General features: G+C 33.0%; 2 protein-coding genes and 1 pseudogene across 4 annotated transcripts; 1 reads left to right on the top strand and 2 right to left on the bottom strand.

Annotated features, from left to right (window-relative positions):
• Window positions 1–6,118: 6,118 nt before the first annotated feature.
• LOC125861338 (E3 ubiquitin-protein ligase UPL5-like) lies at window positions 6,119–39,946 on the bottom strand (annotated as a pseudogene).
• LOC125862978 (NADH dehydrogenase [ubiquinone] 1 beta subcomplex subunit 10-A-like) lies at window positions 35,772–41,005 on the bottom strand. The gene is made up of 3 exons (XM_049543116.1): window positions 40,665–41,005; window positions 40,529–40,577; window positions 35,772–36,138 (listed from the first exon to the last, which is right to left on the bottom strand). The coding sequence occupies exons 1-2, from the start codon at window positions 40,948–40,950 to the stop codon at window positions 40,543–40,545; spliced, it is 321 nt and encodes a 106-aa protein (XP_049399073.1). The 5' UTR covers window positions 40,951–41,005; the 3' UTR covers window positions 35,772–36,138; window positions 40,529–40,542.
• A 12,325-nt stretch (window positions 41,006–53,330) lies between these two features.
• LOC125863240 (kinesin-like protein KIN-14P) lies at window positions 53,331–64,909 on the top strand. Of its 3 annotated transcripts, XM_049543419.1 has the most exons (23): window positions 53,386–53,463; window positions 54,348–54,495; window positions 54,597–54,738; window positions 54,832–54,989; window positions 55,072–55,182; window positions 55,599–55,875; window positions 56,071–56,198; window positions 56,320–56,403; window positions 56,507–56,584; window positions 56,662–56,754; window positions 56,853–56,882; window positions 57,256–58,200; window positions 58,289–58,370; window positions 58,499–58,594; window positions 58,683–58,862; window positions 58,959–59,065; window positions 59,147–59,347; window positions 59,567–59,706; window positions 59,829–60,082; window positions 62,163–62,326; window positions 63,375–63,496; window positions 64,067–64,130; window positions 64,655–64,909. In XM_049543419.1, exons 3-21 carry the CDS (start codon window positions 54,636–54,638, stop codon window positions 63,456–63,458), a joined length of 3,315 nt encoding a protein of 1,104 aa, XP_049399376.1. In that variant the 5' UTR covers window positions 53,386–53,463; window positions 54,348–54,495; window positions 54,597–54,635; the 3' UTR covers window positions 63,459–63,496; window positions 64,067–64,130; window positions 64,655–64,909. The 3 variants fall into 3 exon arrangements, with proteins under 3 accessions (XP_049399375.1, XP_049399374.1, XP_049399376.1); XM_049543418.1 differs by lacking the exons at window positions 54,348–54,495; window positions 59,829–60,082; window positions 62,163–62,326; ... (1 more) ...; window positions 64,067–64,130; window positions 64,655–64,909 and having other exon boundaries at window positions 53,331–53,463; window positions 59,147–59,645; XM_049543417.1 differs by lacking the exons at window positions 54,348–54,495; window positions 59,829–60,082; window positions 62,163–62,326; ... (1 more) ...; window positions 64,067–64,130; window positions 64,655–64,909 and having other exon boundaries at window positions 53,380–53,625; window positions 59,147–59,645.
• Window positions 64,910–65,882: the final 973 nt, after the last annotated feature.

The following is a 65,882-nucleotide window of genomic DNA, read 5'->3' as shown; positions in this document are numbered from 1 at the left end:
GATTATTTTTTTGGGGTAGTAACCAAGGCTGTAATAATTTTTGGAGTTCTTGGTTAAATTTATGTGTTCCATATGACGATGGGGGTATTGATATCAAAAGTATGAAAGACTTTAGTAATAAAGAGATGGTGGAGGTTGAGAACCTCAATACTCTTTGGGCCTCATTTGCCAAATAGAAGTATTGCAACAGAGCTCATATGGTGTGTAAAAAATGGGGTTCAGGTAATTCTCATGCCTGGAAACACATGTTTCAAGTTAGAGAAGACGCTGAAAAAACATATGATTTGCCAGGTTAATTCAGGTACTCGCTCTTCTTTGGGGACAATTGGATCGATAAGGGCCCTTTAGCCTATCAAGCCCCCGATTCACCCAAAAGTTCAAAATTGCAAGTCAAGATATTCATCAACAACAAACTTGGAATGATTTTGCCAAGCCATATTTGGATTTATATCTAGACATAGACATTCGTAACCCTAAGAAGGTGGATCAAGTTTCTTGCGATCTTACAGACGGTGGTAAATTCTCTAACAATATTGTTTGGAATTTGGTAAGAACAAAACAATCTAATCAACCTCTTATCATTAAGGTATGGCATTGTTCTACATGGCTTGGTCCCAAGAGTTTTTGTCCATTTGATAATAGTCTCTTCTCCGAAGACAAATCCAATATTTTTGAATTCTGAAAATTTATAAGCTTTCAAAGAAGAAGTCATCTTTAAGGAAGAACACTGCTCATATTCAACAAGGGACCTGATGGAGTACAGAAGCGTATTTGTTGTATTTTGAGATTTGTGTCTTGTGTTCTTATTTTGTAAATCTACTCCTAAGATATAAAGGATAGTAGATCGGTGCTTTTCTATGTTTTTAGGATGAGTCAGATAGCTAGAGTTAGATGAATCATCTAAGTTTTAGCCAAGCCTCTTTACATCATTATTTTTATGTTCTCTTGGGTAGATGTGCCTAGGAGTGTCAACTAGAGTTAGTTGATGTGTTGGTGCAGCAGAGTTACTGCTTGCTTAACTCTTATCTTCGAGATCTGAGATGTTTCCTAGAGTTCGCCTAGTTGGGTTCTTGAAGTCTAGATCAGCTAGAGTTAGCTTGTTTAGTAGTAATAGAGTTATTGCTTAGATTCCTTTGTAGTAGAGTTGCTATAGTAAGGGGGAAGGGATTAAAGACTCTTAATTCCTAGGTTGCAAGAATTTGTAATCTGAAACTTTGCTCTGTTTGAGTGAAATGGAGTTTGGGTTGAAATCTTGTGAGTACATGTCGAGGTTTTAACATCCATTGAACAAGAGGGTTTTCACATAAAATTCTTATGCTTGATTAACTTTGAGTTATTTATTTTCCGCACTATTATTTTGACGGGAGACCTGGTCGAGTAATTACTAGTGGACGCATACATTCTAATATGCACAATGACAACACCAGTGAGTCTTTTAAATTATTTCACTTGACCGCTAGCTAATACTATAAATCAAATTAAGCAAGAAATCTTACCAAAAACTCTATACAAAGGCATTCTACATTAGGACCCCCACTGTTGAAGGCTACACCAGATTCTCCAACCCAATGACCATACCTTTCAATGGTTTGACTAGGACTGTAGTACTTGTCGATTCCGATTCAATTAACATTAATTAATTCATCAATTTCCAAATGAGATAATACAAGTCAATTGACTACCTTGGCATTCAAATGTACATAGATTCTCTCACAGGGGAAAAAAGATATCAGTACCAAATTTCACTTAAAATAAAAATGCATGAAACTTACACTCCAGAGGAATTTGTTGTTTTTCCAGACACCGCATAACTAAAAAATAGGACCTACACAGGTAATTTTCTTGTAAATTAGTGTTGTTCGAAAATCGTCACAACTGCTCAAATCATATACATTCTCTAATGAGATTATGCAAAACACTTCTTACCAAAAGTTTCTTTAATTCTATATCTTGGATCCGAGATGTTTGGTAAATGATAGGAAGAAATCTTAACCATCACACACACTTTCAAAGGTAAAACTTTGAGAGAGGGTTACATGGGAGAATAGAATAACTTATAATTTTAGGTAAGAAGAAGCAACAGACCAGCCCGACTTTATTGGTCCAAGAATCCTTGTACTCCATGATATATGGATGGCATAGCTTAGCGATCAGATTCATCAATCATAGAATAATACATAAACAAATATCATCGTTTATCAATTAGCATAACGTTACGCAAACCTATCAACTCAACGTGTGGTTTCAATCAACAATTCAAAATCAGAGTAAACCATACCAGGCTTCTCATCCAGTAAACCTCCTCCAACAGGCTCACTGCCTTACACAACAAAAAGTCAACCTGATATATCAACTAACCTCCAAAAAGAAATATAACCTACCACAGATAACTAGAGCACTCCATCAAGACTACTAGAGATAAGAAAGAAACATATTCCAATAGTCCTGGAAAGTGATACAGAGTGCATATCGTCCTGTAACTAACTACTAAAAAAATGTCATCGATAATTACAGAGACACCCTTAAGAGCATAGGCGTATCCAAGGGGAGTCACCGGGTTTACGTGAACTCATGTTCTTGCCTCCTGATATCATATATAGTAGTGTGATATTTTGTTAAAATATTGAAAAAACCACACTCAGAGTATTATATAATGTGATGATGACTGGGTGCACATCTCTACGTCAGGTTAGAAATTTGAATTTTATATTTATCTTGTTTTATTTTTATTTCTAAAATTGAGAAAATGGTCTAAAGTCCCCCCAATCTATACCCAAAATTCCCACTACACACTCCAACTTCGTGGGTGTCCGATCATCCCCCAAAACTGTTTAAAACATAAATTATTACACCCTTAAAACGGCACAACCACATCTATGCTAATGGATGAGACTCACACTCTGTAGAAATTTTATTTAAAACTTTTTTTTAATTCTTTTTCCTTTTTGACTTATTATTTAAAAAATTAATTTAAAGTCAAAAACGTCAAAGTTTATGAATGTATTTTGGATATTCAATTTGAAACATGTTGATAACATAGATGGTTGTTAATTATTTAAAGCTGAATATATTGAGTTTGATTGAGTTTATGGCTGTGATTTTCAAATTTAAAGAAACACCCGAAATTTCATGAAAATCATCGAGCTTGAAACCTCCATTAAAATTAGTTTAAGAACTTGAGCTAACAATTCGACTTGCCATAAACGAGCACCGTTTTGAGTGGGTAATATATCAAAAGGTTGGAAACGTCGAAGGAAGCTTAAATCTAAAATTTAAGGCAATTTGGAGATGATTTACGGTGGTTTTGCACCAAATTTCAGAGTAATGGAGTGAAGAAGATGAAGAACAGACGCTAACTATTCAGATGCGTAGGAAAAGGACCAGTTATTAAAATTAGTCATGGATCTGTTGGGTATTAAAAATAGGATAAAAAATTATCTTAATATTCAAAGTTTATTGAAGAAAATCATTTGGGTGTTCATGTATTAAGCTTATCCAAGCTTAATTTGCTTTGATTTAAAAGATTTTTGGTGCTTAAATCAATGATTTTTTATATATAGTTCTTGATTATGGAGAGTAATGGATGAAATTGCTATAAACGATTTGTGGAGTATCAATTAATGTTGTGATAGGAATGATTTCAAGAAGGTGAAGAACTTTGGTGTTGCCATAGATTTGATTTATGCTGTTGTGAAGAAGAAAGAAAATTAATAAGAAAAAAATAACTAAAAATACACATATTTATGAAAATTTCAAAAATAAAGTTTTCTTTTCTGTATTGGTCCTCACTCTCTCTAAGAGAGTGACAGATACACTCACTGTGCCACGTAAGCGTCTAGGGAGTAAATTATTTTAGTTTTAAACAGTTTAGGGGGGTGATAGGACACCCGTAAAGTTGGAATGTGTAGTTGGAATTTCGGGTATATATTGGAGGGGTTTTAGACCATTTTCTCTTCTAAAATTAAAAAAGGGTTGGTAATGTGGCTTATGAGTTTGAGTTGCCAACAGAACTAGCAGTGGTTCATCCAGTCTTTCACACTTACTTGTTGAAGAAGTGTGTGGGTGATCCGGCATCGATAGTACTATTAGCGAGTGTGGCTGTGAAGGATAGTCTCACTTATGAAGATGTGCCAGTTGAAATTCTTGACCATCAAGTTCATAGGTTGAGAAATAAGGAAATTGCTTCAGTAAATATTTTGTGGAGGAGTCCGTCCGTAGATGGAGCTACTTGGAAGTAGAAGTAGCAATGAGCGCCAAAATTTCTCACCTCTTTCCTTCCGATTGAGTTTCAGTTTGAGGTAATAGTTCCTCTCCAGTCTCTCAGCTCACTCTAGTTTAACTCAGTCTCAATATCTTGTTCTTTTAGTTTTCATAGCATTTCAGCATATTTGCATGGTTCATGGAACTAAATTCATTCAGATATTAGTTTCTAGAAGTCAGTTAGTAGGGATTTCAGCCCTTTCCCCCGAACCAAGCTTGCTTAGTCTTCATTCGAGAATGAATGTTCCTAAGAAGGAGATATTGTAACACCTCAGAACCTAAGAAACATTGAACAACAAAAAATTGATGAACCATGGAGGGGTCCACGGGCTGTGAAAGGAACCACAACCCATCACCCTCATCATGGTTCACACCCAACCAAATGTGGTGGACCACGGAGCCCTCCACGGGCCATGGTCCCACTGAAGAGTCATGCGTTGGTTTGCTGACCTGACCTAGTAGCCCCTAGCCCAAACTGAAGAACCACGGTGGCCTTCAAGACTCGTGGTCCTTCACACGATCCATGGATAGGTGTACCAAGAACCAGTAGACTCTGACTAAGAACCACGACCAATTCGATGGGTTGTGGTCCCATCGATAGTCCGTTAGTGGTCTTGTGGCTTGCCCCTCGTCAGTTTAAGTCAGGATCATTTTGGACTTTTCCCCTATGCATTGGGCCGCAAAACTACATTTCTTAATACCTAAACTACTTTGTTTTACTCAGTCTTAGCGTAATAAAATAGTCAGAACCTACTCAAAACCTTTATTCACCAAAAATCACCAAAACTAAGAGCAAAGAGATCTGAAAGAGGCGCCAGTTTTCCAAGAACAAGCAAATGTGTTCTTCAAGTTTCAGCCCCAAAATATAAATGATTTCTCCGGGAATTTCATCACCAGGTATGTAGGATTTCACTAGTGGGTTCCTTTCATCCACTTGGTCTCTAGCCTTGATTCCACATAGCTTGTTTGGACCTCGGGTTTGTAAAATCTTGGGAATTTGTTATGATTTCAGCTGCTATAGTATCCATAGTCTAAATAACATATTTTCTTGGAAACGTTACTTAATTCCTTGTATAAACTCAGAACCCTAGTTTGTGTAAATTCTCTTAGTTCAGGAATTATACTTGCTAGGTCAGTTAAACAAATAATCATGCTTCATATTTTGAATGTCACATTCTCAATATATAAATGTTGCATTCTTAATTAGCATGTCAGTAATTTGAGATATTCAATATTTAGTACATTTTAGCTTCAGATGTATTCACTTGGGAGTAGACTTAACACTGAGTTGGACTAGGGTTCAGCGTACCCTCATAGTCACAGAACTAGGTGCCCGCATTGGATTTTAAGTCCCCTCTATTGGGCATCATTATTACTGATAACGCCACAGTCATGCCTTTATACCCCCTGGAAAGGTATATTGGGTCATCTCGATAGGGCGTATACATCAGACTCCACTATAGCTCATGTGGTTTATGTCGGGTTAATAGTAGCTGTCATAGTCAAACTTTTAGTGATTCCAACCAACGCGGTACCACCGGCAAACAAAAGAGAACTGATCAAACTCCAATTTTGTTCTTTGTTCGTTCTTTACCCAAAGCAGAAACTTAGAAAAAATAGAAAAATGAGAAATAGAAAACTATTGAGAGATAAAGAGATAAATATTTGAAAATGTTGAGAGAATTTCTTTATTAAGAGTTGAAGGATCATTGCTTCTCAAAATATAAACTCCGAAACAAGGATGTTTTGATACTTGAGGTAGTTATATCAGAAAACTTTGAGAAAAATGAGCTATTTGCGAAGCAATTTATGTGACAAAACGATGTTGAATACAGAGATTAGCATACTTCTTTCTATTCTAACTATTCACAACAATATCTTTCCCTTTGGGACAAAACTCGACTGTTTTTATGGATCCCAACTCTTCAACATCATAAGCGAAGGTCAAGCTAAGTATATCTTGATCCACTCGCTCAGGATTCATCTCGAGTATCAGCCTGCAGCTACTGTATAAGGTGGGATCTGCATCCAGAATATCCTCCAGTGAAATTCCCCCTCCAGCTAATTGCAAAAAGACCACACGATCAAATACAACTCTGATTTGGATTCTATGCATTAATACTAATCCAATCCAATTCAATAAGTCTATCACCTTCTATGGTAGAATGATTGCAGTGGCATTAATGCATAAAATCCAACTCGGAGATATATTTGTTCGTGTGTTTTTCTTGCAATTGGCTAGAGATGGAATTTCATTGAAGGATATTTGGGATGCAGATCACACCTTATAAAGTAGCTACAAGCAGATAATAGAGATGAATCTTGAGACAGTGGATCAAGATATACTTAGCTTGACCTTTGCTTATATGTTGAAGAGTTGGGATCCATAAAAACAGTCGAGCTTTGTCCCAATGGGAAAAATATTGTTGTGAACAGTAAGAATAGAAAGAAGTATGTTAATCTCCTTATTCAACATCGTTTTGTCACATCAATTGCTTCGTAGATAGCTCATTTTTCTCAAGATTTTTTTGATATAACTACCTCAAGTATCAAGACTTCCTTGTTTCGGAGTTATCTTGACAAAATGCTTGATGGGAGTGGAACTGCTATTTCTATCGAAGATTGTAAAGCACATACAGATTACCCTTGATACGAAGAAAATAATCATCAAATATCCTGGTTTTGGAAGGTAGTCATATATCGTCACATTATTTAAACTTCACACTTTGACCCGCTCTTTCTAACACATATTTATTTCCTTTTTTATTTTGCGTGCAATAGTTGGGTGTATGCCTGCTGGGAAGAAAAAGGTGCTTCTTTTCTTCTGGACTTCAATAAGGTATCTACCTCTAGAGAGTTTTCGCTGTTTAGATTCTAGACTTTGCATCTCTAAAACCTCGGAGTCTTGTCAGCACTTGCCTTTTGCAAAAACATGCTTCTACCAGTTGTGCATTCCTACTTATTGTGACAGGGTTGTGATGCAAAATCGACTCGATATCATCGCCCAATAACATATTGGTTGCATCTATAGTAACCTATGATCACACATAGTACATTTATACTAATGTACTCAAGTGTAGAATATTCTATCCAGTATAAAACTCTTACTTTTTTATATAGAAGCTATGAATGTCATTCAATTTTAATTTCATCAAACTTCAATACGTTTAACTTTTTTTTGTGGCACAACTTCCAATGTAATAAAAAATTGATAACTACATTTCCTTGTAATCATTCAAAAGGATTGAACATGAGAAATCATGAGGAAAATAAATAAATTTCTAGAGTTTCACTTTTAATGATAGAAAAATTTAATATTTAACCTCAACCCCATGTGGATTTTACAGTCAAAGATGAAGATACTGGGAAAAATTGAGTTTATGGTCGAGGAAACAAATAGGTGATGTTCATCAGAATACCATCTAGTGGAAAATAAAGCTTCAAAGTTTAGAAGAAATTGATATTCAAGTGAATACTAAACAAAGCAGGCAAGACGTTAATAAAGACCATGTTGAGTATATTAACTGGATGAAATTGCAAGAATCCATACCTCTTCAAAAATCTCAATGCATATGGCTTGAAGAAGGTGATAAAAACACTAACTACTCCCATAGCATGATAAGGGAAAAGAGAAGAAAGATGAATCTATCCAAAATCAAGAACAAAAGAGAAAAATGGATCAGCGAAGATGAAAAATTCTCCAAGGCAGCAGTTAAACATTTGCAGATTTTTTTAATCGTCCTCAACCGTCTCTTAATTGTGAAACTCTTCAGTGTATTCCTAACTTGATCACTTTGGAAAATGTTGTGTATTATGCCCGATGAAAAAGAAATTAAATAGGTTGTTTTCCATCTTAGTGCTTTAAGTGCTGCAGGGCTACATGGATATGATGGAACATTTTTCCAAAGCTACTGGGATATTATCAAAGAGTATAGCATTGCCTATGTTCAAGACTTCTTAGATGGAAAAAAGCTGACTAGGTACTTCTCGCACACTTGCCTAGTGTTAATTTCTAAAATTGACACCTCTAGTTGCTATGGTGAGTTCAGGCCCATAAGTCTTTCAAACTTTACTAACAAAATTGTTTCCAAAATATATTCCTTGAGATTAAATCCTATGTTGAAATATCTAGTCTCTCCCAACCAACGCGGTTTTGTAAAAGAGAGACGAATCACAGAGAATGTTCTTTTAGCTCAGGAATATATTCAGAATATTTTTCAGACTAACAAGGGTGGCAATGTTGTTTTGAAACTTGATATGGCCAAAGCATATGACAGAATGTATTGGCACTTTGTGATATTTGTTTTTGACTAAGTTTGGCATCTCTAAACAATGGACAAACATGATCTTTAATCTTATCTCTGAAAATTGGTACTCTGTGGCTATTAATGGCGCTAGATATGATTTTTACTCTTCTTCTCAAGGTTTAAGACAGGGTGATCGTCTTTCCCCCTCTCTTTTTATTTTGGTTGTAAAGGTCCTCTCTAGATCTTTAAATGATCTGAACGATCATAATAGGTTCATCCCCTTTTCCATGCCTCCTAATTGTCCTAATATAAATCACTTGGATTATGATGATGACATTGTTATTTTTAGTAGTGGCAATACTCCTTATATGAGACTCATCATGTACTGGATAACAGTATATGAGTCAAGTTCTGGTTAGCTAGTTAATAGAGATAAAGCTTATTTTTACCTACTCCTAAAACTTCAACTCGAAGGATTAATAGGTTAAGGAGATGAACCAGTTTCATGGAAAAAACTTTTCTTTTACTTATCTTGGTTTCCCCTTGTATGTTGGTAGTTTCTTTCTCATGGGTGGGGTGGGGGGGGGGGGGGGGCTCATTGTTTTGATCAAGAGTATTCGCCAATCACTTCCTATTTATACTATCTCTGCTTTGACCCCTCTCAAAGGTACTCTTAAGTTAATTGAGAAGCATTTAGTTGATTATTTTTTTGGGATGGTAGCCAAGGTTGTAATAACTTTTGGAGTTCTTGGTTAAATTTATGTGTTCCATATGACGATGGGGGTATTGGTATCAAAAGTATGAAAGACTTTAGCAATGAAGAGATGGTGGAGGTTGAGAACCTCAAATTCTCTTTGGGCCTCATTTGCCAAATAGAAGTATTGCAACAGAGCTCATGTGGTAGGTAAAAAACGGGCTTCAGGTAATTCTCATGCCTGGAAACACATGCTTCAAGTTAGAGAAGACGCAGAAAAAACATATGATTTGCCAAGTTAATTTAGGTCCTAGCTCTTCTTGGGGGACAATTGGATCGGTGAGGGCCCCTTGGGCTATCAAGCCCCCGATTCACCCAAAAGATCAAAATTGCAAGTCAAGATGTTCATCAACAACAAACTTGGAATGATTTTGCCAAGCCATATTTGCGCTTATATCTGTACATAGAGATTGGCAACCCTAAGAAGGTGGATTAAGTTTTTTGGGATCTTACAGACAATGGTAAATTCTCTAACAATATTGTTTGGAATTTGGTAAGAACAAAACAATCTAATCAACCTCTTATCAATAAGGTATGGCATTGTTCTACATGGCTTAGTCCTAAGAGTTTTTGTCCATTTGATAATATTCTCTTCTCCGAAGACAAATCCAAGATTTTTGAATTCTGAAAATTTATAAGCTTACAAAGAAGAAGCCATCTTTAAGGAAGAACAGTGCTCATATTCAACAAGGGACCTGATGGAGTACAGAAGCGTCTTTGTTGTATTTTGAGATTTGTCTCTTGTGTTCTTATATTGTAAATCTACTCCTAAGATATAAAGGATAGTAGATCGGTGCTTTTCTATGTTTTTAGGTTGAGTCAGATAACTAGAGTTAGATGAATCATCTAAGTTTTAGTCAAGCCTCTTTAAATCATTATTTTTATGTTCTCTTGGGTAGAGTTGCCTAGTAGTGTCAACTAGAGTAAGTTGATGTGTTGGTGCAGCAGAGTTACTGCTTGCTTAGCTCTTATCTTCGAGATCTGAGATGATTCCTAGAGTTGGACTAGTTGGGTTCTTGAAGTCTAGATCAGCTAGAGTTAGCTTGTTTAGTAGTAATAGAGTTATTGCTTAGATTCCTTTGTAGTAGAGTTGCTATAGAAAGGGGGAACGGATTAAAGATTCTTAATTCCTAGGTTGCAAGAATTTGTAATCTGAAACTTTGCTCTGTTTGAGTGAAATGGAGTTTTGGTTGAAATCTTGTGAGTACATGTCGTGGTTTTAACCTCCATTGAGCAAGAGGGTTTTCACATAAAATTCTTATGCTTGATTAACTTTGAGTTATTTATTTTCCGCACTATTGTTTTGACGGGGGACCTAGTCGAGTAATTACTAGTGGACGCATACATTCTAACATGCACAATGACAACACCAGTGAGTCTTTTAAATTATTTCACTTGACTGCTAGCTAATACTATAAATCAAATTAAGCAAGAAATCTTACCAAAAACTCTATACAAAGGCATTAGACACATTAGGACTCCCACTGTTGAAGGCTACACCAGATTCTCCAACCCAATGACCATTCCTTTCAATGGTTTGAGTAGGACTGCAGCACTTGTCGATTCCGATTCAATTAACATTAATTAATTCATCAATTCCAAAATCAGATAATACAAGTCAATTGACTACCATGGGATTCAAATGTACATAGATTCTCTCACAGGGGAAAAAAGATATCAGTACCAAATTTCACTTAAAATAAAAATGCATGAAACTTACACTCCAGAGGAATTTGTTGTTTTTCCAAACACCGCATAACTAAAAAATAGGACCTACACAGGTAATTTTCTTGTAACTTAGTGTTGTTCGAAAATCGTCACAACTGCTCAAATCATATACATTCTCTAATGATATTGTGCACAATTCATGTTGTGTAATGTTCTACCTGCAGGTGCAAAACACTTCTTACCAAAAGTTTCTTTAATTCTATATCTTGGATCCGAGATGTTTGGTAAATGATAGGAAGAAATCTTAACCATCACACACACTTTCAAAGGTAAAACCTTGAGAGAGGGTTACATGGGAGAATAGAATAACTTATAATTTTAGGTACGAAGAAGCAACAGACCAGCCCGACTTTATTGGTCCAAGAATCCTTGTACTCCATGATATATGGATGGCATAGCTTAGCGATCAGATTCATCCATCATAGAATAATACATACACAAATATCATCATATATCAATTAGGATAACGTTACGCAAACCTATCTACTCAACGTGTGGTTTCAAACAACAATTCAAAATCAGAGCAAACCATTCTAGGCTCCTCATCCAGTAAACCTCCTCCAACAGGCTCACTGCCTTACACAACAAAAAGTGAACCTGATATATCAACTAACCTCCAAAAAGAAATATAATCTACCACAGATGACTAGAACACTCCATCAAGACTACTAGAGATGAGAAAGAAACATATTCCAATAGTCCTGGAAAGTGATACAAAGTGCATATCGTCCTGTAACTAACTACTTAAAAAATGTCATCGATAGTTACAGAGACACCCTTAAGAGCATAGGCGTATCCAAGGGGGGTCATCGGGTTTACGTGAAATCATGCTCCTGCCTCCCGAGATCATATATAGTAGTGTGATATTTTGTTAAAATATTAAAAAAATCACACTCAGAGTATTATATAATGTGATGATGACTGGGTGCACATCTCTACGTGAGGTTAGAAATTTGAATTTTATATTTATCTTGTTTTATTTTTCTTTCTAAAATTGAGAAAATGGTTTAAAGCCCACCCAATCTATACCCAAAATTCCAACTACACACTCCAACTTCATGGGTGTCCTATCACCCCCCTGAACTATTTAAAACATAAATTATTATACCCTTAAAACGTCATAACCACATCTATGCTAATGGGTGAGACTCACGCTCTGTAGAAATTTTATTTAAAACATTTTTTTTAATTCTTTTTCCTTTTTGACTTATTATTTAAAAAAATAATTTAATGTCAAAAACGTCAAAGTTTATGAATGTATTTTGGATCTTCAATTTGAAATATGTTGATAACATAGATGGTTGTTAATTATTTAAGGGAAAATGCATAAGTACCCACCAGCCTATGCCCAAAATTCCTAAGACACACCTAACCTTTACTAAGGTCCTTTACCCCCCCCCCNNNNCCCCCCCCCCCCCCGGAACTTATTTTTTGATTAATTTTTTACCACTTTTCGGATTACGTGGCAATATAAACCAGATAGGTTGAAAGCTTTGTTCAACACGCACTGGGCCACACTTTTTCAACTTTCTAAAAAGTAAGTTATAAGTTCAAAAGTAGCTTTTACATTTCCCAAAATTTCAAAAAGCTATCACTTTATGTTTTAGATAAAAATATTATTTATAATCTACTTTGTTAATATATTTTTAGTTTGTTTATAGATTTCAAGGTTTATATATTTTATTTCAAATTTGGGCTTGTAAAATTTTGTAAATATTATATATATAATTTTATTTTATTTATAGATAAAAAATATTATAACTTTGTTAATATATTTTTAGTTAGTTTATAGTTTTCAATGTTTATATTTTTATTTCAAATTTGGGCTTGTAAAATTTTGTAAATATTATATATATAATTTTGTTTTATTTATAGATAAAAAAATATGATAAAAAAATATTACTTATAATCTACTTTGTTAATATATTTTTATTTAGTTTATAGCTTTCAATGTTTATATATTTTATTTCAAATTTGGGCTTGTAAAATTTTGTAAATATTATATATATAATTTTGTTTTATTTATAGATAAAAAAAATATTACTTATAATCTACTTTGTTAATATATTTTAGCTAGTTTATAGTTTTCAATGTTTATATATTTTATTTCAAATTTGGGCTTGCAAAATTTGTAAATATTTTATTTTGTATTAAGATCCAAAGTTATAATTATATTGTTATGGTTTTCAAATTTGAAGTTAACAATTTACTTTGTAAATATTTCGTTTTGTATTCTGTTTGACTGTATCCTTTAATCTTATTAATTTAATATAATGAACGTTGATATTTCAAAAAAATATATTTTGTACTCATGTGAATTTTACCGTCTTTATGAAAATTTATATTCATTTAACGCTTCTTAAGTTTAGCTTATCACACAGGTTGGTGAAAATATATTTGATCTCTTTTTCAAACACCGTTAAGTTGTAAAAAACCGAAAAAAAAAAACCAAAAAACCAAAAAAAACCGAAAGAACCGACTAAAATCGAAACCGAAAAAACCGACTTTGCATGGTTTGATTTGGTATTTAGATTTAATAAACCGACATAATTGGTTTAGGTTTTTTTTAATGAAAACCAAACCAAACCGACCTATGTACACCGCTACTTCTAAGTCATCAAGAATCGTGGTTGAGTTCAAAGGTTAGTTTTTTCTTGATTTTATTTTGTTAGCTTTTCGAAGAAAGGAGCAATTTAACTTATGATAATGGAGGTTTTTTTTTCAAACATGAAGAGCAATAATAAAGAAGAAGACAATTGAGTTAATATTTATTTTTTTTCAAGTTTATTTTAACACATGGCCAATTTTTATTGGTCAGTGCTGTCTAAAACCTGCACCCACACGCCTAACATAGGTGAAGTCACGGACTCAGCCACGTAGGCCAAAAAGTGGTAAAAAATTAACTAAAAAATAAGCTCGGGGGGTAATAGGACCTTAGTAAAGGTTAGGTGTGTCTCAGGGATTTTGGGCATAGGCTGAGGGGGTACTTATGCATTATCCCATTATTTAAAGTTGAATACATTGAGTTTGATTGAGTTTATGGCTGTGATTTTCAAATTTAAAGAAACACCCGAAATTTCATGAAAATCGTCAAGCTTGAAACCTCCATTAAAATTAGTTAAAAAGCTTGAGCTAACAATTCGACTTGCCACAAACGAGCACCGTTTTGAGTGGGTAATATATCAAAAGGTTGAAAACATCGAAGGAAGCTTATATCTAAAATTTAAGGCAATTTGGAGATGATTTAGGGTGGTTTTGCACCAAATTTCAGAGTAATGGAGTGAAGAAGATGAAGAACAGACGCTAACTTTTCAGATGCGTAGGAAAAGGACCAGTTATTAATATTAGTCATGGATCTGTTGGGTATTAAATATAGGATAAAAAACTATCTTAATATTCAAAGTTTATTGAAAAAAATCATTTGGGTGTTCATGTTTTAAGCTTATCCAAGCTTAATTTGCTTTGATTTAAAAGATTTTTGGTGCATAAATCAATGATTTTTTATATATAGTTCTTGATTATGGAGAGTAATGGATGAAATTGCTATAAACGATTTGTGGTGTATCAATTAATGTTGTGATAGGAATGATTTCAAGATGGTGAAGAACTTTGGTGTTGCCATAGATTTGATTTATGTTGTTGTGAAGAAGAAAGAAAATAAATAAGAAAAAAATAACTAAAAATACACATATTTATGAAAATTTCAAAAATAAAGTTTTATTTTTTGTGTTGGTCCTCACTCTCTCTAAGAGAGTAAGAGATACACTCACTGTGCCACGTAAGCGTCTAGGGAGTAAATTATTTTAGTTTTAAACAGTTCAAGGGGGTGATAGGACACCCGTAAAGTTGGAGTGTGTAGTTGGGTTTTTGGGTATAGATTGGAGAGGTTTTAGACCATTTTCTCTTCTAAAATTAGATAACACCTTTCTAAATGGTTATTGGTAACATTTTTGACACTTTAATTAATTTTGGGAATATAATATTAAAATTTTAACTATTTTCAATAATAAGAACCTAAATGTGGAACCGATCAAATTTATTTCTTAGATAAACCTTTTGTAATAATGCACCCATCATCTCGAAATCCTGAATACGCCTCTGCTTCGAAGGTATCATCGGCACTAACTGGCAAAATATTTATCTAAAAACACTATGCAAAATATACAAAAAATCAATAAAGGTTGGAAAACAACACAAAATAAATATTATTTAGGACAGGAAGTGAAGTCTAGTCTGTTGGGATATATACTATTAACCATGTGTTAAGAAATAATATTTATTATAGAATAAATATTTGCTCAATTTTAATAGATCATATATTCGTTTATGGTGTCTGTTTACTTATATAGTAGATGATTTAGTGTGTAGAGTTTTAGCTTATACACAGAGGATTAAATCATCGGTTCTTATAAGTATAAAGTTTTTTGTTCTCAATCTAGGATGGAAATTGGACATGCCATCGGTACGATTGTAGCACAAGGTTATATGTAATTTATCTTGATTATGGGAACGGTATAGTTCCAACTTCTTGTGCTAGTGCATTTTGTGCTAGTGCATTCTGAGATGAGTCAATATGCCTGGTAAGTTGGATGATAATAATATATATTTGTGAAATAATAAGTTAGTTGATGGAATTCATGTCTCATTATAGAGATTGATTGATATGTCTTTTTGAGAAACTTATAAGTTTTCATCGTGTCAAACCTTGCAAGTGAATTTATGAATCCGACACATGAAATAAGTTAAGTAGTGCTCTAAAGGAAATTAATCATTAAGTTAAATTCATCAGTAATTTAATTTATTCATTAGTATCTGAAATCTTAACATGGGGAATTTCATAAGTGTTTAATGGGGAATTATGAAATATAAATAAAGGAGTGCAATTACGAATTTCTAGTGGAATGATTTGTAATTTATTATGGTAAGAATAATTCAAATTAATTATTTGAAATTATTTCCATAATAGGAAGCCTCAGTAATTAATTTTGTGGTCCCTCCAGTGCCCATATGTAACTAGAACTCAGAATCCTATTTCTTAGGGGAAAAAGGAGTAGGCGTGTGTTTTTCTTGTTTTTCAAGAAAACTGGGTTTTCTTCTCCTTTTTGGATTGGGGAAGAAATCTCTATAAATAGAGATTCTCCTAACCTAGAAAAAGATTGATTAGTTTTCTATTCGATACTTGCCCACCCAAGTATTGAGAGAGTTCAGATGTGAACTTGGGATCATTGTAGAAGACCATAGCTATCTTGCAGATTCACTTGAAGGTCTGTCTAACTTGGGGATTCGCTTGAAGGTATTTGTTCACGCTTCAAGAGGTATTTATCGAATTAAATTTCAATATGTTTATGTGCTCTAGCATGATTATGTGATCTAGCATAAATGATTATTGGTTATCTATTATTCATGTAAGCAGTAAGATTCTAGTATGCTTCCGCTGTGCATAGAGTTTTCCAACAATTGGCATCGAGAGCCTAGCTTACATCTAAATAGATAACTTGAAAAGATAATGCACTTGTGATTGTATATTATTCCACTACGTGTTTTCAGAATTTAATTCTCTAGTCAGACTGTGTGCCGTATTAATTCATTGAAGTACTGGACATGAGATTCCTCGTTTGTTTGGTTAAAAGAATTATTTGTCGAAAAGAGTGTTTTTGTGATCAGTAAATCAAGAAGGAATTGAACATTGTACATGTTAATGGCGGCGGACATGGTGTGGAGTTTTAATGATTCTACCCAACTTTATTTGTTTTTGTATAAAGAAAACAATAAAAAGGAAGTTGAGGTATTGTTAGTATCACATGGCGGCTATGCACCTTGAATTGATAGCACGCATCGTGTTTTACTTTCTTTTTTTAAAATATATATATATATATATCAATTAGATGGGTATACATGATAAAAGTTGTGGGTTTTTCAATGTGTTTCCTTTTGTAATTTAGTTTTCTCTTCAAATATTCTTTTCCTTATTTTTGATCATAAATTACAGGAAGTAACTTGTTATTTATGTTTTTTCATTGTCACGAAAGGGCAGTGACTACTAGAACGAGTTAAAAGTGTAATTGGATTGATTTTGAATAGAAAAGGAATTTATTTATTAATGAGCATAGTTTTTTTTTTCATGTGAATATATTAGCATGAATATATTATGTGAGATTACAATATATGAATTGAGAATTATGATAAACAAATAGAATCTACGAAAGTGGTCTATTTATTTGAGTCATTAGAATATCCTCAATGTATCATGTATGGATTGTTCCTCATAAATGTATACTAGTAAAGGTTTGTTTACTCGAAAGGGGATTTACCTTTAGATACTAGTAACACTTAAATTAATTCATGAGAAGACATATTAAAGATTTTTACCGATTTAAAGGGAGAAATATAATATCTTGAATTCTCAAGTGTATTAATTGAGAGAACAATATGTTGTAAAGAGGTTAGTTGTGTGTCTTAGCCAAAAGAAAAACACACAATATGTCTTGTGCTCATGAGATAATTATTAAAAGAGAATGAAAATTTGAATCATGTTATTTTAGTCATTAACTATGCCTAAAACGGTTGTTTTTCAAATTTGGTCATAGTTTAGGAGGTCATGAATTTTTATGATCTCTGATTGGCTTGAGATTTGATGGTTCCATCGAAAATCGTTTAGATGGGTTTAGGTAGTTTTTCGGATTAAAATTTGATTTGAATATATGATAAGATCATTCTTTATGTCAAGTATGATTATGTTAAATTTGAAACATGATTGCACATGGTTATTTAACATGAATTGATACAAGAATGTAGGTCATATTGTTTTAATTCCTAAAGATACTTAAATTACTTAATTTGAATTTGGTCATAGCTTTGGAAATAAAGATTCTTTATAGGTTCCAATTGACCTGAAATTTGGTAAGTTCATTGATAACGGCTTAGTAAGAAGTACTTATTGTTATGTAGTTAAGATTCTTTGAGGTCGTTAAAATGATTTTAAAGTTGTTCTCTGAAATTGAAATGTGATTTGGTATGAATGACATCCTTTATATTGGTTTTATTTATGTTATATGTGGTACATGATTACACGTGATGAGTTAACATAAATTGAATATGATAAGGATGTAGATCTGTTCATTTTTCCTCAAATTGTTTGAATCTGAATTTGATCATAGCTTTGGAGATAAATATTATTTTTGAAATCCAATTGATCTGAAATTCGGTAGGTTCATCAGAAACGATCAAATTTAAAATACTCATTGTTATGTAGTGATTTGGTAATTTGAGGTCGTTCAGATGATTTATTTTTTTAGATAATTTTTGTATCTTGAAAAATTAATTTTACTGAAAAATTACTCAACTATGATATATAGTGGTGATAGAGTTTGTTCTCTATGGTCTTCATGACTAAATTTTAGTGAAGTATTAAGTTCATGTGTTGGCTTAGACCTTCCTCCATAACGGATGAAATTAATACAAGTCATTAAAGTTTAATCTCTAGTTTTGATTATATGTATTGACTCTCCTAAACTGAGTAATATTTGATTGGATCAATGGATCTAGGGATAATGATATTCACTTGACTTAAAATAACATATAATCTCCATCTGAGTTAGCTTTTGTTCTAAATTTGTTGAAGTGAATATCTAACATCACGTATGTATGTTGCATGAGTAGTCATTTTTTCATCAAAATTTATTGTTCAAGATGCATTGATATCTATGAGGTGTGTTTTTGAATTTTAATATTCAATGTATACATAAACATGCTTTTCTTTTGGAATTTTAGAATTTTGTTCTTTATTCTTAATTCGTGTATGTATTTCACAAAATGATGAAATATGATAAGAATTACTGAGCGGGAAAATCTTAAATTCTATTTTGGCCAAACAACATTTTCAACCAAATTGATCATAGTTTTGGAATTCAAAAAAAAAAAAAGAACTCTGATTGATCTGAAATTTGGTAGATTCATAAGAACGACCTAGTAAGAAACTAATTTTTTTGGATCATTATATGAGTTTTTGGTCATATTTGATTAAATAGTAGTGAAGTATTAATTTTATGTGATGGCTTAGACCTTCCTCCCTATCGGATGAAATTGATACAAGTCACTATGTATTTAATCGTCTAGTTTTGATAATTTGTATTAACTCTCCTAAACTGAGTAATATAGGATTGGATCAATGTAACTAGAGGATTTTCACTTGACTTAAACTAACAGTAGACTCTCCAACTGAGTTAGGTCTGTATAAATTTATGGAGTGAATAATCGATCATTGTACATGTGTATTGCGTGAGTAGTTCTCCAATCCCATCGATTGGCTATTCGAGATGCATGGATATATATGTATAAATGAGCCCTGAATTTTGTTATTTAGGATTATTCGAAATATTATGATCTATTTAAAGTATTATATCTCATATTCTCAATAGACTTTACACACCCACTTAGTACTACTTAAGTTTTTCTTTTGGTAGAGATAAAGATATTAATTCAAAGAATGCATTGTACATGTACCTTATGTTAGAAGGAATTATTTTCAGTTTCTAACTAGATAAGAGATGAATATTTGATATATTTATTTATAACTCTCCTATCATTGAGTTTGATGAATATTTCATTTCTTGTGGTCTATTGATGCGTGATTTTTTTTAATTAATATTATCTCGCATAAACTGAATTTTATTAATCTATCTCATAAGAGAAAGTATCTTTAGATTGAATGAAACTTATTGTACACTAGCGTCTAAGTTATTTATTTTGAATAGAACTTCGAGGTTGGTTAATGGATGGACATAACGGTTCATTGAAAGTGAAGTCACTACCAACATGTGAGTTATGTTCAGAAGTAAAAATCACTAAGAGACCTTTCCTATTAAAAAGGAAAAAGTAGTTGTGATAAGTTAGAATTATTCTATTTTGATTTGTGAGGTAAATAAACATTCAGGTAAGAGGTGAATTTGAGTATTCTGAGATTTTCACAAACGGTTACTCATGATATGAATATATATTTTTTGATGTTTTGTTAGTCTGAATGCCTAGATAAACTGATCAAAATATTTAAGACAAACGAAAATAGCATCATGAAAAATATATATAAAATCACTGCAATCTGATTGTAGTGACGTAAACCTCTCTGCAGAGTTCATGAGTCACTTATCTTATAGGATAATTGCATTTCAATTGTCTACACCAGACACTCTATAATAGATTGGTGTAGAAGAGAAAAGAAGTACTCTTATAAAGATGATAAGATTAATTATTGACTTATTATTAGTTATTTTGTTTCTTTTGGGATAGGTTCTAATAACTACATATCACATTCTGAATTCAATTTCTTTCAAATCAGTACCTTGAACAACTATAGAACTAGTTGGATTTGACGTAAGTCTAATCTGTGACACGTTCAATTATAGAATTTTTCAGCACATGTGCTGAGTGGGAGAATAAGAAGATTAGAATTAAGAACGGAATGTGTGTGTTAATTAGATATCCTAAAGAATGAAAGAAGGTTTATTATAGTGTCTTAAAGAAAATAAGACAATTGTTAACACAACTGTCTGATTTCAAGAAAAAGGATCATTTAGTAAACCATGTTCGTAGAAGTAAACTAGTTTTACAGGAATTGAACAAAGAAATAACAAATAAGTCAATTATAAATTCAGACGCTCAAAAACATCTAATCGGTATGTCAGAAATGACGTTCCATTGCATTTATGTAATGGGAGGAACGTTGCTAGACATAAGAAAACTACTACCTCAAGTAATGGAAGTGATGTTGAGCAAATTGAAGAACACTACATGAAAAGTTGTTAATATTTCAATATCGAAAGATTTTGATGAAAATATTAAGACTCAAGATCATGAAAGTGTGATTATGTAGTGCTTAGTCGTAGTGGGAGAATCATAGCGAAGATTGATTTGTTTTGTATGCTTGAGAGAACTTTTATGATCTGAAAAGAAGTACACTCTTGGAAGGTTTCATGAGAAGCTCTCTCAAGCTCTAGGTCAAAATCGATTTGTTACGACGAAGCACTACTAGACAAAATTGCATGAGAAAATAGAAATAAAGGAATGCTTGTGAAAGTTGTAAATGCATAGTTAAGAGTCTAAGTGGGAGATTGTTAGGGTATATACTATTAATCATGTGTTTAGACATAGTATTCTAACAATTTTCAAGATTAAATATCTAAGTGGGAGATTGTTAGGGTATATACTATTAACCATGCATTTAGATATAGTACATTATAACAATTGTGATGGTTAAAAGTCTAAGTGGGAGATTGTTGGGATATATACTATTAACCATGTGTTAAGAAATAATATTTATTATAGAATAAATATTTGCTCAATTTTAATAGATCATATATTCGTTTATGGTGTCTATTTACTTATATAGTAGATGATTTAGTGTGTAGAGTTTTAGCTTATACACAGAGGATTAAATCATCGGTTCTTATAAGTATAAAGTTTTTTGTTCACAATCTAGGATGGAAATTGGACATGCCATCGGTACGATTGTAGCACAAGATTATAGGTAATTTATCTTGATTATGGGAACGGTATAGTTCCAACTTCTTGTGCTAGTGCATTTTGTATGTATTGAACGGGACCGAGTAGAGATAGTTGTTTTAGACTGACTGACAAAACATATTCTCTAAACTATTAAATGTACTTATATTCTTAATCCTGATATAACTATTATGATCTGTATATATTAATTATCGTTTTGATTTATTAAAAGGTGAGATTCTGAGATGGGTCAATATGCCTGGTAAGTTGGATGATAATAATATATATTTGTGAAATAATAAGTTAGTTGATGGAATCCATGTCTCGTTATAGAGATTGATTGATATGTCTTTTTGAGAAACTTATAAGTTTTCATCGTGTCAAACCTTGCAAGTGGATTTATGAATCCGACACATGAAATAAGTTAAGTAGTGCTCTAAAGGAAATTAATCATTAAGTTAAATTCGTCAGTAATTTAATTTATTGATTAGTATCTGAAATCTTAACATGGGGAATTTCATAAGTGTTTAATGGGAAATTATGAAATATACATAGAGGAGTGCAATTACGAATTTCTAGTGGAATGATTTGTAATTTATTATGGTAAGAATAATTCAAATTAATTATTTGAAATTATTTCCATAATAGGAAGCCTCAGTAATTAATTTTGTGGTCCCTCCAGTGCCCATATGTAACTAGAACTCAGAATCCTATTTCTTAGGGGAAAAAGGAGTAGGCGTGTGTTTTTCTTGTTTTTCAAGAAAACTGGGTTTTCTTCTCCTTTTTGGATTGGGGAAGAAATCTCTATAAATAGAGATTCTCCTAACCTAGAAAAAGATTGATTAGTTTTCTATTCGATACTTGTCCACCCAAGTATTGAGAGAGTTCAGATGTGAACTTGGGATCACTGTAGAAGACCATAGCTATCTTGCAAATTCACTTGAAGGTGTGTCTAACTTGGGGATTCGCTTGAAGGTATCTGTTCACGCTTCAAGAGGTATTTATCGAATTAAATTTCAATATGTTTATGTGTTCTAGCATGATTATGTGATCTAGCATAAATGATTATTGGTTATCTATTATTCATGTAAGCAGTAAGATTCTAGTATGCTTCCGCTGTGTATAGAGTTTTCCAACATAGTCTTGATACTAGCAGATTCTCATACTCAAACCCACTTACAAGCTAAATTGCAACAAAAGGCTAACAATTGAGCTTGTAGAAATGGTATACACCACTTGCCATGGAATCTGCATTATTCCAAATGAAAGCCAGCAACTAGATGAGAAATAGAACAAAGTAGTCTAAAAATAAGGAAAATTGTTGCAGCAACATTAATCATGATATATGCCAGAAAGAGAGAACACAACGAGATTCTTATGTTCGATCACAATTGAACAAGTATATAAATGTTGTTTGTGAGTCAAAATTCAGGCATATTAGTCATTTTAGTAGGCTTGTTCTAATTAAAATTAACCGTTCTTTTCCTTCCATAATCCGTTAGATATAACTAAACATGGTGTATTTCCATCTCTAGCTCAACAAACAATGTAAACATAACAACAGTTGAATATTATCGAAATCGTTGAGAATAGGGAGGAAATTCAATTACCACATACAATTCTTGCTCTTGCATTCTTGGTTGTATTACTAAGTTCATGTCCATCTGTAAAGGACGGTTAGTAGGATCATGTTTCCCCATGACTGCAAATGCAATAGAAAAAATTCTTAAATGTGATGCATGAAAGTGCTTAAGATCAAATAATTTAACATAACTCTCTGTTTTGCTACTAATACATAAAGTCCCTTTACTGATACAACTAGATCAGCACCATATGAGTATACTGAAACAAATAGTGCACCATATGTTCTTAATAGAAACTGAACTCCATGAATAAAATAGAAAAATAATATTTTGAAATTATAGACGAATTGGCAACAAAAAACACAATGAAAGAAGTAAAAACGGGAATAGCATTGAAAAAAAAACTCACTTTTGTTTCCAGAGTATACAGAATCCTCAAACTCATATCATAATTACCAAAAAATGGAAGTAAGGTCGCATATTTGAAGCTCTCTCACTGCCTGGAAATTTCGAGAACCACAAAAAACAACCTCCTAAAGCGCGCAATATTCAGATCTGCCGACGCTTCAATAGAATCTGCAAGTAAGACAAATTAGTGTAGTTTTGATCTTTCTACATGCAAAAGTGAGTTGTGTTGTATATGAGTGTCCAATTTGAACAATCAACACAAAATTAGAGCAAATTAGGACATGATCCTTTCTTCTTCACTTGTTTCTATCTTTCATCTTGGATATCTGTTTGATATTCACCATAATCGCCATGTAAGTTTGCTTCAATTTTAACAGAAATATTACTGTTCATTACCTTGTCTTCTACTTCACGTTACTGTTATTCCATATATTTTAATTATGATGCTTGTACTAATGATAATATTTTTAGGAAAAATTTCAGAAATCCCCTCACACTTGTAATAATACTGCTAGGTAGAGCTGTCAATATGGGCTGGTCCATCCCATTCAGTCAACCTTTACAAGCTTTGAAATTTGACGGATCAGGCCGGACTAGTCCATTTTGTGTGGGTCAGAAAATGGTCGAGTCAGCCTATAAGTACGTGGGCTACAGGTTTTTCCGGGCCAGCCCTTTTTTTAAAAGGGCAAACTACATAAATCTCACTAGTTTAGGTCTTAATTACTAAGATTTCCGTTAGTTTCAACTATTACTTCCTCTACCATATTTCATGCTTAGGATACATGAGTTTGAATCCGCGAGATACATATATTTGTTAAATTTTACAATCGAGATACGTATTTTATTTGTTTAAATTAATTGGTTCTAACTGATTTCTTTAATTAGAGTAATAATTGAGAATTTTCATAATACATGGACAATTAATTCTAGAAATTTTAATTAATCAAATCCCTTAAAATAAAGCGAAAATCAAGGAGTGTATCTATGTTTAATTAATTTTATTTTATTATTCTTTGAAATAATAAATTCATTAATATTCTTGGTCATGTAATTTGATTAATTTCATTTTATTACTCTTACAATAATAAATTCATTAATTTGATGCATCTATTATCAATATATGATATATCCAACAAACTAAACACTTAGATACATGAGTATCATAAAAGTACATTCATGTATCATAGAAGTATCTAGTATTAATTTCATGTATTTGTTAGATGTGCCTAGTATTAATTTCATGCATCTATTTATATGATCTAATTTTAATTTCATATATCATTTATATGTATCTAGTATTAATTTGATGTATCAAGTATCAATTTCATACATTATATTCAAAAACATGTATCTCGGATACATAGTAAGCATGTACATATAATTATGTGTATTTAAATATGAAATGTAACTGAAATAAACGAATTTAGAACAAATCACGAACGTAGAGTGTCTGTCTTATCATTAATTAAAAAAAGTTAAAAAATTCAAAATTCTTCATTTTTTTAGCATCTGAATGTTTTCTCATAGATACATATAGTATTAACTCAGATATATAAACTCTTAACTAGATACATGTACAACTGATTTTATCCAACGTTGCATTTGATGTGTTCTATTAATTAAAGCTTGGTGTAATTCTTCCATCTTAATTGGGTCGTACCTATACTTAGATCTATTCTTGGCTTGAATGTTGGCAATTGAGGAGTCAGTCTAGATCACGAGTAGATCAGTTCCCGATCCGTATTCAGCATTATCACTGGTGAGTCCTCATTCTTCGAGGACGATAGACATATTTTCTTTTACTTTCAGTCTTTCAATTTCAGTTTTGCTAGAGTTAGCTGGGACATGTCCCAGCATCTCTAGTCAGTTAAAGGCTTATTTCAGACATAGATGGATTCAGTTTTAGATTTGAGTTTGATCTTTCAGTTGTTATTGAACTCTTAGCACAATTTATATATTCAAACTTAGATTGGGTATTCCCCATCATTCTGTAAATTATGGTTTTAGCTTTCGCATAGTATCTTCTTACTTTAAAAAATATTGTATGCTTATGATATGTCAGTTCAGGGTTAGTTTGGGGTCACTCGTGATCCTAGGTCCCATGTTTACGTCAAGAGGGTAGCCTCAAGGCATGACATTTTCGATCAAATTTCGAATATATTTTGAACCCTTTACCCAAGTAATTTGTTCATCATGTTCACTATTTATTAAGTAATTGTTTTACTTTTAAACAATAAGCTCTAACAATTATATATATTAGTCAATTATTCAATTATTTTCAAGTAATATGTACTTATCACATTATATCATATACAAATAACAAAATTTAATGATGTATATCATTCGTAAATATACTAATTTAACCACTTTGATGACTAACAAACTAGTTTAACCACTATAATGACTAATACATGTTTCTCATTAAGATAAACTCATCATTAAATAAAATATCCCCAAAAAAGAACTTAGTAAAAGAAATAATAAGACCATTAATTTTAGGGGAAAATTTAATAAATAACATTTGACTATTTTGAGAAAAATCTAAAGAAAAAAGATTTTATTCACAATTTCTTATCTATACATTAATTATCTTTTGACCAATTTCTCTTTTTTTTTCCTACAAATAGATTTCTTAAGTTTTAAATTAAACCACACCACCATTTTCATTACACCATTTCACTTCACTTTTTCAATATGACCAACGGTGATAACAACCACCGCGGTACCACCACAAAATGAAAGAGAACTGATCAAACTTCAATTCTGTTCTTTGTTCATTCTTTACCCAAAGCAGAAACTTAGAAAACTTAGAAAAATGAGAAATATAAAAGATTGATGGGAAAGAAAGTGAAAAATGATGGCTAGGGGTAAAAGGTAGGAGAGAGACAATGGATAAGGTAGGACCCACAATTTTTTTATTAAAAAATAATCCTTCATACACCATCTCATGTCTATGTCTCTCACACCATAAATTTTTTCATTGTGTATAGTTACATGCTTTCATCAGTACTTTTCTTTAGAATCATAAATGTAAACTCTCTCACTATCATTATCATATCCTTCAAATCCGAAGCACTACAAACATAATCACATTTCACAATCGCAGAGATTTTTTAAATTATATTATTTATTAGTTTCTATGTCTGCAGATGAAATATGCTTTGCCATTTTACCAACGAAATGCATAGTTGCATCATTCTCAACGCCATAAAATGCCAATGTCTCCAACTGGCAGGAGAGTTGTCTTCCAACTGACACCTCTCCTATCTGTTGGAGACATTGGCATTTTATGGTGTTGAGAATGATGCAACTATGCATTTAGTTGGTAAAATGCCAAGCACATTTCATCTGCAAACATAGAAACTAATAAATGATATAATTTCAAAAATCTCCGCAATTTTGATATTTGATTATGTTTGTAGTGCTTCGGATTTGAAGGATATGATAATGTTAGTGAGAGAGTTTACATATACGATTCTAAAGAAAAGCACTGATGAAGCATGTAACCATACACAATGAAAAAATTTATGGTGTGAGAGGCATAGAATTGAATTGGTGTATGAGGAATTTTTTTTTTAAAAAAAATGTGTGGGTCCTACCTTATTCATTGTCTCTCTCTTACATTTTACCCCTTGCTCTCTTTTTTCACTTTTTTTCCCATCAATATTTTATATTTATCAAATAGAGTAGCTTATATCATTTATTTATTTATTTATTTTTGTCACGACTCAGGGGTACACCGTAGATGTAACACGACGTACTTGACCCCGAAGGGGTCTCATACAAGCCCTTAGCATATCATGAATATAAGATAATCGAAAAGTACGAAAATTTTAAAAAAATTATCCATACAATCAACGTCTTTTATAAAATGCAAGCAGAAGTCTTTACTACACTTTGTCTCAACCATCTAAACTCATCTTTGAATTAAAACCTTTGGGGAAAAGCCCATACAATAGTCTCATGACATGAAAATAAAAGACATAAAGAAAATAGAGGCTTTATCCTCGAAGCTATGAGGACTCACCCAAATCTTCAACTCATTTGCTCCTTAGAAACCTAACCTCAAGAGTGGTACTCAAATCTCCGAACCCTACATTTGATTAGAATGTAGGCAAAGTATGTGTTAGTACAAAATGTACTAAATATGTTAGCTAGCACAACATCACAAGAGCATAATAGAAGGATTAGTCAACATAAGACATAATCAACAAGCATAAGAGATAATAACATAATCATAAGTAAAATCTCCAACATAAACATCATATAAGTGTAATCTCCAATATAGGCATAATGTAAGCATTAGTCATAAAGCATAGTACAAATACCTAGTCAAGTTCTATACTTTCCCTTTTATAATTAGCTTCAAGTCATACTTGTGCAATGTATGAGTAAGGCCCCATAATCTCACTCACACTAAGTACCACCTTAGGCCATCACACTAACCATCTTAAGATCTCATCCCTAGTTTAACTCTCATAACCAAGGGAACCTCTCACCTTTAGTCAATTATAACAAGGAAGGTAACTATAGCACAATCCTATCTCAAGATACATCACACAAAAGAACACTTTCTTGAATAACCTTAAGTCATACTTGTGCAATGCATGAATAGCATCCCATAATACTATTCATGCTAAGTATCAATTTTAGGTCCTCATACTCATACTTTTTGGTTGGAAACTAGTTACTCTCTTTAGTCCTTAGAACACTATGAGGCACTCCCTTAAGCACATCTTAGTTCATTATTAGGTTGAACCCTATGAGACACTTCTTTAAGCATGTCTAAGTTCATTATTAAGATGGACCCTATGAGATACTTACTTAAGCATGTCTAAATCCATTTATGCTTTTGAACACTATGAGGTACTTCTTTAAGTCTTAGTTCATTGGATACGGAGATTGCAACCCTAACACCACTAGGTGAAGGCTTACATCTCATGAGACCTAACTTTGGGAAAAACCCACACTCTACTAAGTAAGAGTTCCCCCTTTAACTTGGATAGTCCTCACATCAACTAGGTGTGGTTCTCCTTTCAACTTGGAGCAAGCTTACCATGCCAACTATTAAACCTTTTGACAACCTTACTAACCATATAATCAAAATATTCTAGCTTCTTTCTACCAACATACAAAGGGAAACCAAGATAAATAGAAGAAAAGTTTTTGTCCATGAAATTAGTACATCTCCTTAACCTATTAATCCTTCGAGCTAAAGTTTTAGAAGCAGGTAAAAAGAAGCTTTTATCTCTATTAACTAGCTGACCAGAACTTGACTCATATACTTTGATCCAGTTCGTGATGAGTCTCATAGAAAGAGTATTGCCACTACTAAAAATAACAATGGCATCAGCATAATCCAAGTAGTTTATATTAGGACAATTAGGAGGCATGGAAAAGGGGATGAACATATTATGATCGTTCAGATCATTTAAAGATCTAGAGAGGACCTCTACATCCAAAATTTTTAAAAAAAAGAGGGGGAAAGAGGATCACCTTATCTTAACCTTAAGAAGAAGAGTAAAAATCATATCTAGCGCCATTAATAACCACATAGTACCAATTTTCAGAGATAAGATTAAAGATCATGTTCGTCCATTATTCAGAGAAGCCAAACTTAGTCAAAACAGATATCACAAAGTGCCAAGACATTTTGTCATATGCTTTGGTCATATCAAGTTTCATAATAACATTGCCACCCTTGTTAGTCTTAAAAATATTCTGAATAATTTCCTTAGCTAAAAGAACATTCTTTGTGATTAGTCTCTCCTTTACAAAATGAGAGACTATATTTTTCAACATAGGATTTAATCTCAAGGAAAATATTTTGGAAACAATTTTGTTGGTAAAGTTTGAAAGACTTATAGACCTGAACTCACCAAAGCAACTAGGGGTGTCAATTTTAGAAATTAACACTAGGCAAGTGTGCAAGAAGTATCTGGTCAATTTTATCCCTCTAAAGAAGTCTTGAACATAGGCAATGATATCCTCTTTGATAATATCCCAACAACTTTGGAAGAATGTTCCATTATATCTATTTGGCCCTGCAGCACTTAAAACACTAAAACTGAAAACAACCTCTTTAATTTCTTTTTCACCAGGCATAATACACAATCTATTATTATCTTCCAAAGTGATCAAGTTAGGAATACATTGAAGAGTATCAGAACTAAGAGAAGGTTGAGGACGATAATTAAAATTGAATGACATTCATAGATTCTATATAATAAAGTCAGAGTTTTATACTGAAAAGCATATTCTACGCTTGAGTACAATAGTATAAACAGACTATGTGTGATCATAGGTTACCGAAGCTGCAACCAATAAGTTCTTGGGTGATCATTTCGAGTCAATTTTGCATCACAAACCTATCACAATAAGTAGGAACGCACAACTGGTAGAAGCATGTTTGTGCAGAAGGCAAGTGTTGACAAGACACTAAGGTTCTAGATATGCAAAGTCTAGAATCTAAACAGCGAAAACCCTCTATAAGTAGATACCTTATTGAAGTCCAGAAGAAAAGAAGCGTCTTTTTCTTCTCAGCAGGCNCGATAATTAAAATTGAATGACATTCATAGATTCTATATAATAAAGTCAGAGTTTTATACTGAAAAGCATATTCTACGCTTGAGTACAATAGTATAAACAGACTATGTGTGATCATAGGTTACCGAAGCTGCAACCAATAAGTTCTTGGGTGATCATTTTGAGTCAATTTTGCATCACAAACCTATCACAATAAGTAGGAATGCACAACTGGTAGAAGCATGTTTGTGCAGAAGGCAAGTGCTGACAAGACACTGAGGTTCTAGATATGCAAAGTCTAGAATCTAAACAACGAAAACCCTCTATAGGTAGATACCTTATTGAAGTCCAGAAGAAAAGAAGAGCCTTTTTCTTCTCAGCAGGCATACACTCAACTATCTGCACTCAAAGAAAAAAAGAAAATAAAGATGTATTAGAAAGAGCGGGTTAAAGTGTGAAGTTTAAATATTGTGACGATATATGACTACCTTCCAAAACCAGGATATTTGATGATCATTTTCTTCGTATCCATTGTATTCTGTATATGCTTTTCAATCTTCGACAAAAATAGCAGTTCCACTCCATCAAGCATTTTGTCAAGATCTTCAAAATATAAACTCCGAAACAAGAAAGTCTTGATACTTGAGATAGTGATATCAGAAAAACATTGAGAAAAATGAGCTATCTGCGAAGCAATTGATGGGACAAAATGATGTTGAATAAGGAGACTAACATACTTCTTTCTATTCTTACTGTTCACAACAATATCTTTCCCATTGGGACAAAGCTCGACTATTTTTATGGATCCCAACTCTTTAGCATATAAGCGAAGGTCAAGCTAAGTATATCTTAATCCACTGCTCAGGATCCATCTCGAGTATCTGCTTGCAACTACTGTATAAGCTGGGATCTGCATCCCGAATATCCTCCAATGAAATTTTCTCTCCAGCCAATTGCAAGAAAAATACACGATCAAATACAACTCCGATATGAACTTTATGCATTAATGCCACTACAATCATTCTACCACAGAAGGTGAAATACTTGAGGTGTAACGGATCCACCTTAGATGCTGCAACCAAAAATGTATATTAATGACTAAAGTTAATACTTTTTAGATATAAATTTGCGCATAAAGATGATAAAAGCTACTTGAATTTGGGAAAAACCTTCTTCGATCATTGGGACAAGCAACAAAGAGAGCTTTGTGAAGATTGAATATCTCTCAACATACCAAGAAGAACCACTCTCTCAACACTCCAGGCCAGTAGCTTCTTCATGTTTGAATTGCAATAACAGATCACCTAGCAGTAATGCAGGATCCTTAACAACAGTATATTCAAAAGACACCTCCAACAACTCGGACTTATCGATAAGCATCTCATATGACTCCTCCTTGTTTCCACCTCTAGCTTCTTCAAGCATCCTCGTTGTGAAATATCTCCGTACTTTGAAATTTGTTACCTCCTTGTGCTCAATGATCCACTGATAATCATCAAAACTCTCTGCACATATCCCGATTAGAAAGCACAGTGAAAGTTTTAGTTGACTCAACTTCTGCCAAAAGACCTCCGAGTTGTTAAACAACTTAGAAATATTGTTTAACTCTTTCGATGTTACAAGAGACTGAAATCACCATGATACGATAAGCCTGCCTTCATTAATCAACAAATTATCTTCCAATTTCCTTAAGCATCGCTCTATTTTACCTAGCAAATCATATAAAATGATATGCAAGTCAGAAAAAATATGATGCAAGATTTCAATGTACTCTCAGCATACACTGCTTCACCACTTTTAGAGTCGAAAGGTTGTTGCAACAGTGCCCTCACCAAACACATATACTCAGTAAAATCATTCACAATGCTCATCAGTGCTAACCCCATAGAATCAACTGATCCCATACTCAATTCTAACTCACGGGGATAAATCAACAACTACATCCTCACGAACTAACATAAAAGCATCATTCAATGCTAACAATTCATCAGCAACATTTTTCTTGCACCTTGCAATCCCAACAGCCTCTAGTATATCCCTTATACTACTCCGACAAAATCTATACAAGGAATCCTCAAACCCAACAACTTTTCTCAGTAGCTTACAGAACACTAATATCAATCGAGCACATTCATTGTATCTCTCCATATGCAAAACTGTACTAGTCAATGAATTGATGAATCTATGAATCAATTCATCAGCAACATGTTTCTTTGCTTTATCTGGAGACATATAAAGCATTACTAAAGCTTCAGGCACCGATGAAGAGATAAATATGTGAAAATGTTGAAAGGATTCTTCATTCATAGTATGCATTGGAGTCATCACAAGAAACTTCTTCAACATCCTTATGATGTGATGCCCGCGTTTAAGAGTTGAATGATCATTGCTTCTCAAAATATTGAAGACTAGTGAAGCTAAGTCATTGGTGAGCTGCCAAGCCTGAGGATTATTTGTGCTCAATAGTTGACCAATTACAAGCTATATAGTTGTATTGCGTAGAATCCTACAATCTTCCAATGTTTGGTTTGACCAATTACAGCTCATCATCAACCCCAACCGTGGTTTTCAGAAGTTTACAAAACACTGATACTAAAAGAACACATACTTCCGAAGCATCTCCAGTCAATGTACTAAATGAATTGATAAATTTACGAATAAGTTTTTCAGCAATTGATTTGTAGCCATATCCTGAAACATATAAAGCATTACCAAATCTAGCAGACTAGGAAATGAGCAATTGTATGTGGAAAAATGTTATGGTGTGAGAGACATAGATATGAGTTGGTATATGAGGGATTATTTTTTAATAAAAAATGTTTGGGTCCTACCTCATTCNTAAATGAATTGATAAATTTACGAATAAGTTTTTCAGCAATTGATTTGTAGCCATATCCTGAAACATATAAAGCATTACCAAATCTAGCAGACTAGGAAATGAGCAATTGTATGTGGAAAAATGTTATGGTATGAGAGACATAGATATGAGTTGGTATACGAGGGATTATTTTTTAATAAAAAATGTTTGGGTCAGACCTCATTCATTGTCTCTCTCCTACCTTTTATCCCTTTCTTTCCTTACACGTTTTATTTTTGTACTTATCTGTATAATTTTCTAATCAATTTTTTCTATTCTGAATTTCATTTACCCAAATCTTTCTATTATTTATAATATATTTATCTTCTCATTTTGATAATTGATAGGCATTTTAAAAAAATAAAAATTATTTTATCAAGAATATGAGATGAAAAATGAAAGAGAAAATTACATGATGGATAAAATTTTCACTTACGATATAAAAGTTTAGATAGTTGATCAACTAAGCTACTATTAAAATTCTCCATTGGTACATGTATATACGTTTAATTGGTTATTTTTAGTACTAATAGAATCAATTTTTTTAATTAATTTTTATAATATTATAAATCAAAAATAAAATTTTCTCATTTTTGAGTTTGATTAAATTTAAATTTTATGAAATATGATGTAAATGCTACACTATTTCATATAATTAGATCTAATCTAGTTTATGATGAATAATCATATAAGAAATATTAACTATAATGCAAAAAAATTTATATACAAATATTTACTATAATCTACTTTGTTATAATATAAAAATTAATTTATTAACCAAATATTTATACTTTATTAATATAAAAATGATATAATTAATTCATCAATTCCAAAATCAGATATTACAATCCAGTTGACTACCTTGGGATTCAAATATGCATAGATTCTCTCACAAGGGAAAAAATATATCAGTATCAAAATTCACTTAAAATAAAAATGCATGAAACTTACATTTGAGAGGAATTTTTTGTTTTTTCAGTCACCGCATAATAAATAGGACCTAAACAGGTAATTTCTTGTAACTTAGTGTTGTTCGAAAATCGCCACAACTACTCAAATCATATACATTCTCTAATGAGATTATGCACAATTCATGTTGTGTAATGTTCTAGAATGTTTTTAGCCAAAAACTTTACAAAAAGTCAATAAAGGTTGGAAAACAATACAAAGTAAATATTATTTAAGGCAGGAAGTGAAGTCTAGTCTTGATACTATCAGATTCTCATACTCAAACCTAATTACTTTGATTTTATATATAAAACTATTTACTTTGATGTAATTTCTAAATATTACTTGTAAGTTTTCATAACTTTTATCTTTTAACATGTTCTTTTAAGTTTTTCAAGACTTAGATTTTTCAATAATTCAATAAAGGTTATAGTTCATATATATTAGTGACCCTAATAAAGCTCAATTAAAAATCAAATCAATACTAATGCTAACAAAAAAAATTAATTCAACACTAAGACTGACAATAATGTTTAATATTTGTTCTGTAGTTTTACATTGGTCTAGACATTTAAAATACATAACCTAAGTTTAATTTTTCTTTAATGTTTAATCATGTAATTAATACTTAACAAACTTATTTTAGCATGATTTAGTACTTTTAAATTATGATCATTTTCATTATGACTTATCAATTTGAACTATTTATTTTATATGATTTCATTGTTGTTCTTTATTGAATATTTTAGTGTCATCACTTATCTCATATTTTGTGTTATTTTCTTAAGAAACACCTTAGATAGTTATATTTTGGTTGGACTAAAGAAATATTTGGAGCACAAGTTAATTATGTGTTTGTATGAATAATTTACCCAACAAAATCCAAGATTTATTAGTTTGGTTTGATTTAAAAAAGTTTAAAATATATTTGAAAAATCTGAATTAACCCGAAAAACCCGGATTTTATTAGTTTGGTTTGATTTATAAATTTAAAATTTTGACACAAATAATTTTATTTGATATTTGAAAAATCCAAACCAATCCGGTCATGTACACCCACCCGTATTCTTGATAATTGATCAAAACAAATCTAGATAGACAAACTTAAAACTTCTGTAATGATGCACTAACCTGGACAATATTGCTGTTGCGCTTAAACCTGAACATATATATCGCTCCATAAATTAGTATTGCACCTGAGTAGGGGTGTGCAAAAACCGAACTGATCGATAAACTGAACTGAAAAAGTGGTTATTGGTTTATTGTTATTGGGTTATTGGGTTAACGGTTTCTTAATGTTTTTATAAAAAAAATTATCGGGTTATCGATTCGGTATTAGTTTTCAATATTGGGTAAACCGATAACCCATTAAGAGTTAAGACTAGTAATTTAATACTTTTACATATACATACATAATAATAAATATTAATATCAATATCTTAATAGTTATGTCTTTGTCATTTAGCCATCAATTCATACTTCGCTGTGACTTTGAATTCACAACTTTACATTATACAAATCGTCAAAACCTAAAGTAAGAATCATATTCCTCTTTATTTCTCTGTGTTACACATGTATAGTTCTTTTCATATTTGTTATTATTATTTCTATTTTATGAACTTTTGTAAAGTTACATTATTGTCTTGTCGTGTCAAATTTATTAGAGAAGTCGTATATTTATTTTATAAGCATATTCTTATTGGTTAAACCAAAAACCGAACCGTTAAGGACCAAAACTGATAAATCGAAAACCGATAAAAAATTATCTTATTGATTCGTTATTGATTTAGCATATTTAAAAACCGATAAACCAAACCGATAATTCATAAAATCGAACCGAACGGACCGATGCACACCCCTACACCTGAGTGGCAAACTTTTCTAAAAGTTCTGCCTAGGAGTGGCAAGTGAGCTGATCGAGTCGAATGAGTCTGATAAAAAACGAGTTGAATAAAAATTAACACAAAAGTGTGTTAATTTTCTCAAGAGCTCCAATATTACAACACAGAATACAAAATACCAGCCTCTAATCATGACTAATGACCAACAATACACACAAGATAGAGGAAGCATAGAACAAAGACCAGGACACCAATAAGGAAGAAAATTGAGTTTTTTCCTTTATTTCCACTATGAAATATAGTTCCCTCAAAAAAAAAAAAGTACAAGGAAGTTAAAGCCACATTGCAAACCATTGTCGTTTTTCACACGACAGGAAACTAAAAAATCAGGTCTTAAGCAGTGAATAACAGAAGCAGCGATACATTGAAATTCACAAGTTGGTAAGCCCAACAACCTCTGAAGTTTATACTTATAACTGGAAATACAAACCTGCAAAAAGGGGAAATGTCACACTTTAGGGAACACAGCTTTATATGTAAAACAAAAACCAGGATATATTGCAAAGTCAAGAACTTGCATAAGAATTGTGTATCAAAACATGGATCATTAAAATCTACAACATAAAAACAGACCTACAAATATGAATTTTTAGTTGCAATTCTTTGCCCGAATTATACATGTTTGAGTGCTCAGAGCAATTTGTTATCACTATTCAACTTGCATAGATTAATTTTGAAATATAGTTTCACTGGACAAACAAATAGACTTGTTCTTTTTTTGTAGAGCCCACATCAACTTGCCAACTGACTTTTACTCATTAACTAGCAGATTGTTGAGAAACCATTCTATCCAAGAACATGTTTGGTTCGAGAAAAGAAAGGAAATAAGGAAGCCAACTTATTGATTTTGTTCCACAAGACTATTTACTCTACCTCACCAGCCCATACGGTATGAAAGTAAAAGATATTTACCGAACGGCATTAACACAAGGAAATTAAAAACTAGAAAAAAATGTGAAGATCGAGATAGAATAAGAAAGATTGGACAAAATCTAATAGAAGCAGCAATTCGCTAATTAGTCACGCCAAGTAACATATACTTAAACCTACTAATTAGTAATCCAATTACAAGAAATTATCCACAGAAGAAGAAAACTTAAACTCATACATGAAAACTAGATGAATCCAAAAAAAGGTTCAATTGAAGAGGATAAAGATCATTCCCACAAAGGCATGCTCTCTCAAGAGAGTTCTTCATCAATGATTCATCAAAAACTCCGCAAAACCCTACATCACCTCAATGTATAACTAGCTAAATGATGGGTTCCCCAAGTCCAAGTACTTTAAAATAATAAAAGCCCTAACATGACCAAATGAGTCGTGAGGCTGGCGGGGTATGTGGGACCATGCTTGAATCATCCTACAAACTCTTATGGTGGTCAACTTGTAATCAATGTTGGTCAAACTTGGTCAATTCTCGATCAACCCTTCATAAAACCTACCAATTTCTTAATGATGTATGCCTGTGGTCATGTTGTTGTCATTTACTTTCTCCTTTAAATCTAATTTCAGTAAGGTTTAAAAATTCACGTGGACGTGAAACATAACATACTATATTATGTCCCGTTATTTTTTATTCCGTAACTATACAAATGAAATATCCATGTCTGTTCTAATGTTACTTCCCCTCCTGCAACTCTCCTCTTTCATCCCTGCTACTTTTTTTATTTGATAAAGCTCATCCTCTTTCTCCCTAATAACAGTACATGACAAGACTAGTGAATCTTGCTTTGTCGTTGCAAAAAGAAGCCATCACAATGGCAATTGTAAAACATTATCTGTTAAAATGACTCAGAATGGTGATATCAAGTCTTAACGAACCTATTGATGGTATCAGAAAGATATTGTAATTCTTTTATGGTTCTATTCATATTCCTAAGTTTAGTGACACCTCCAGTCCTCTTCGACAGAATCTCAATTCCTGTGTTATTACATGTACTATATCTGATCTTCAATTTGTAAGAGGAGCAATTTTAGTCCTTCCTCTAGTATAATCAACAAATTTCGATAGGATATTGAAAAGCTCAATCTTTTACTGCCCTTTTTCCCTCTTTCATTGCATATATCCTCAAACACCTACATCTTATTCAAATAAGTCACTTCGCTTCTTTATGAATACCTGCTCAACTCTCTGTGAACTATCCAGGAAGGCAGTTGCTTGTAGGTGTTGAAGGCAAGATCAGAGTGTATAAGAGGGATATGATGGCATAGACCATATCAAAGGAAGAGGATGGAGGTGGAAGCCAAATATGGAACTTCTCAAGTAATTTTGCTGATTGCATTCACTAAATGATGAAATTCACCTTAAATGGAAGGTTCAATGTTTTGAGAACTACATTACAAGGACCAAAACTAACCTCAAAATATGGTGGACTAAAATAAAAAGAACTGTTATCAAAATTTAAAACTGCTACCTCCCTTTTACTAGTTGTGCTCCTAACCATCAGTATAGGTCAGTGTGTGGAAATGACGGCAATTTTCTAGAGAATACAGAAAGCTTTAGTGAAAAATGACTCAATTATCAGAAGTGTATTAACTGTTCCAATTGGTCAGGCCAAGCTTGATATTTTCTGGCCAAGGGTGTGAAAGGTGTCAAGAAGGTAAAAAGGGTTTCAACTGACAGTGGAGTTGTACACTAATATAACTTTGCTAGATAAATGAAGAGGAAGATTAAGGAGGGAAAGAGTTCATGAAGAAAGTTTTACCTCTATTTAACAGCATTTTGGCATTTTAACCTACATTGTCAAATAAATTTCCTGTGCTTTTCTGTGGTTGTTGCTTTCCCCTCATTTTTTATTTATTTAAAGGGAATCATTGTGGGTGGGCTATCATAGGGATAGATAAGTAAACAATCAAAGTGACCAAGGTCAAACTTGTATTGCAGCTAGTTTCTTTAGCTTCATTTGCAAAATCCTGATGAAAGTTTGAATAACTTTGAGTTCCAATTGCTGTATATACAAAAAACACAGAAAAAAACAGAATCACCAAAAATACCCCGACTCCAAAACATGTTGTGACTTGGATTTTATGCATGGATTAAACTTGTTATATTGAGTTTAAGTTACAATGAAAGAATTGAAAAAACAAATGTGATGGAACCAAAAGATTAAGGAAAGGAAGAGAAATCTAGTGCATTTGCAGAAGTTTTACTCTGTTAAGTTTATCCTTTCACAGTAAACCTATGCAAACGTCAAAAGTCTGAAGGATCTACAGCATACTGGTAGATGCACCAGATTCATGGAATCTGTAAGGGAATTTGGATATCTTTTTTAATACTTTATATCGTGGGAAAGCTATGTCCTGATTCATTCTAAGACATTGTAGTGTGTCACTAGCAAGGAACAATCACTGAGAATGGAAGACTTAAGAAACCCATTGCTTAATGGTGATTTCCTAAGCCCAAAGGTAAGAATTAAAGACATCATGCGCCCTAGGGTAAGAGTTAACTCTTATTCTTACAGTTTTGAGTTAAATTTCATTTACTCACGATTGATAGAATGTTAGGGCTGGCATAAGTGTAAATACAGGACTCTTGAGATATCGATTGAAATGCTAAAGCATGGATTATAACAGGTGACCGATTTGACAGTTTGTTTGATCATAGATCAATAAATATTTTCCCTTGTTGAGTCAATTGGAGTCCAGCCAACTCTGATTGAAGTTTTGATTGTTTTTTTCCTAGATCATTAAAGATGCTTTGGAGTCGATCCCAACAGGGAGTGAAGTTGTGGTTACTATAATCTGTCTCATAACTGGTTTTAAATCAAAATGCATGATATCAGATTGATTTATGCATGTTTTAGAAAGAATTATTGAATTCTATGTTTCCAGAGTAGTGGTATATGTATGCTCCTCACATATAAGCATGCATTGGGACAACTACATGCAAGATGTGGATATGATTGGGTAAATGCCTACTTTATCTTGAGCAGCAATCATGAGTTATGCTAATGGTTTATAGTGTTTATGATAGTGCATATGTACTTTGATGAGCCTCTTTGAAATTGAAGCAAGACTAACTAGCTTTGAGTAAAATATAGTTGATGTATGATTCTTATACTAGATTATGAAGTACTTCACATGCTATATATTAAGCTGCATGCCTAAGTCTAGAAGAGTTTTGGGAAGAAGGTTGCAAGATGTTGGATGATATATGCTACCTTAAAAGAGTTGATATCACAAGCAGTAGCAGATACAGCTTGTGCTAGTGTAGCTTTAGATTCATACTGTGCCAGCATCCCTCCTAGCTGATCGGGAGGGCTTCAGGCTCTCGTAATGGACAAACAGGGAAAAAATACCTCACTGATCGAGTTAGGATCAGACTGTTGTGCCAGCATCTAAAATGCAGGTATAGTGCCAGACTATAGTAAATGTGATCCTCACTGATATATGTTGTGCATCAATGTTCACAAAAGGTTGAAAAATAGAGTCACTCATGACTCATGAGGTATGCATAGTGAATTAAAACTATTGTGATACATAACCCAAAAGTATCAATAATAGCATGTCACATGTTTTAAATCAGTTAAGATATTTCCAGTTTACAGATTCATACTGGCCATGGATTTGAAGATAGTGCAAATCATATTTTTGAATCTTCTAGTCTGATTAGTTATAGATTGGCAATATTATTAAGTGGACTCCCACCTCACATTTCATGATTCTAAATTTTGACCAAACTCTCTGGAGAGTCCCAGATTCCTACATTGAAGTTTCTATTTCTAGGTTAGACTATTATTAATGAAATAGTTTGAAATAGACTCATAGAAGCTGAAATTGATAATAATTCCAATCTAATAAAAGGGAGAAATCAAAAATACCTAAGATAACAGAATCATTCGGACTCAACAGCTTCAACCACCTTAGGCCCTGCAATCAAACGAATACATAAGATTCAGAAACCAAAAACAAAACCTTTAAATCTCAAACAAGTAATAAATGAGCAAAGGGAGAGACCATGCATAAAGGGAGGACGAAGGTCCTTGCCCCACCCAACACCGCGGGTTGCGTCAAGATACTGCTGAACAAGGTGGCGGCACTTCTGAAGATGGTTAATACCTTCGATACGGTAGCACCAACGGAGCTTTTCACGGAGGATCTTGGCTTTTTCAATGTCGATCCACTTCTCCCTCACCAAATGCTCCCTCATCTCGAGGAAAGCTACCGGATCCTTATACGGGTTATTCGGGTCGAAATCATCGGGTGCTCCTTCATCGAACTGTACTCCTTTCTTCCTCCCCATTCTTTCTGTCAGAATCTTCTTCTTCTTCTCTCCAATTGATTTTTGTAGTGATAGGGATTTGAGTGAGATGATGAGTGAATTTGGGTTCAATGATTTGGGCTTGGGTTGAACTTCGATTAAGTTGACCTATTCCAATGCACTAATTAGGCCCAACTTTATTCTACATTTGTAGTTGGGCCTTCTCTTTATTCTTCGTATAATTTTTAGAAAAAATGGCACAACATGACATTCCATTTTACTAATTGGCAGCATATAGCGTTTTTTTATTTTTTTGACAAAAAAAAAGGTTTTGAAAATTAAATTTTGTAATTAGTAGCCCACGTATTGGGAAGTTCATTTTTAATTAAATTAAATAATTTTAGAAGGTGGGCATGGTGTCCTTTTTTATTGGGAAGTGGTTTTTTTCTTCCTATTTTTTATCTTCTTTTCCATACACACACGATTCTTTTGAATTTTGTTTTTTTTGTTAATTCTTTCTTCTTCTTCTTCATTACTTTGAATAAAAGATGATTTACTTTTTGTTTATTAGTTTTACATATTTGAGTTCTATAAAAATATTCGTTCATAGTGTCTATTTTTTCTCTTCCACTTTTAAATTTTGTATGGTTTGTTGATGTCTACTCGTCAATTTCTCTAACTGTTAGCCTATGTTTGATCCCCCTCTTGTATTGTCGTTCAATTTTTTGGAGTTTTAATTTTTGAAATTTAAGGTATATCTAATTTAGGCTAAAACTTACATAACAATAATTGATTGTAGGTATCAATTGTCATGTTTAAGAAAGTTATCCCTAGGATTATTTATAAAAAAAAAAAAGATTCTCATTCTAATTTTGTGGATTCTCCATCCACAACTCTAAATTTTAGCCATGTAAGTTCTTCTCGTTATCCGATTCAACTTGTGTGTTTGCTATTGAGCATTTTAAATTTAATGTGCAATCCTCATTTACACACTGAATAAAGAATCTGAAATGTATACAAATTTTGAGGGAATGAATACACGAATATGTATACATGAATGCAATGCATACATGAAGTGTTTGATTTTTTATTATGTATGCATTGATTTTTTAATATGTATACACTGGAAGGGATAACATAGCTATACTTGTATACTAATATACTAAGTGAATGAATACACCATTCTTTTACCTATATACAATCATCAAGTATACAATTGGAATTTTTTTTATCAAGTAACGAATAAAAAAACATATGAAAATACATAATTTACGTTTTTAGGTGGTTACGTATTGTATATTTAATTTTTGATGTTTCCCTTATTTTTGTTGTTTAGTGATGATTGGTTATACGAGGAAAACAAAAAAGAAACTATTAAAATGTCATTTATTAATTTGGACCATTTTGGGCTTATTTTTTATTTGTCTATTAAATGTTAATTATTGTTAGGCTATTTATTGCTAATTATAACTATCAGTTGTATATATGTGTCATTTCCTCTAATTTTTAGGAATCACATAGTGTAAGGAATAAAATACATTTTATCACTATTCTTTTTTAATTTATAAAAATTCCTTCAAATTTGTGTCATCTGGATACATAACATTTGATACATTAGACAAATTGTCCGTTGAAATTAAAAAGGAAAATAAACGTAAAGTTAACTGCCAGTTCCCCAAATTAAATTGATGTCAATTTCTCCCAAATCATAATAGATTCAAACAATTCAAATTTCAAATTTTATTCTCTCAAATATTTCCCAAATCGAAACAGATACAAAAGGTTGAAAGCAGTATCTGGTACATAATGATTATATCTATTTTGTTGAGACATTTAGCTATGAAAATAGACCAGAACTCATATGTATTCGGAAAAAATTAACAACAAAAAAAAAATCAACCAGTTACTCTATCAATTTTGTGTCATATACTTTCTATGAATATGATACAAACTAATATTGTTATAAAACCTTAGGGTTTATGTATCAACAATAATATTTGATGACATCTATATATACATAACTTTCTAGTTTAATAAGTTTGGGTGTATGTATCTAGTGTAAAAGATAGCGAAATTTGTAATAGTTATGTATTTGATACATAACTATGAACATGATACATAGTAATTTGTGTTTCAATAAATTAAAGTTATGTATCAAAACTAATATTTGAACACGATACATTGTGCATGATAAAATTGTAATGTATCATAATGTTGAAACAAATGCATTATACATTAATTTAAGAAACAAAAACAACTAGATACATCAAAAATCTGAACTCATATGTATTAGAAAAAGATGAACAACAAAAAATTGAAAAAAAATAATCAACAATGTGATCTGTAGAAAGCAAAAATAAAAATGATGAAGAAATCCTTCTACACTTTCTCCTTTGCTTTATATCAACTCCCATGGCTATTTTTCACTTTCAACAATGGCGTCACCTAGGGGTGTACATGACCGGGTTGGTTCAGGTTTTTCAAATATCAAACCAAATCATTTGTGTCGAATTTTTAAATCTATAAACCAAACCAAACCAATAAAACTCGAATTTTTCAACCTCGGAGTTTTTCAGATTTTTTCAAATTTTCAAATTTTTTCGGGTTTTTTCCGGTAAAGTATTCATACAAACATATAATTTACTTATACTTCAAATATTTCTTTAGTTCTATCAAAATACAACTATCTAAGGTGTTTTTTTAAGAAAATAACACAAAATATGATATGGGTAATGACACTAAAATATCCAACAAAAAAATAATAATAATGAAATCGCGTAAGACAAATATTGCAAATTAACAAGTCATAATGAAAATGGTCATAATTTAAAAGTACTAAATCATGCTAAAATAAGTTTAATAAGTATTAGTTACATGACTAAATGTTAAAGGAAATTAAAATTAGATTATGTATTTGAATTGTCTAAACCAATGTAAAACCAAAAATAAATATTCAATATTATTGTCATTCTTAGTATTGAATTGATTTTATTTTTGCATTAGTATTAATTTGATTTTGATTTAAGCTTTATTATAATTACCAACATCTGTAGACTATAATCTTTATTGAACCATTCAGAATCTAAGTTTCAAACTTGAAATAATATATTAAAAGATAAAAACGATGAAAAAGTATATGAAATATTTAAAAATTATATCAAAGTAAATATTTTTATGTATAAAATAAAATTTTAAAATTATATATATAATGTCGGGTTGGTTTGGTCTCGGGTTGGTTTTTTTTAGTTAAAACCAAACCAACCCAAATATAGTCGGATTTTGTTTTCAATACCAAACTAAGTCAAATTGGGTTTTTTTTCTTGGTTTTCAATTCGATTTTGTACATCCCTAGTGTCACCTATAGATCTCGATCTAAAGCCTTTACCGAAACCACCATCAACTCAACCTTTCTCCCCCCTTTTTTAGGCGTTTTTTCTACGGTCAATTTTGAAGTCGAAAATGTATGATACCTTCTACTAATTGGGTAATCACAATACCAAAAGATGGACCATCATCCATATGTATCAGAAATTTTTAGATGAAAAAGCTAAAAGATTTTAAAAAATCGATAATGAATTAATTGGAAAGAAAAAAATGGATGAAGAAGATGATCAAAAACTATCTTTTCAATAACTTGCAAATGATGAACTAGAAAGAGAAAGAATATGAAATTAAAAAATGGAGTGATAGAGGTAATTAGTGATACCTGGAGTGATTTTAGGCGTGAAAAAAGAAAAAAAAATCGTGGGTGATTGTTTAGAGTGATGTATCTGAAAAAATGACAGAAATTAAGGAAAATAGGATTTTTTTAAATTTTTTTAAATGAAAGGGAATAATAGAAAATGGGGTAAAAAATAATGTGTAGTTAGGTAATTTTTCCTTATTCTTTTCTTAAACTACATAATTAGACATACTTAACTACAATATATGCATATTTTACCTATAGTTTAAAAATATTACTCATAATACCACATTTTAATAATTATACCATATATTTTAAAAAGTTAAATCAGATACACAAATTCCTTAAATATGCATTTAAACAACTATCTTAAAATTTAAATTCCTTAATTAATTAAAGGTACATTAACCATTTTAATTACTTTCTCTCACATCACTTTTTTCCTCCCTAATTACCCGCATTTCAGTCCCACCACAATTCACACACATCCACCATCTCTCCTTCTTACTTAATCATCTCAAAACATGTTTGCATGTACCGAATTCAAAACTAATTCTTGATAATCAGTCACGAGAAGAGGTAAATTAAGATTTTGTTTAATTATTCGTTGTTATTTTAATGTATCTTGGGCTTCATCACTTTCACGTATGTGAGTCAGAGTTTCAACTTTTTTAAAGTTCAATTTTAGGGTTTAATTTGTTTGATTTTGTTCTTTATTCAAACCATTTTAATGGTTGACAATTCACAAATAGTATGATTCTTGTTAAAGATATTTCACATTAACAATAATATTTTAATTTAAGCACTTTTTATCTGTTTGTTTTCAATAACAATTTTGAAATGATTGCAGGGTTTGAATCTTTTTTTTTGGCAACCAATGTGAATATTATTATTAACATAAAGCCACAAACAAACTTAGAATCATCCAAACCTCAACATACTGAGGAAAAGTAAAGAAAACATCCAATTACATAATTTTTGCCAAAATCTACTACACCTACTAGCTTTTATTGTTTTCTTGAACATTAGTATTATTCCAGCCATTTCTCTATTAATTGTGTTCACTATATCTGTATGTTGTATATGCACTCCTTTAAAGTGTCTCCTTTAAAGTGTTTCCAATTCCTTGCCTTCCAAATATGATATGCCATTGCTTCCCACATAGCTGCTACCACTTGCTTCTTGAAACTCTTCCAGTGCTTTATCTTGATCAGCTCTAGTGTAGCATGAATTGTCTTCTACATGTATATTCAGTCTTAGCAACCTTTCCTTTGTTAGCAATTTCTTTTGTATTGCTAACCACATGATGAACCGTTGCCTTGGCATTGATATTGAGTTCTAACTAGCTCCACAATCTCCATCTTTACTTTGTCACCTTTCACCTCATTGTAAGCACTTGTGATTGAATACTTTCCAGTCCCAGTTAGGTTAAACTGACCTTGTGTATGCAAGTGTTGCATTTTATTCTTTAGAAAGTTTATTTTCCTCCAATACCAGTTGTTGTCTAAAGGTGCACTATGCTCCCAAAATGACTCTTCTTTGATATATATCCCATGTACCCATTTCACCCACAATGGCTCTTTATTTACAGCCAATTGCCATATAAGTTTCCCTACAAAAGCCTCATTCCAGATGCCACATTATATTTAAGCCACCCTACCTCTTTGGAAAGCAGACCTTATCCTCGGCTAACAAAGCCACCTTCCTTTTTCTTTCAGAGCCACCCCACTAGTAATCCTTACATTTCCTATCCACTCCTTTTACAACACTATGATGTAGAATGAAAACTGAACCAGAAGCTATGAATTGAGAACAACACACCTAGTATTACCTGAAGTCTTCCTATGAGAGCTGTTTTGTAAGGAGGTTTTTATCATGTTTGTGATCTTCTCAATTAGTTGGTGAGATTCCAGTTTATTCCATCTCTTATCTGAGAGTGGAAGTCCCAAGTACCTAATGGAAAAACTTTTTTGTGTAAATCTAGTTATCTCTAGAATCTCACAGTTTCATTTTTCAGTCATGCCAGCCAAAAATAAATTAGATTTTTCCATATTAGCTATTAAATCAGTAGTCTTGCTAAAATGGTCTAAAGCTTCCATAACTCTGATGACAGACTTGTCATCTCCTTTGTAGAAAATCATCAAATCATCAACAAAAATCAGGTGGTTCAACCTAAGAGTTTTAAAATCTGATAGATAACTTATACTATTCAGCAATCTTGAGAGGTACTCCATAATTAATATAAAAAGTAGTGGAGAAACATGATCTCCTTGCCTTAATCCTTTTTTTCCTTCAAAATACTCATACCCTTCTCCATTGATTTTGACAGTAAACTTTGTTGTTGTTACACACACCATATCCATTGAATAAATCTGCTTGGAAATCCAAAACCTCTCAGTGCTTCCTCCAAAAATTCCTAACTCACCATATCATATGCTTTCCTGAGGTCTATATTCATCAAACATCTAGGGGTGGCCTTCCTATTATAGTGCATCAGCAGGTCATATGTTGTGCACCATTGATCTCCCTTGCACAAATGCAGCTTGATTCTCTGCTACTAGATGACTCACAATATGTTTTATCTACTACATATCATTTTTTATATACATTTATATATAACATTACAATATGCAATTGGTCTAAATTGACTTGCCTGTTCTGGTATGTTCACCTTTGGTATGAGTGCAATGTTTGTAGCATTCATTTGCTTCAAGAGTTGCCTAGTCTGAAAAAAGTCCAGTAAAGATTATGTTATATCTCTGCCCACCATACTCCAAGCTTCTTTAAAAAAATCCACTTCCATATCCATTTGGTCTTGGACTTTTTGTTTGATCAATCTTGAACATTGTTTCCTTCACCTCATCTTCAGTAAATGGCTTTATCAGATGTATTTGCAGGTCAATTCTTAGTACAGGTCCTTGTTTCAATACTTCTTATTTGCTTTCACTCTATTCCTTGTTTACTCCCCCAAAAGTTGTTGATAATAGTTGACAAATATTTGAGCTATGTCTCCGGGATCAGTCTGCCACTGCCCATTTTCATCCTTCAATTGAGTTGTTGCTAGTTTTAACTTTCTATGCTTAATTACAGAGAAGAAATATCTGGTATTATCATCTCCAAGTTTCAACCATGTTACTTTACTTTGCTGTTGTAAATACAGTTCTGCTAGATAAGAACTCATTTTAAACTGTGAGTATCTCTCCCTTTCCTCTTTTTGAAACTCCATGTTTAATGGTTGATCTTGTAACTGCATTTGAGCCTCTCTCAATAGTTCCCTATGCTTGTGAGATTCCTTTATTATGTCTCCCAGCTGTTGATAATGCAAATTCTTCAAACTCCTCTTTAGATGCTTCAATTTCTTCACCACCTGCAACATCTTACAACCTTGAATTTATTCTTTCCATCCTGCTTTCACCAGCTCCTGGAATTGAGGCAGCTTCCCCATATATTACAATATAGGAATGAACTTTTCTTTCTTTTTCTCTCTTCTACCGGGTTCAGTTTGATTGGACAATGATCATTTATCCCTTCAGGCAAAAACTTACACCTACTTTGTGGCATACTAATCAACCATTCATTATTGATTAAGGCCCAGTCTATCTTTGAGTAAAGTCTACTTCCAGTCCCCTTGTCACTCCATGTGTATTGGTTACCTTGATGGGGAAGTTCAATCAATTCACAATCTTCTACACATTTTGAAAAATCCATCACCTCTGCCAGTGATATAGGAGATCCTCCAATCCTATCCTGAGCATGAAGAATGGAATTATAATCTCCAAGCATCAACCGTGGTTTCCTGTTATAACGGTGGATTTCTTGTGTTGAAGACCATAGATTATTCCTCTCTTCTCGAGTGTTAAAAGCATACACAAAAGAAACTAGGAATGCTATTTTTTGTGGTATATACTCTACCTCACAAGTAACTATTTGTGTAGTAATATTTATTGGCTTAACTGAGTAATAGTCAGGCCTCCAGCTAACCAGTATTCTTCCATTGTAATTATGTTCTAAGTTGTGAATGTATTCACATCCTCCAAACACGTTCTCAACAATCCTCTCCATAGTATTCCTTTTTATCTTTATTTTCAGCAATCCTACCAGTCTAACATCTTCATTATTGCAAATGAGTTTTAACTTCATTTTTCTTATTAGGCCCATTCAGGCCTCTCACATTCCAACTAAGGAGGCTAATCATCCCCAATTCTTGGAATGAGGTTGCTCTCCTCATTTGTTCCTTCCCTATTCTGGCCAGTCCTTTTAGATGAACTGCTTGCAAACTGTTGTTTAGCCACTCTCCTTGGTGTAATCCATACTTCTGTGTCTTTTATTTGTGCTACTTTTTCCAATTTTTCTCCATGTTTCTCAACATTCTCAGTTTCTTTTTTGTTGTTGTGTCCAATTCTCCTTTGTTCGTGTGACTGCTCCACCACAACTGTTTTATTTTCCCTTTTCGCAGTTACTGGCTTAGCCTTCTTCCTACAAATTTCCTCTGAGTGTCCATACTTTTTACAGTACTGACACAGAGTGGGCTTCCATTCATAACTCACTTTCTACTCTATCAACTGTCCTTTCTCATTTTTAAAGCTAATGCTCTCTGGAAGTATTGTATCCATGTCCACTTCTACCATTAATCTAGCAAAATTTAAACCTGCATTTCTTTCTGTATTTTTGTCCACCATTAAATGTTTTCCAATCAGACTGCCCAGCTTACTTAGGCCTTTTGGACTCCAGTACTTGAAATCTAATCCTGGAAACTTAATCCAGATAGGTACTAAATGCAGCTCTTCTCTAGAAAAATCCATATTCGAACTCCAAGCCTTAACGATGAATGGTTTGCCATCAAAATGGTAAATCCCTGCCTGAACCACATCATTTTTCCTTCTTCTGTGTCAAATCTAACCAGTACCACTCCATTCTTCAGCATTACTATCTTATTTATACCAGGGTTTTAATCTTTATCTGCTAACATCCAAATCGAAAATAGATCTAAGTATATATAAAAACGACCCAAAAAAATAGCAGAATTATGTCAAACTTGAATTAACATATTAGCTACACAACTAAATCCATACACACGTTTAGTGCAACAATGCACAGTGGAGGCTAACATACTGGTTTGGTTCATGAAGATACATACATACTTAATCAAATACACTGATAAAAACTAGATACATATGATCATATCTTAGTTATGTATCAGATACATCAATTGGGTCTTCCGACCTCTTAATCGCCTTCGCCGGTCTAGACGGTTTCTCCACCGTCGATGTGATCTCCAGAATGGACAAATCCAACGATGCTCGATCTTCAGAGTGACCAAATCCAACGACACTCATGTTATTGGCCATTTGAAAAAAAGAAAAGAACTCAAAACTTGAAGATACAAATGAAGGAATTGATGAAGAAGATGGAGTTTACAATTTTAGAATTACTATGCTTTATGATTTCGATATTTTAGGAAAACTGATAAGAGTTGATATAAAAGGATCCTCTAAATCTGTTTTGGTTGTTAATTACTCATCATTAACTCCTTTAATTAAGGAAATAAGTTACACTCTTTAATTCAAAAGTAAAAAAATCGTGTATCTCACCTATTAAATCTGATGGATACATATATTTGACGGGTCATGATACATGTATCTGAAGGCCAAAAAATGGTATAGAAAGTAATATAAAAAACTATCGAGAATCTTAGTAATTAGAATTTAAAGTAGTGGATTTATGTAGTTTGCCCTTTTTCTTTCTTTTAGAAAATTTTTAGCTTTTGCTCATGAATTATTTTTTAAAAAAATCCATTTTATTTGAAATTTTAAAATTGAAGTTAGAGATGAACTTGTCACTTGTGTTTGTTTAGTCATAGTTTTTGCACTTAATATTTTGAAAAAATATATATATATATATATAATTATTTGAACATGGAATATAATTTAAAATAAGTTGTTTTATGAAATACAAAATTTAATTTTTTTTTGAAAACATAATATATTAAAAAATAAAAAAAATAAAAACAACATTTTTGGTGTTTTTCGAATTATAACTATAACTTGAGTTGTATTTGAAATTTTCATGGACAAATATTGTTATTGAAAGATGTGAAATAATTTTTCCAAAATAAGTGAAAAATTGTCATGGCCAAACGGTTTGGATTCATGTACTAATTTTTTTATAATTTTTCTGATTTATTTGTGTAACCTACAAATTACAATGCCAAGTAAAATGGTCATTGGTATACGAGTTTAAGAAAGGTTTGATGAAGTTATTGGATATAGTAGCTACCAACCACACTTAGGAGTAAAGTGAAAGGGGAAATCAACCATTATCATTAATAAACTTGAATAAATGAGGGTGAAAAAAGAATCCAAACGAGGATTGCAATTGCTACTATTAATCAAAGCCAAAACAATTCTAATAGAAAGACCCATGTTTCATGAAAATAGTTAACTTTGCTTTTGTATTTTGGTGTTGCTGTGTTTTTGTTACCTTTTTCTTTTTTCACTGTTTTTTTTTGTCTCATTTTTTGTTACCTTAGTTGGTATCAAACTCTATTTTGGTGTTGCTACTGTTAAATTGCAATATTAGGTACCAAACTCTACAATGCCAACTGTCAAGTTTGTTTAGGCAATAACCTTTTTCTTCATATCAATTAGTCAAGTTGTAATTTATATTCAAATTTTGATTAAACATAAGATGAAGTTCTCATTCTGTTATAATGATATTCTTTTGGTTATTTTACTTTCAGTGATTTACAGTTGAAAAATGAAATTGACATGTTTTGAGTATTGCTAGCGTAGACAGGATCGTATCGTAAGTCGGGCAACTCCTCACCTGCCTCAAGAAGACTTTTAGTGAATCCATAAGTTAAAGTTACATTTGATATTCCGACAAGGTATAAAGTGGCTCTGACAATGTGGGTAAGACATTGGATCATCGCAAGACTCATAGAGATGGTTATCGATTAGAGAAACTCCGTAATAAAGTAAAGTGTTTATATTTCAGTATTTGCTATCATTACATCTTATAGTGTATAGTTTATTTGATTTTACTTCACGTGCATACTTTACTTCAGTTGAGTTACTTTCAGTCCTTCAGTTCGATCGATTATCTATTTCATTCAACTTTATTACATATTGTACATTTCATGTATTGACGTCAGTCGACGCTGCATCGTTTCATGATGCAAATACAGATATTCAGGATCATCAACAGGCGCTTCGTTGAGATCACAACACCACTCATCAAGTTTTGATGAGGCCTCCTTGCTTTTCAAAGGACTTCAGTCTTTTATTGCTTTAGTAGTTTTGATTAAGATTGTCGTGGGTCTTGACCAGCCACCTATTTGGAGACAGTAGAGGCTTCATAGATAGACAGATTTAAAGAGTCTTTTAGTGTTCATTTTCAAAAGTTTTGCTAAACTTTTATCATTTTTATTTAGTATTTCTAGACAACTTGACATTCAGTCAATTACTTTAAATGTTTTTCTTCAGTTTTAAGTTTACGTTTGCTTGAGTTAGTCTTCTGCTAAGTAGTCAGTCATGCTAAGGGTTCACTTGAGGACCAATCATGATTTTCGAGTGTCGGCTACGTCTAGGGTGTAGGCTTGGGGCGTCACAGGAAATCCTTGTAACCCAATGAGACTTAACTAGGCACTGCACCGGTAATTCAGATTAGTATAAAAATCTCTGTCTCAATTTATTTTTCGTTATTTATCATCTATCATACTAACCTGCAGGAGAGTTGACTACCAGCCTTTGAAAGTCGATTTGGAAGGAATTTTCAATTCAACCACTCCCCCCTCCCCCCTCTTGACTTTTAATTACTTCTTTACGTGCCCAACTAACGTGAGGTTACAACTTCTTTGGAAATGGATCAAAAGGATGTTTTTATTTATTGTGGTTAGGGGTGTTTGTGATTTGGTTTGGATCCGTTATTGATTAAAACCAAAATCAAACCAATCTAGTCGGTTTTTAAAATTTCTAAAATCAAATCAAACCAAACGAAAAAAATAACCGTCGATTTGATTAGTGTTGGTTTGGTTCAGTTTTTCTGGTTTATTTGGTTTGAAAGTAATGTTTTTTAGGACTTACGTATTTCGATAGACACAAATACCTAGCACATGAACAATCCACATAAAAACTATTGTCGGTTCAATTAATCAATTTATAAGCAATACAAGAGTTATCATTACACGAACAAAGTGATTCAATTAAGAGAAAGTGTGACTATTTTATGTGAAGTAGGGTAGGTAAAAACTAAAATGAATTTTGATGGACTTGGATTTAGGCTTGTTATAGTTGACCTATAGTGTTGGACTTGAGAAAATGGTAAAATTAAAGACTTAAGTTAATTAAAATTCAACAAAATATTTATATTTTATTTATGAATAATATATAAATAGTTGTAAAATTTATACATCTAATTTATCGGTTCAATTTGATTATTTTTGCGCTTGGTTTTTAGTAAAACAAAAACCAAACCAAATAGTATCGGTTTTTAAAATTTAAAACCAAACCAAACCAAATATCGATTTTTTTAATCAGTATGGTTTGGATTGAATTGCGGTTCGATTTGATTTTTTAGCCATAACCATGAACAACCCTAATTATGGTAAATAGTTCCGTGAAGTAATAGGACGGCAAATTTTACGTGTCTAATTATAAAAAAAACAATTAAAATTAAGGGCAACTTTATATATAGAGTAAATATTTTTAATATTATAACTTTTTGATCACCTTGATTCAATGACTCATATCATCCTTAATTGAGTGAGTCAGGTCATTTACCTAATTGTAAGATGAGGGATGATATAAGTAAGCAGAAATAAAAAGTGGGGAAAAATGGACCTGAGATGTCCGAAGTAAACGGAAAGCGGTCAGGTATTGAATTAACGGTGCACAACATGCAATAGTAACTGAAACTTCCAAATACTTACATCTCACTATCAAATATTCATCACACTATTGCTAAAAATAATAGCAATGAATAAAGATTATGTTTTCTGAATAAGAAGCTGCACAGTTTAATTTATGCCTTCACAGGTTCTTTTCTGTTTCTCCTTTTCCTTCACAATATCAGTTGTTTTTTTAAAATTATTTGAAAATCTATTTGTTATTTAGGTGTATTCCTTCATGGTATCCTAGATTTTTTGTTCTTGATTTCCATATTTGCATGCAATAGGTACGATTGATTGTGCCACTATCTCATTTAAAAGATTATATTGTTAGCAGAACGACAACCCTTGGGCCTATATTATTATATTTTGTTTAGGAGTGAGGGTGAAACTCCAACGCTTGACCTTGCTCTGGTACCATGTTATTTTGTGACCATCTCATGATATAAGTGGAGATTCTTTGAGTCTCAACTTTGAAGGGTAAGATTAATATTGACATTATTGTATATTGGGTGTTGAAATTAGTTATTTTAATTGCAATTTGATTATTATAGTACTAAATTCATTAATTATGTACATTTGACATTTATTAATTTACCATAAGTTGTAAGCTTCACTTCAATGAAGTACACTTCATTTCTTGCTTTTCGCTTCAAGACTAAACTTACTACCTTGGATAGTTTGGTAGCTGGTATGGATGGGAGTTATGCAGGTATTGAATCTTGCATAAATAATACCACGTTTGGTAACTGGTTAGGAGGTAAGCTATTCATGTATAAAATTAATACGGTGTTTGGTTTGCAATTGGAAATCCGTATAACTATAATACATGTATAAGTTACAAGAGAATCTGTGTATTATTTTATGCAGGACAGAAGGTGGAATAAATAATACATGAATAACATTCATAACTAACCAGCTACCAAACGACCCCTTAGTCTATGAGTGAATACAACAATTTCTTGCTTTTCGCTTCATTCCAGTGATGGTCTAAACATTGATAACAGATTGCAGTAAGGTATATTTGATTTGAACATATAGATGACACAATCGCAGACTGTTTCGCTTGTTGTGACTTTCTTGATTTGAGCTTTTCTACTTTATATATATGTGATGCAGATATCTTCCGAATTGAATGTTGAGCACTAGTTTACTATCATGAACTCTATCCTGGATCGCGTAGCCAAAGATTATGGTAGACGGAACAGCTCAAGTGTGTATAGTAGTGGGGATGTCTTTGAGCCTTTGTCAAGTAGTAACGGTGAGGCTGAAGAGACAAAATATTTATTCCATATAGGCTGATCAAACTCTTGATCTGGCTAATTCCCCTGACTGTGCTTTATTGTTTCTACAGCTAAGCAACGGGCAAAATTGGTAGAATGGTTTAATAGTGTTCTTCCTCACTTGAGTTTGCCAATAAATGCTTCTGATGAGGATTTACGAGCATTGTTGATTGATGGTTCTGTCTTATGCCAATTATTGAATAAGTTGAAACCAGGTTCTGTACCTGAGGTAGTTTATAACATTTTGATTTTGCAGTATGCTGGAGTAAGTATGGCTTTGTCTGTTGATTTAACTGTATCTTTTGTTCTAGTGTGGTGGTACAGTACACTCTCCAGAGCTACGTTCAGAAAATATTAGAAGGTTTTTGTCTGCTATGGATGAAATGGGCTTGCCCAGGTTCCACGCATCAGACTTGGAACAGGTTAATGAATATAAACTGGTGCTCGTGTCATAACTAACTCATGTAGTTCATTTCTACTTATGATTATAGGAAGTCCTTGTTCTCCCGTTTGGCTATTTTGAAGTTGAAACTTGAAAATTTGAGGTTTTAAAGTTGTGTTTGGACATGCATTTTACTTGGAGTTTTGTGAGTGGAAGTCTCAAAAATACAACAACTGGTCCGAGCCCGCTTGAAATTTCATGGCCAAACAGATATTTGAAGATAAAATTTCAAAATCTGATCCCAAATATATGGCAAAACACTAGCTTAACTTTGCAGGCCATTTGAGTTGTGTAACTTTTTCCATATGTAGAAAAGTGTTATCCTGCTTTTCTTTTATATAGTGAATTGCCATCTATATTTCATTTTAGATCTATTAATAATGATGAATTGTCCAGGGTTCCATGAAAATAGTACTGGAATGCCTTTTAACACTTCAGGCAGAATTTAAGCTGAATGATGGAGGATACAATTCGAGCACAGTATTATCCAGTAAATATGGAGCTGATGCAAGCAGAAGATGGAAACTGTTGGGTGAAAATTTGGGATGTGGTGATTTTTCATACATAGAAGAATTTTCATCAAGAACTCACTCTACCTCATCCCTAGGAGAACGGATGAAGACAGGATCAGATTCAAAATTCCAGCGTGCGTTGAGAAGTCCTGTAGTGACAGGTATTGATGTAATATGCAACATAAAAACACGTTTACAGATGGCATAGCTGTTTGCTATTTGCTTTGCAATCATCAATGTTCTTTTGCTCTTCTTGCTTTTAAGAAGTTAAGCAATTGTTAAATTAGGTAAATAACTGTTTGCTCTTGCTACTTCTCCAAACTGCACATGTCATATCTTCTTTCTGAACATTGTAGAGCCATCGGCCGCATTAATACATCACGTTGGACATAAGTTCCATGAAGTATTTCAGCTTAAACAAGGGAGCCACACTGAAATTCCTGCTGCAAGGATTTCGGAAATGATGAGATCTAACAGTTTGGATGTTAGTAACAAGTTCCACCCTCCCTTTTGTCAATGAAGCTATCTTTCTAGTTGGATAAATTCTATTCTTGAAGGTTTGAATTTGTACTTGTTCCACTCATTTCATTTTTTATTGCTTTCAGATTGCCCCAACGCAGTCACTTCTAAGTGTTGTAAATGGGATTCTCGATGAAAGCGTTGAGCGGAAGAATGGAGAGATACCTCAAGTCTGCACTTAATTTGCATATTTTGACTTGTAGAATTTCTGTTCTATATGAATACATTACAAAATATATGATCTAACATTAGTTGGATGTCTAAATCTGTCAGCGTGTAGCGTGCCTATTGAGAAAAGTGGTGCAAGAAATTGAGCGGCGGATATCTACTCAAGCTGAACATCTTAGAACGGTATAATCTGTAGCTGTATTCTCAATTTCTCTTTCCAGTGGATATATTTCATATCATTTTTCTTTCTGTGCCTGCAGCAAAGCAATCTATTCAAGTCTCGTGAAGAGAAATACCAGTCAAGGATCAGAATCATGGAACACCTTGCAACTGGAACTAGTGAAGAGACACAGGTAGTTATGGACTTCACATTCTAGGAAAAGTTCAAAGTCTGCGATTATTACGCTTCCAGAATTACTACCTTTACACATCCAATTCTTCTGCATTTCAGATTGTCATGAACCAGCTTCATCAGATTAAGGTAATTTTCCAGTTTTTTCTCTACCCCATTGCTAGCTCAATGTTCAGAATGTTCTCATCTTTTGTGTGCTTTTAGCACTTAATATATCACATGAATCGGATATCCTGGAAATTAAACCAGCTATGCTTCATCCTATTTCTTCATCTCATGATTGAGGACATTATCATTACTTGCTCAGATTAACAGTACTCTCTTTTGCTTCTGACTAGAAGGCGTCGCGTATAATTTGTTTGTTAATCTTGTCAAGTGAAATCTGTTATTGACTGCAAAGAATATGATGCTAGAGTTTAGGTAGTTCCAAAAAAATCAGCTCCATCATTTTTCTCAACAATCTTTAGTTTTACTATTTCTTTGTTTTTGAAATCACATGCAGAATGAGAAGAACAAAGCGGAAGAGAAGAAGAAAATTGAGGAGCAGGATGTGCCTAGATTGAAAGAGAAGGACGATCAAATTGCCGCATTGAAGCAAGAACTGGAAATGGCTAAGAGGTCCTATGAATCGAAAGAGAACGAAGATCATGGACAAAATATCACAGCTTTGAAGAAAGAGCTGGAAATAGTTAAGAAATCATATGAATCGAAAGAGAAGGAAGATAATAAAGAAATTATAGCTTTGAAGCAAGAAATGGAAATAGTTAAGAAATCGTATGAATTGAAAGAGAACGAAGATAAGAAAGAAATCACAGCTTTGAAGCAAGAAATGAAAATAGTTAAGAAATCGTATGAATTGAAAGGGAAGGAAGCTGATAGTCAAGAAATCACAGCTTTGAAGCAAGAACTGGAAATAGTTAAGAAATCGTATGAATCGAAAGAGAACGAAGATAATAAAGAAATCACAGCTTTGAAGCAAGAAATGGAAATAGTTAAGAAATCGTATGAATTGAAAGGGAAGGAAGCTGATAGTCAAGAAATCACAGCTTTGAAGCAAGAACTGGAAATAGTTAAGAAATCGTACGAATCGAAAGAAAAGGAAGAACATAGACAAGAAATAGCAGCTTTGAAGCAAGAACTAGAAACAGTTAAGAACTCGTATGAATCGAACGAGAAGGAAGATCATAGGCGAGAAATCGCAGATTTGAAGCAAGAAATGGAAATAGCTAAAATATTGTATGAACAACACACCCTAGAAATGAAAGAAAAGGCTACAGAAGCTCAACAAGAACTTGAGGAGACGTTGAAGGAGGCCATGAGCCTTTTGACAGAATCAAGAAATAGGATAAAGGAACTTGAGACATTTGCTCAATCAAACTCTCACAGTTGGAAGAAGAAGGAGCATATTTACCAAATATTTGCAGACTACCAGCTGGGTGCACTGCGTGTATGCTTGATCTCTTTTCGTCTTTTTAAATTTTTCCTAAAATGTCATTTATGTAGAATGTATAACTTGGACCTCCATGACTGTTCAGGAACTGAAGTTTTCTTCTCAGTCAATAAGGCAAGAAGTGGTGAAAACTCAGCAGAGCTACGTGGAGGAATTCAATCAACTAGGTCATTTCAGCTGCTTTAAGTGTTATACTAATGTCGTTTATTGAAGGCCATATAAGTATAAGATATCAAGACAAGTTTTAACATTGACTTAAATGGATTTTCCTCATGAAATCAAATTTCGATTACAGGTGCAATAGTGAGAGCACTTGGACATGCAGCTGCAAACTACTCTGCACTCCTTGCTGAGAATCGCAAACTGCACAATGAGGTGCAGGAGCTAAAAGGTGTGATAACATAGTGATCTTCGTAATTTCGAGGACTGAAAATTAAGTACCATTCTTGTTCATCTACTTATGTTTATTTTTCAATTAGGAAATATCAGAGTATATTGTCGAATTAGGCCATTCCTTCGTGGACAAAAGGAAAAGCAATCAGTTGTTGAATACATTGGAGAAAATGGGGAGCTGATTATTGTAAATCCTTCCAAACAAGGAAAGGAAGGCCGCAGGTCTTTCAAGTTTAATAAGGTCTACAATCCAGCTGCAACACAAGGTTTTCAGATTCTTCCATATAAATTATAATCAATTCTTATATCTCTAATCTGTATAATTAACTCTAAAATGACTTCACCTTCCAACTCTTCTACAGCTGATGTATATTCAGATATTCAACCATTAATACAGTCCGTGCTTGATGGATATAATGTGTGTATATTTGCCTATGGTCAGACTGGATCAGGGAAAACATACACCATGGTAATGAATTTTGGTATATAAATTTGTTAAATATGTTTATGTTTTTTCACTTTCCTGAAGTCAAACTTAATTGACCTACAGACTGGCCCAGACAAAGCGACCGAGGAGAATTGGGGTGTCAATTATCGAGCTTTAAATGATATTTTCAGAATTTCTCAAACGAGAGTGAACACCTTCACATATGAAATTACAGTTCAAATGATGGAAATATATAACGAACAAGTTCGTGACTTACTCTCAAGTGATGGTTCACCAAGGAAATATCCTTTTATTTACTGCATGGTATCTGATTTGTTACTTTCAAACATTAAATGATTGACCAGTCTGAAATATTCTTCGGTTTTAACTTTTTTCTTCCTTCCTTCCTTCCTCTTTGCTGATACTGCTGTCTTACATTTTCAATTAATTTCCAAAAAGACCATCTCAGACTTGCATATAACATGCATCTGGTTAACTGTTTTCCTTGATTTGCACACACTTGGGATAGTGTCCACCCCCCAGCCTAATGGATTAGCTGTTCCAGAAGCAAGCATGCATACAGTAAACAAGACCTCTGATGTCTTAAATTTGATGGATATTGGATTAAGAAATCGAGCAAGAGGTTCCACTGCAATGAATGAAAGAAGTAGTCGGTCGCACAGGTTCCGTATAACAACTCTACAGAGTTCATCTACATACTTTGAAGTTTGAAGTACATATCTTCTCTTTTTTGTTATGAGTGATTTACTATATCATACTGTGATTAGCTGCAATATGTGCACAGTGTTGTCACTATTCATGTTCGTGGGATGGATATTAAGAGTGGTTCATCCATGCGTAGTAGTCTTCATTTGGTGGACCTTGCTGGAAGTGAAAGAGTCGACCGCTCTGAGGTGACTGGCGATAGACTGAAAGAGGCGCAGCATATAAATAAGTCATTATCTGCCCTAGGAGATGTCATTTATGCTTTGGCACAAAAGAATGCCCATGTTCCATACAGAAACAGCAAGCTGACTCAAGTCCTTCAGACTTCATTAGGTACTTTTTTTTATTTATCCTAGTTAGTCTTTTGATTTTTTTTCTTCCGGTAACCATGTAAATAGTACCATTAACAAACAAAAGTGATACACCCAAAGAACACCCATCTCCACAACCGCCTTCCAGGAAGAGTGCTATGAAGAATGAGCCTCCAACAGAAAAAAACTAGTTATATCATCTGTGCGGTATGAATAACTGGAGCTAAAAACAAAGAATCCTATGAATAAATTGCCAACATCTGTGCCCTCTTTGATGAATTTAACATCTCAATTCTTTGTACAATTTCCTCTTCCAATTCCTAGCTCTCCAGATGTGGTAGCCATCACCTTTACTTTGGAACTTCTTCCGGTGCTTCCTCTTTATAGTCATTAAGACTTGCTTCATGTCCCCTACCTGAATGTTAGTGTTATTATACACAATTAGTTCATTCCTAACTGAAGGGATCCATGCACAATCAGAAAACAAGTGAGAGCTAGTCTCCAATGTCTGTGACTTACACAGACAGCTAATGGAGGAGCCAGAATTTTCACTAAAAGGGGTCAAAATATAAAGAAGTAAATCTTCGAAGAAACCAAGGGGTGTCCGTATGTAATATATATCCATAAAAAAATATTTTTACCTTGCTACACAGTTTAACTCTCCGACTTAAGTACATACAGCAAAAGAGATCGATCATCCACTTGCATCTTCAGTTTAATCAGTCTCTCTTTCGTAAGCAGACTGTCCACATTATAACTCTATGCATTGGCTGGGCTACAGATGTCCACACAATATCTGTAACCTCCAGCTTCCTTTGCAACCTCATAAGAAGTTGATAACTACTAGTGATGAAGTATACTCCATTAGCAGTTAAACTATACACATTCTAGTTATACCATATGACCATCCTATCCTTCAAAGAGTTGATTTTTCTCCGGTACCAGCTACTATCCAGTGGAGCTTTATGCCCCCAGGTACTATTGTCATTTTTCATATAAATCCCATGGACCCCAACTTACCCACAACTAGTTTCCAAAGTAACTTCCCCACTGAATCTACATTTCCAAGTTCTGCATTCTTTCACGTTTAAGTCCTCTATTCTTTCGTAGACAAGCTTTGTCCCAAGAGACGAGGCATGGTTTCCTCAGTCCTTCTGAGATCCCCCACATATGTTCCCTGCACTTTCTATCCACCTCCTTCAATATTCTCTGTGAGATAAAGGCAGACCCCTGAAGCTATCTATAGAGAAAAGCACAGCATTCAGAACTTGAAATCTTCCAGCATAGGATAATTGTTTAGCATAAGCAGTACTAAGCATGCTGGTAATCTTGTCAATTAGTTGTTGACACTCTAACTTTCTACACTTCCTAGAGGATATAGGCAGTCCCAAATATCATATTGGAACTACCCCTAGAGTGTAACCATCAATATATCTTTCATTTGGTCAGTAACTCCAACTATAGAGATGCTAGACATCTCCAAATTTGCAATCAAACCTGTGGCTGCACTAAAGTGATCCACTGCTTTCCTCGCCCTTAACACGGAGTGTTCCTCTCTGTTGCAAAATATCATTAGATCATCAGCAAAGATTAAGTGAGTCAGTTTAACAGTCTTGCACATGGGGTGATATTTCATGTCAGGTAACTGGTACAATACGTTACAACATGAAATTGGTCTATATTGGCAAGCACTGTCAGGACAGTCAACCTTTGGAATAAGGGCAATATTAGTAGAGTTAATCAGGAGTCTTTTGATTCTTTCAGCAACAATTGAGCATGAATCATAAGCAAGTGCATCGGAGATATTTCAATGAAAAATAGAATATGTTTGACATGGCTGAGAACCTCCATGGTTTCAAAAAGATTTTGACCACACTAGGTAGTTTCTATATCCCTGCAATATTATCTTTTACATCTCGGGTACTTATCTGATAACTATTCTTTCTTATTTAGTGTTGAACTATTTATTTATGATATTTGAGTACCCGCTCGGATGTAAATTTCTTCAACATTTGCAATTCTGCAATAAGTTCAAATGGATCTCTTTCCTCATTAATGTCCTCGGCTGTTGATACTTGCACATTTTTTATTTTGTTATACAGGTGGTCAAGCAAAGACACTTATGTTTGTACAGCTTAATCCTGAAGTTGGTTCACATTCAGAAACCACGAGCACATTAAAATTTGCTGAAAGAGCATCTGGAGTAGAGCTAGGTGCTGCTCGAAGTAGTAAAGAGGGCAGGGATGTAAGAGATTTAATGGAGCAGGTGTTCTTTAAACTTTAAATGCTTATTAGTAACATTCAATAGTTGTGCTAGAACTGAAACATTATTTTATGCTTCTTCATTAATTACCTAACTTGTACGATCCCAGCCAATTGTCAAGATCTTGTCTGGTTTAGACCTAGACGCGCACAAATTTGACCCTTTGATTTTAACCCAAAAGGCGCCTCAATAGTTGGTTTTTAACTCATTCTTATAAGGTCCTTAACCTTCTTCTCCCATTCTACCTAAGGTGTAATGCGTACCTCTTGTTCAGAAGTTTGCTCTTCGTCATGGGTGTCACATACACTCCTCATGGAACTCAGCCTCCTCTCTGAGGTTTTACCCACCGTCGTACTGAGAGAGAGGGAGTCTTACTCTAATACCATTTGGCTAGGCTCAATGAAGACAATACTTTAATATTTGGAGCAGGGTCGTTACATATGGTATCAAAGCAGGACTTCCCCTCAGTACGGTGGTGAGGCAAACCTCAGTGAGGACGCTGATTCCCAAGTGGGCGCGTATGACGCCCATGTTGAAGGGCAAATTTCTGAAGAAGAGGTGCGCATTACACCTAGGCCAAATGGGAGAAGAGAGCTATGGACCTTATAAAAATGAGTTCAAATCAACTGTAGAGGCGCCTTTTGGGTTAAAACCCAAGGGACAAATTTGTGCAAGTCTAGGTCCAAAATGGACAATACATAAACAATTTTGAAGAATCTTTTAGGTCTCTTACTGTGCATAAATATAATCTACCAATTGCCATTATGTTGTATGTATAAGGATCAGAAACTTTTAGATGCACAATCATTTTTACTGTTGGGAGGACGTGCACTTACAAATCATCATCTTCATGTTCATATGTGCTATTTTTTCTATTAAAAGGAAACACTAGCATTATAATAGTTTTGAGATAAGATAAAGTGTTTTCCCTATAATGTTGTGCCTATCTTTTTGGTTTGCTGTTTGCAAGAAAACTGAGAGATATGATATGCAGCCTGACTTTACTTTGTAGGGTGTGACTTGGAGTCTCTTGTAATTTTTAATCTTCCAGGTTGGATCTCTCAAGGAAACGATATCTCAGAAAGACAATGAGATTGAGAAACTGCAGCTGATCAAAGATAAAAAAATATGCTAATACTGGAGCCGACAGCGAGACAAATAGTACTGATTGAGGTATGGCTCCTCATCTCCTAGATTTTTTTTTTTTGCGAGAATTCCTGAAAACGCCGAAAGTTTTCTGGAAGTTAAACTACTTAAAGGAGACTTATGTACTTAGCTTGATCTATAGTGATCAATTTAGACTCCGAAAGGATACCTATTGCAGTCTGAGTACTGAGAATCTTAGGATTTTGCAATGCATATATTGTAGAAAAACTGAGTGATATATTAAGTAAGTTGAAACCAACTTGTTTTCCAAGGAAACATTTTCTTGGAAAACATTTTCCTTTCATACCAAACATAGAGGCCCAACTGGAGTGTGCACCGGGAGTCCAAACGGGGATGAACCTGACTCTGATATCATGCAAAGATATAACATCTGGGCCTAACTCGACTCCAAAAGTTAGCTCATGAGAGGAGGATTGTCCAAGTCCATATGTGGTTGTCTCTTTTCTGATTGTTTTCGAGCTTCTGTTGTATTATTATCGTGTTTGTTGCCTGAGGTCTTGGTCTTAGACCGACTGGAGTTTCAGGTTAGTACGATTATACATAATATCTGATGGTTGTGTTTTTTTATGGACACAGGAATCTGTGTTGAAAGCAATCTTTTCCCTGAAGGAGCCAAAAAAAAAGCAGTGGACACAGATAAGTAAGTTTATATCATCTCATTGTGTTTGCAATTGATAATATATATACACAGATAAGTAAGTTTAATAATCAAATACATCAAAATACAATAACATTATACATTCCTACACTAGATATATCGAAACATGATTATCATAACAATATATTGTTAACTGCATAAAATCTAGAAAGAACATAAGTGCTTGATGAACTTGTAGTTTTGAATAGTTTAAGGAATAAGGCACAAGTACCACTAGACTATGACCGAAATCGAGAGACACACCTTAATTTTTTACACCTTTTTGGTTTACGTGGCCTCCAAACATCTCCCATGCGACTCAACTAAGTAGAGTCACGGAGTGTGCTATGTAAGCCAAAAGGAGTACAAAATTACAAAAAAAAAATGAGTTAGGGGGTAATATAAGCTTAGTTTAGTTAAGATATGTCTGAAATTTCGGTCATAGTCTAAGGGGTACTTGTGCCTTATCCGATAGTTTAAATTGAATTAACTGCTTGACTAGCATATCATATGATTTTTTTATGCAGATAACTGAACAATATTGAGTAAAGAGTTTCATTGGGTGGGAGTAGAGGATCTTGCAGTTAAATTATTATTGATAGGTTTCTTGTTTTTCTACTAGTGAGTAAAGCTTGTATGAAATTTGTAACATTCAAGTGTTGTATTACTAGCCATTCATCTTGGGGTTATGATTTTGAATTAACAAAGATACGAATTGACGTTTGATAGGATGTATAAGAATAATGTTGAATAAGGTGTATTAGTAATAATGTTAGTATTAGTTGTCCAGATTTTATTACTTATCTATTGTTTGATTTGGTGTATTAAAGATAACATGACATAATTTCTAAATATATATAAATTTATTAACAACAATATCCTCCACAAAATATGATGAAAAGGAAGTAAAAAAAGTTTGAGACACAACTGTGTCTTTAACCATGCTAATACATACATTAAAGCAATTTGCATTATTAATACCATAAATTAAAAAAGTGTATCAAATAAAATACTAATAATACAAAAACTAATGCAAACATTATCAGTTTTCATCAATTTTAAAATATTGATAGCAAGTAAAAACATTAGTTTACGAAATGAAAAAATGACAAAATAATAGAAAAGAACAATATGGTACATACAACAGAGTAATCATTCATCATCACAAATAGATGCAACCCATCTATTCACGTAGGCTGAACCCATCGGTGACCCCTTTAAGTTGACATCAATTTTTACTTAGACATCTTAATTAGACTTTGCTTATTTTAGGCACCTTATGTCAGGTCGCATTGTATCATTTTGACACTTTTTACTGACATGATATGGTGAGTGTAATACACTTATAAAAGGTGCGTGAAAGGCTTATTTATCCAATCTTTATTTAATATTTTTCTTCTTCTTCTTCCCCATTTTTTGGCCACCATTTCCTCTAGCTTAAGGCCTTTCCATGGTTAAAAGTGTTGAGAGAGATTTTAGAGTTGAATACACATTTCTACGTGGATTAGAATTGATGGTCAAATTGGTGAACAATTTTATTGTTAAATCACGGCAATTCAAACTATGTGTTTGAAAGTCTGACTTCACTAACAATTTCTTTTCTTCTATTTTAGACCCATTTTGGGTTTTTTTCCCCCTATTTTCTCGGTGATTTTTGTTTAGTTTTCATTTGTACCGCAATTTCTTGAACTTTGCTAGAATTGTGCAAACTTTAATGTTTAGCTTTGTTTCCTTCCCAACCACTCTCAGTTTATC

Source organism: Solanum stenotomum, chromosome 4, assembly GCF_019186545.1.
Source record: "Solanum stenotomum isolate F172 chromosome 4, ASM1918654v1, whole genome shotgun sequence".
NCBI lineage: Eukaryota > Viridiplantae > Streptophyta > Magnoliopsida > Solanales > Solanaceae > Solanum > Solanum stenotomum.
Note: the sequence above shows the minus strand (reverse complement) of the source record. Positions and strands in the feature narration are given on the sequence as shown.

What these genes read in the sequence shown, in the direction of transcription:
- LOC125862978 (XM_049543116.1), bottom strand. Translation starts at nt 40,950, where the DNA reads ATGGGGAGGAAGAAAGGAGTACAGTTCGATGAAGGAGCACCCGATGAT. An exon ending in TCGTCCTCCCTTTATGCATG is followed by an intron (nt 40,578 to 40,664) that starts GTCTCTCCCTTT and finishes GTTTGATTGCAG; the next exon opens with GGCCTAAGGTGGTTGAAGCT.
- LOC125863240 (XM_049543419.1), top strand. Translation starts at nt 54,636, where the DNA reads ATGAACTCTATCCTGGATCGCGTAGCCAAAGATTATGGTAGACGGAAC. An exon ending in ACGCATCAGACTTGGAACAG is followed by an intron (nt 55,183 to 55,598) that starts GTTAATGAATAT and finishes TGAATTGTCCAG; the next exon opens with GGTTCCATGAAAATAGTACT. An exon ending in TGAGGTGCAGGAGCTAAAAG is followed by an intron (nt 58,595 to 58,682) that starts GTGTGATAACAT and finishes TTTTTCAATTAG; the next exon opens with GAAATATCAGAGTATATTGT.